Source organism: Diuraphis noxia, unplaced genomic scaffold (genome assembly GCF_037042655.1).
Source record: "Diuraphis noxia isolate RWA-SAM2 unplaced genomic scaffold, SU_Dnox_SAM2 contig0007, whole genome shotgun sequence".
NCBI lineage: Eukaryota > Metazoa > Arthropoda > Insecta > Hemiptera > Aphididae > Diuraphis > Diuraphis noxia.
The window spans coordinates 412,660-473,607 of NW_028301717.1; the positions used below are offsets into that span (position 1 = coordinate 412,660).

General features: G+C 30.8%; 9 protein-coding genes and 1 pseudogene across 14 annotated transcripts; 6 read left to right on the top strand and 4 right to left on the bottom strand.

The window, feature by feature from the left end:
- Positions 1-6,675: 6,675 nt before the first annotated feature.
- Positions 6,676-8,799, top strand: LOC149054313 (uncharacterized). Its single transcript, XM_089230379.1, has 2 exons — positions 6,676-6,827; positions 6,953-8,799. The coding sequence occupies exons 1-2, from the start codon at positions 6,774-6,776 to the stop codon at positions 8,468-8,470; spliced, it is 1,572 nt and encodes a 523-aa protein (XP_089086505.1). The 5' UTR covers positions 6,676-6,773; the 3' UTR covers positions 8,471-8,799.
- Positions 8,800-9,795: 996 nt separating this feature from the next.
- Positions 9,796-14,231, top strand: LOC149054314 (uncharacterized). 6 transcript variants are annotated; one of them, XM_089230387.1, is made up of 4 exons: positions 9,796-9,916; positions 11,483-11,784; positions 11,859-12,033; positions 13,402-14,231. In XM_089230387.1, exons 3-4 carry the CDS (start codon positions 11,983-11,985, stop codon positions 13,882-13,884), a joined length of 534 nt encoding a protein of 177 aa, XP_089086513.1. In that variant the 5' UTR covers positions 9,796-9,916; positions 11,483-11,784; positions 11,859-11,982; the 3' UTR covers positions 13,885-14,231. The 6 variants fall into 6 exon arrangements, with proteins under 6 accessions (XP_089086513.1, XP_089086515.1, XP_089086510.1 ...); XM_089230389.1 differs by having other exon boundaries at positions 13,405-14,231; XM_089230384.1 differs by having other exon boundaries at positions 11,859-12,019.
- Positions 14,232-16,952: 2,721 nt separating this feature from the next.
- LOC149054315 (uncharacterized) lies at positions 16,953-17,876 on the bottom strand. The gene is made up of 3 exons (XM_089230278.1): positions 17,826-17,876; positions 17,480-17,762; positions 16,953-17,368 (listed from the first exon to the last, which is right to left on the bottom strand). Exons 1-3 carry the CDS (start codon positions 17,874-17,876, stop codon positions 16,953-16,955), a joined length of 750 nt encoding a protein of 249 aa, XP_089086404.1.
- Positions 17,877-21,161: 3,285 nt separating this feature from the next.
- On the top strand, positions 21,162-25,567 carry LOC107164264 (uncharacterized). The gene is made up of 5 exons (XM_089230238.1): positions 21,162-21,284; positions 22,775-22,994; positions 23,955-24,199; positions 24,749-24,866; positions 25,281-25,567. The coding sequence occupies exons 1-5, from the start codon at positions 21,162-21,164 to the stop codon at positions 25,565-25,567; spliced, it is 993 nt and encodes a 330-aa protein (XP_089086364.1).
- A 1,653-nt stretch (positions 25,568-27,220) lies between these two features.
- LOC149054316 (leucine-rich repeat-containing protein 51-like) lies at positions 27,221-29,346 on the top strand. Its single transcript, XM_089230243.1, has 3 exons — positions 27,221-27,338; positions 27,626-27,837; positions 29,080-29,346. Exons 1-3 carry the CDS (start codon positions 27,221-27,223, stop codon positions 29,344-29,346), a joined length of 597 nt encoding a protein of 198 aa, XP_089086369.1.
- Positions 29,347-31,883: 2,537 nt separating this feature from the next.
- On the bottom strand, positions 31,884-32,965 carry LOC149054317 (uncharacterized). The gene is made up of 3 exons (XM_089230405.1): positions 32,915-32,965; positions 32,801-32,834; positions 31,884-32,680 (listed from the first exon to the last, which is right to left on the bottom strand). Exons 1-3 carry the CDS (start codon positions 32,963-32,965, stop codon positions 31,884-31,886), a joined length of 882 nt encoding a protein of 293 aa, XP_089086531.1.
- A 3,217-nt stretch (positions 32,966-36,182) lies between these two features.
- LOC149054318 (uncharacterized) lies at positions 36,183-37,636 on the bottom strand. The gene is made up of 2 exons (XM_089230273.1): positions 37,394-37,636; positions 36,183-37,157 (listed from the first exon to the last, which is right to left on the bottom strand). Exons 1-2 carry the CDS (start codon positions 37,445-37,447, stop codon positions 36,264-36,266), a joined length of 948 nt encoding a protein of 315 aa, XP_089086399.1. The 5' UTR covers positions 37,448-37,636; the 3' UTR covers positions 36,183-36,263.
- A 2,800-nt stretch (positions 37,637-40,436) lies between these two features.
- LOC149054319 (uncharacterized) lies at positions 40,437-40,932 on the bottom strand. The gene is made up of 2 exons (XM_089230404.1): positions 40,856-40,932; positions 40,437-40,777 (listed from the first exon to the last, which is right to left on the bottom strand). The coding sequence occupies exons 1-2, from the start codon at positions 40,913-40,915 to the stop codon at positions 40,499-40,501; spliced, it is 339 nt and encodes a 112-aa protein (XP_089086530.1). The 5' UTR covers positions 40,916-40,932; the 3' UTR covers positions 40,437-40,498.
- Positions 40,933-42,306: 1,374 nt separating this feature from the next.
- LOC149054320 (uncharacterized) lies at positions 42,307-43,336 on the top strand. Its single transcript, XM_089230236.1, has 2 exons — positions 42,307-42,357; positions 42,434-43,336. The coding sequence occupies exons 1-2, from the start codon at positions 42,307-42,309 to the stop codon at positions 43,334-43,336; spliced, it is 954 nt and encodes a 317-aa protein (XP_089086362.1).
- Positions 43,337-48,353: 5,017 nt separating this feature from the next.
- Positions 48,354-60,624, top strand: LOC149054321 (uncharacterized; annotated as a pseudogene).
- The last annotated feature ends 324 nt before the right edge of the window (positions 60,625-60,948 follow it).

The following is a 60,948-nucleotide window of genomic DNA, read 5'->3' on the forward strand; positions in this document are numbered from 1 at the left end:
TTTTCAAGTACGCATAAAAAATACAACAAAATAATTAAAATCGTTACTCTTAGTTATATATATTATGTAATTTTGTCCAAATTGAAACTTAAAATATTAGTAAAAAATAACAGAAGGTAAATGTATTTTTTAGATTTTTTGGTTACAGTATGAACTAATCATGATTATCCTAGTTTTCAAATTTCAATGCTGAACTATAAAAATTGAACATTTTACAATTCTTTAACTAAAACATTCAAGATTTTGATAAATTTAAACTTCAAATATAATTATAAAATAATAGTGTCTTTGGATCTTTAATACTTATCGACGACCGAAATTAAATCAACTTATAAGGAACCTTGTGTTAAATTTTCAAGCGTTTTGGCGCAAAAAATAAAAATATATTTATAGAATTATAGAATAAAATTAAATAAAACAATTTTAATTTTCAAAAGTCTATAAATAATTTAAAATGAGTCGAAATATTTTAAAAATTTAACCATGTATATAAAATGATATATAAACATTCGATGAAAATGAAAGTTTCAACTACCTGCCTAGGAATATAATTGTTCGAATAAGGAGATAATTGTATGAGAGTTTGTTAAATTACGAGTGAAGTGAATATTCAACGAATAAATTAAAACCCTCATAAAAATTAATTTGATTTTTCAAAAATTGAAAGGAATAATGATTGAAATTGAATAAAATTGAAGTACCAATAAGAGGTAATGGAAGACATAAAGAAAAAACACATAATTGTGAAATCAATACATTCATTTATACAAAATTCATCGCTCCATCCAGAATATAAAATTGTGTTTGCTGTATGCCGGCTCGCACGAACAATTACAAAATATAATAGAACGAATCAATATAGTGAGCTTACAATCTCTTAAATATGATTTAGTGGCCCATAGATTAAATTTTATCAAACCATTAAATGTCCACATATTTCACGAGAAAATGCGTGAAACAATATTATGAGTAATTAATTTACACCTAGTAAGAAAGTGATCGTAAAATTAAATTAATATACTAGGTATATACATTCTGGCTTTCTTATATTGTTGTGCAAATAAAATAAGTTTAGTATAAGGTACAACATTTTTAGTCGAATATCGATCAACTTCTTTGTTGAGGGCCGATATAAATTTAAAATCTAGGTAGCCCAAACATTTCCAATTCGGTGCTAATTATAAGCTTATCAGTACCTGTGCAAATACTTAAAAAAATATTACAATAAGAAGGTAACGGAGATTATATTATTCTAATGTTTAAGTCCATAGTTCTTGAAATCGTTATTTTTAATTACTAGAAATATTAATTACCTACTATAGTCACCTCTATAATGTGGCTATGCGTATGGTATGTACAACTGATAGAATTTTTTTTATTAATGTGTATTAGTTATATAAACATCATATTATTAATGTAATTATGTTCATAGATCTTATGTTTAACTGCAAAATTATTAATAATTTTCCATGTTCAATTTCTTTTGGATAAAATATGATTACATTTTAATACATATTAATGTATTTTTATTCAAAATCTTACTAAAAAAATATTTTTAAAATAATAATCAGAAGAAAAGTTTTTAAATTTGTCAATTTTCTTTGTATTGTAGATATGAGTTATTTCTGTCGCCCTTAGCTTGGCAGCACTATTGTTTCAAGGTCCTATGATTTTAATTTTTTTTTTCAACTTACCTATAATGATAATAATCGGAAAGACAGAAAAGATTTTTTTTTTTAAATACATTAAAAGGTAACCTTCCTATCTTTTAGTTAATATTACACAATAGTTATAGCTCATCGCTCACAATATATTAAGTGCAGTTAAATAAACATTACACGTTCAAGTTATAAGAAATCGTGACAGTAGCAGCACCTGTAGACACAAAAAAATAAAAACATTACGTAGAGCGGGAAGTGTTTTTTTTTTTAACCATAATATTGACATTTATACGTCCAATAAAAAAAATATCGAATTCAGCGGAAAACTGATATCCATTGCGAGTCTCAAATTTGCGACACAAAGAGCCTAGTAAATATCTAAGCTATAATGGCCGTCGACGTTTCTGGGTTTTCGCTTTGTACCTACTCTAGATTGTATCTGTAAATATTTCGTAAAATATTTAATCTCATATTATAGACATTGAAAGAAGATTAATTATTTTAGTACGTTGCAAATGTGTTACCGCCGTTACAATTTCAACAGCTATCTCCATTCCATATAATAATAATCATTATTAAAGTCAGTACGGTTGTGCGATAAATTCAGTTGTATATATTCATATTATAATATTATCATCACGCCGATAAACGCCTATTCCGAAGCCTTATAAGGAATAATACAAACATTTGTTATCTTATTAAACTTAGACGATTAAAATATGTGACTTGTGGCCAATTTCTGTAACGATATAATGATATGGCAGTCGATGTACAGTAACACGAATGCTCATTCTAATATTATTTTATAATGACATATATAAGCGTAGGTACCTACTCTTAACATACATATGCCTACTATCTAACGGTGACTATAAATTGTGTTCTCGTACAACGATGTAAGCATGACGGTTATATTATTAGGTATTTATTATTTTGCTATCTAGTTACCACTTATCATTCATTTTTTTCATTTTTATGGATATTTAAATTACTATAATGCTGTGCTGTCAAGCAATGTGACAACTATTTTGTTTCCGGCGAATAACAGTATTTAAATAATATTATATTGTATATTAGGTATAGGTATCCATTTGTTCGTCCATGACCGTCCAACGATTTATTATGTAACATACCTCATATGTGTATAATCATATTATATACTGAAATCCATATTATAACGAGCAATAAAACAAAATAACCAACCGAAAAATTGATTTTATGTCATCGTACATAAGTTAAAACTTAAAAGCAGTCGTGTTAAGTATTCGAATACCTACTTGTATTTAAATAATCAAAAAATACTTTTTATGGGTATGTAACAGTTGCCCCCCAAAAGTACCTTTTTTTATACCAATTCCCCCCCCCCCCCAAACTACCTAGAGCAAAATGTACCAATTATTTCCCTCAATCAAATGTACCAGTTGCCCTCATATGTTAATATATACACGATTACAATATGTAGCCTGTAAAATAGGGGAGGTAAATATACAAATAATAAATAAAATCATTTATAAAAATAATGTAAAATAGTATAAAATGATAAAACCAAATTTTAATATTTGCAATTATATATGATATTGTATTTTGTAATAAATAATAAATATAATATATAATACAAATAGTATGGATAAAATGAAAATTGTATTAACAATAATAGCCTACTACTAGGTGCAAAGCCAGGATTTTACAAAAACGCCTAAATTTAGATGCGTCTAAGTGGATAGCCGATTTACATAATTATTATATCTATTTTTTTTTTTTTTTTTTTGACAAATTATGCCACATAATTATAATATTATTATTTCATTGACTTTTTCATATTATTTTGTTGGTAATTATTATAAGCATAGGTATGAATATTTTCTATAATTTTATACAAATTATCACATTTAATATGCCACTTATCATATTATTTATTATGAATTATTTATTTCTATCGTTTTATACTATTTTAAATTATTTTTATAAATAATTATATTTATTTTTTGTATATTTACCTCCCCTATTTTACAGGCTACATAATGTAATCGTGTATATATTAACATGTGAGGGCAACTGGTACATTTGGTCGAAGGCAACTGGTATATTTTAAAAATCCCGATAACAGCCTTGGGGGGAAACTGGTCAACACCCTTTTTATTTGTATTTATATTTTAGAATACTATGAAAACTTTTTCTATTCCAATTCCATTTTCCAATATTTCATAATGTACTGTTTACTTAGATTTTGTTTTAAAAATATTATTTCATAACGGTTATAACTTCTGAGAATTTATAAATTAAATTTTAGATTCGTCGATATACAAGTAGATAACTGAATGGATGAACCCTCGTCAGCCCCTCACTGGCCTCACTCACACTTACCCAGGCATACGGACAACCACAACTGGTTGGATTAGCTATTATCTTGAATCAGTCTTTATTTTCAAGTTTGATTTTTCAAATTTATTAAACTAAAAAAAAATATTTGTTGAAGTATTTTGAATACTTTTAAAAAAGTATTTGTAGTTATACTCAAATACTTTTAAAAGGAAGTATTTGAATACGTATTTTAAATATAAATGACACCAAGATTTGCCTATAGGTACCAATATGTATAGAACGGAAATCGTGTAATTCTTTTCAAACACCAAAGATGTGTAACTTACTGAAATAATATATTACAGTGCGAGAAAACAAAATCAAAGTTATGTAGTATCAAAAATTGGAATTGCACGATCTACGTAAATCATATTATATAGGTATATTTGCTGATGGAATTCGATTTCGCAACATTATTATTGACGATCAAACTTCATTGATATACCTATAACACCATTGTGATGTATGTGGAAGAACTCTAAATCTGTTATACTGTATAATATATGTTATACTCACTGTAATATGTCAATATCAAATTTTTTTTTTCCAATTTTATGTAACTTAATATGTTAATAATACATCGTAATTAATTCATTATAGGTAGTAATTTTTTACTATTCGTCATTATTATTTAATAGTGAAAAGTAAGTAGGTATACAGGCACAAATAACATATTATGATTTAGCTTATTTTAGTTGCATACTGTACAGGTGTCACGATAACTGATTATATTAGTGTCAATAATAACTATTGTTTGGACGTTAATATGAAATATAATTTATTTCGTTTAGTTAACGATAAAATAAATATTATACTTTATGTCTTGGAAGCACGTCATATTGCATTTAATAATCGACTATAGCGGCGAACAAGAATTATATACATGGTGAATATATTAACACTATTCACTTATCATCTTAAAAAAAAAAAAATAAGTTCCATAAAAATATTTTTTCTGCATAGTTTTAAATCATTAAAAAACAAACGTCATTTAAGAAAAATATTAGTATTTTTAACTATTTCTATCGTTATTATTTTTTTTAAATGTAATTTGTATTTTATTTTTAATATCATATAATAATAAAATCGAATTTTGATGGAATATCTTTTTAGCCATAACTTATAAGTATTCAAACTTTTGAATTTGGATCATCAGAGTGTCACTCAATGGGTTATAGACACTCCACAAAATGTTAGTCCACCGCTTTGCTCATCAAGATTTTAAAGACTTATATAATAGACTAGGATTTATATGCATAGCTACTTTTTTTTTTTATAGCGACCTTTTAAAAATTTGGTTATTGATGTTCAAGAATCACCTCCAATCGATACACGTAGTATATTTTTTACTTTATGTCAAATACAAACACGAAAAATGCATGTTTTTTTATGTATTTGAAAAATAGTTTGATGTAAAATGTTAATTGTAAGAAGTTAGGTGTCACATCATCATATTTATCACGTTTATAAAATCAAAAATTTTTTCGTTGATGAAAAAATAAATGTACTAATTTATTATGAAGCAGATTTATCTAAATTTAAGACGAACAAAAAATATTGAGCTAAAAATGGCTTTAGTAAAAAAAAAATGTATTTTTTTTTAAATTTTGTTTTATTCAAATACATTAAATTCTTTTAAAAATGTTTGGTGTATGATAAATGTTTCTTTAAAATTTGAATTTGGTAATTTTTATTTATGCAGATGAACCAAATGAGTCGAGGCAACTGAAATATAGTTTAAGACTTTGAAAAATATTGGAGTGCGACACGAGATGCTCTCTTAATGTTGACGTATGTCGTACTGAGGAATTTGCATACTTTTATCGTTTTTGGGTTTTCTCTTTATGTTTTTTAACAACAAATAAATATAATACTATTTTAAAGTAGCGCGTCATAAAGGTTTTTCACATTATGTGTCGTAAGTACTGTACATGTGTTTACATTATAATAATTACTTGTTAGCACTGCAACCATTTTAATTCAGAGGTTTTATAAGTATATCTCTAAGTCAATAACACTATTTTTAGAATAATATTTTTGATGAACAATCATTAAAAAATATTACCTCGTATTATAAAAGCACCAAAATTGTTTTAATTTAAAATATTCTTTGGTTTACCTTAATTTATACAAAACATAATACATCGTTCAAAATAAATCTCAAAGTTTATTATTTTGAATATAATGTTATAATATATAGTTCCAATTAATCTACAAATATTAAATAGAAATGCTGTAGGAGCACGTTTGAAATATTTTAGTGCGCTCATATAACAATATAAACTATTATTAAACGCATCTTTACGTAGGTTTATTGTTGTGTTGCAAAGATACGTTATTAGCCTACATAAAAAACCTAACAACGGTGATTCGCATTCTCGTTAACTATATTCAAAATTATTTGCTCAATAGCGCTGAAATAAAACCAACAAAGTAATGTTAGTATCTCAAAATTACTCTTGAAAATCCATGTTAATTATAAACCACATAAAATGTGATAAAATATTTTGTTCCTAGTTATTAATGTCGGGTCATTCTATAGAAAAAAAATTAATTGCATAATTGAGATAATAATTTTGACCGATTATAGACTATCTTACGTCAAGCCCAGGTATGTTCGGAAAAACGTGGCGAATACTATAAAAGGGAGAGAAATTGAAAAAATCGACTCATTCTGACGCGGTCTATCATTTTAATAATTACATTAAAAAAAAAAAAAAAAATACAAAAAATAATATAAAAAAAAAAAAAATGAAACTATCGGCGTTACTTTTCTACGTGACAGTGACACTTCTAAAATTACTGGTACGTTTTTTGTATATAAAAATTAGATAATATTATTTTTTTCATTTGTTAAGTCGTCTGTATCCGTACATCGTTTAACCATTTTGTTAATAATTTATGTTTGACACTCACAAATTTTTTTTCAGACTACAGAAGCCCATTATAAATCTAAACACGTGGAATCATCAGTGTCGTCGCCATTAGGAGGACTCCAGCAAGCTACCGCACTATCGACAGTCGGCCAGTCTTCCGACTTGATGACTAAATTAGCAGTTCATAAGACCATAGCATTTTTGACCATTCTGTCGTCAAATCCGAAGTTGCTGTGCATCGTCCCGCCATTTTTAATAGTTGACTTTCTAACACAGCTGTCGTGCAATCCGACCGTACTTGACGCCGTACCTCAATCCTTATTGAAAGGGTTTATGACCTCGTTATCGTCCATCCCGACACTCGCAAGTGCAATACCTTCAAATTTGTTCGTGAAATTCAGCAGCACTTTGTCGATTGGAACACCTGCAGACGCCACGGGGACCGTTGAATCTTCAAGGCCCGAAGTCCTCCCGACTCCATCGGCACTGACATCGGTAAGTGCACAAGATTCCGCCGTGATAACTTCCGGGCCGGCATCCGGCTTACCGGGTGTTGCCGTCACCAAAGAACTCACGGCGTCTGCCGCGCCGGGCGCTCAGTCACCGGGGTCGGTTTCCGGCTTACCTGATGGTGTTGCTGTCACCAAAGAAGTTGCAGTTGCTGTAACGCCAGTTCCTGCTTCACCCACGGCCCCCGTCTTACCGGCAGATTTACCCACGAGTGATCCATATCCACCACCTGTGCCTTCAGCGCCAACCGCGCCAGCCGTTTCAGCCGTTTCAGCCGTTTCGGCCGTGCCAACCGCGCCAGCCGTTTCAGCTGTTTCAGCCATTTCAGCAGTGCCAACCGCACCAGCCGCGCCAGCCGTTTCAGCCGTTTCAGCCATTTCAGCAGTGCCAGCCGTTTCAGCCGTGCCAACCGCGCCAGCCGTTTCAGCCGTTTCAGCCATTTCAGCAGTGCCAGCCGTTTCAGCCGTGCCAGCCGTGCCAGCCGTGCCAGCCGTGCCAGCCGTGCCAGCCGTGCCAGCCGTGCCAGCCGTGCCAGCCGTTCCAGCCGTGCCAGCCGTTCCAGCCGTGCCAGCCGTTCCATGTGTAAATGTGCCCACCGTTGGATTGCCCATACCATCTCCGCCGATTTCAACACTGTCCATCCTGACCTCGCTGTTCAACAAGGGAACAGCTAGTCAGATAGATGCCAAAATAGACAGTATAATCAAACTGTTTACAGGTGGCAACTTAAAGTTACCACAACTGCATACACCTAATAAATCTGTACCAACAAAACCGGTAATAAACGTTACACCGGGACCAGACAAAGTGTTTGTCCTTTTACCCGCTCCGCTATTTGGAAAACCTGAAATACCATCTTTACAGGCGACCAAACTATATTATAAACCAGAATCTTTAAACCAGATTCTCAATTTCGTTCATGAACGTTTATTCACACCCAAAAAAAAACTTAGCTTGCCCAAAATTAATTTGCCAAATCTAAACACAAATTACCCAGTGGTGCCCTTGCAGGCTAAACCAGTCAAATGTCTACCATCAATTTTCTCCAAAGTTCCTTGTTAAATATAAAATAGCCCCGTTCATTTCCCCGAAATCATACGCATCTTTATTTTTAATGTATTTATTGTTTTTTTGTACTATATAATTATATGATTATAATATGTTAACAAATTAATATTATTGCTATTTATTTATTTATTTTGCACCGTTTATATAATATTATGTACTTATGATTTAGACCGTTGTGATAATAATTATATTTGTGTATAAATATATACATATTATGTAGGTATGCATTATAAACCGAATAAATACCATGTATTAATTGTTTTACTAATCAGCGGTTTTGTTACAATAAAAAAAAACAATCCTTGTTAAATTATTTCATTAAACGTTGCGTTTAGGTATTTATTGTTTTATCTGTCCTATTCTTGGAATATAATATGTTGAACTATTTAATTGTCACGCGCCAAGGCATATATACTATCGTCGAAAGATGTAAAATATGCTGTTTGAAACAATTACGGAACTGCAGGGGAAAGTAAATGACACACCTAACACGACACAACGTCGCGATAGATATGAACTCGTAATATTTATGGTATTGGTCTCACTGAGAGTATAAGTACGTAGGCGCCAATGTATTAAGTGCAATATGCACGAAAATTGGGTAAAACACCATAAATAATTAATTTAGACATTTTACCAGTTCAGCTTGAAGTTAGTATAGAGTCATATTCAATGAAATTAGTAAAGTGTAAAGCTGTTGATAACTGTTTTAGTCACTAAACAAAAATATTCAAGCAAAAAAAATGTATTTGATTATTTGTAGAAATGAAATTCTGTTTCACAAAATAAGTATGGTAGGTACATTAGTGTGTAGGTATTAACATTTATCACCTGTATTTTATTTTGAATAGACATTAGATAATATTATGTATTATTAATAATTATCACTTAAACCGATTAATTCGTTATAATTAAATTAAATTTAGTTATTGATAATATGAGTTCAAAGTAGCAAAAAATTACAGAGGGGGGGGGCTGTGATTTCTGTACATTATTGATCGTTGTATACATAAAAATTATATCAATACAAATAATACACTTTTAGAAATTTAATATAATATAATATTTTATAACTGTTATAGTTATAAACTAGACATTGCAGTTTATCAATTATTATTATTATTATTATTATTATTTTTTTTTTTGTAAGGGGAACCCACGGCAACATAGGATATTGGGTGTGTGGTAGTACGGTAGGGGTTATTTTTGTGTATTTGTTTGTAGGTTTTTAAGTGGGTAGGGTTGTATCACGTGTTTGTGTATGTGTGGCAAGGCTATGTTGCTAAAAATCCTGGATGGTCACCCAGTCAGTTAGTGCGTTTCCGTAGATTGAGCGTACGACCGCGTCTCACCAAGCCATCATCAATTATTATTATTGGTCTTTAAACACTATGAAAGTAATAAAAGGAACCGAAACACCACCACCTGTTCTTATCACAAGTAAATATTCTGAATCAAATTAAACACATTTCATAAAATATATCTATAAATCTCACCTTAAAAAATAAATAAACTTTTTAAATTAATTTGAACTATTCGAATTCTACAGGTTTGAGCGTTCTACATAGGTACCTTTTGAAAATAAATAAATTATATGTTTAAGAGGACGTTATACCCACATGTGTTATCTCCGTCATATAAGTGCGTTAAATTGCAAATTTTACGCTCAGCAGATTACGTTTAGCTCCGCGAGTTTAAAATTTAGAGTGAATTTACCTCTTATAAAAATTAAAGGCAACTTGATTATTGAGGGCTTCTCATAGGTTATTTATTATATTTTAATTTTAACGCGAGTATTAATGAGTAGTTTAAGATATACAAACAAATTACAATTTTAAAACACTCATAACTCGCTTTAAAATTAAAATATAACAAAAAGCCTACGAGTAGTCATCAATAATAATGTTGCCTTTAATTTTTATAATAAATGCAATGTTACGCACTTGTAAGACGGAGACAGTACATCCGGGTCTAACGTAAAGGCACCTTAAATAAACATGCATTTGTATCGACATCAAATGTATGGAACCAAATTTTTTTGCCCTCTCCTGCCCCTCACCGATTTAAATCATGCTAATAGTAATACAATATAATTAATTTGTGTTTATTCTTCGTAATTATTAGGGTAAACATTCCTCATCACGTATGAGGCACGTTCAATGCTACATTGAAGACACGATTTCCTATGTAAATAAATGTGACGTTAACCATTTCGAGCAGTTCTGGTGCCACAAAAAATTGTTTACAGAAAAAAAAAATCGTTCGTGTTGAATTGCGACATTTTTATAGACAGATTATTATGCATAGGCGTACAATAATATTGGTGAAATAAACTGTACATTTTGGATAATTTAAATGAATTTGAATAACTCATTTAAAAATATTTAAGTACTAAATCAAACATTGAGCTTACGGGGCTAGGTAAATTGGGTCCGAAATAAATTTGGTACATTTTGAAGGTGGTAAATTTAATCCTGTGAAAAAACAGGAAGTTGGTAAGTTGGGTCTCGCGAAAAAAATAGATTTTAAGTCCCAAATACTAATTAAAAAGCTAAAAACTAAATTTCGTAAGATTATACTGTTATACCTATACTTAATTTATAATAATTAAAAATATTACAAATGTAAATTACCTATAATAAAAAAATAAAAAATAAATTTCATTATTATTATATTTAATATATAAATCGATATATTATAAATTATTATTGATATATATATATATATATATATATATTGATTATTTGGTAGGTATCATAGGCATATATTATGATAATAAAAATGAAATGTACTATTATTTATTTTTTTAATTAGTAGCCAGAACGGCGCGCGCGGCGGGACCTTCAACTTTTTTTTTCGGGACCCAACTTATCTACCACCTTTTTTTTTGTCCCGGGACTCAATTTACCGAGTTATGGTCATTTGGGACCCAATTTATCAATCCCGAAGCTTACGCTAGCTATCACTTAATAAAACAATTTATTACGCGATTTGCTTATCTTGCAGTTAGAACACTACAACAAGCAGTTTAATTGTAGCTGGTATTGAATCTGTACGTGGAAAAACTCCCCGAAAATTGTCACCGATGACGGTAGACAGTTAAATTATTGTTATCTACTACATACTGACCGGATAAAATACCATTTTCACGTAATAGCGATATTATAATGTTCATACTTGTCTTGTTATATTACACCTACACAGACTGCAGCACGTGTGCGCGTGAAGTTAACGACCACCTGCGCGTTCAGATCTTTACCTGATATTGTGTCCGGCATAACGCTTCAGCACGCGCGTTCGATATGCAGGTAGGTACCTACTTCTGTATTGTAATATTACAATAATTTATGGAAACCGAGAGATTATGATATTATTCGCACAGGTTGCAGACACAGTTTAAACGCGGTCACTATACATATTAAGTACAATATTATAAAAGTTTACCATATTATCAAATAATACCAATACAATAACATGAAGAATTTCAAAATCGTCTCGACCGTAGCATGGACACTCGTATTCGTGAATCAATTGCATCTCACGGTATGTTTAATCTGGTAATTTATCTTCCGAACCACAAGTATATAAAGGTAACCTAACCAATGATTCGGCGAGAGTTAAAATTTAAAAAGCCGCGAGAGATATAGGCATTATCTATGTGAATTATTTTCAGAAATCTCGTTTTTTTTTCTTAAATTTATATACAGCTGACATGGAATTGTACATTTTTTGTCGGTTAAACTACCCATTCAGAACACTGATATAATAGTGTTTTTTGGCAAACCGTTTTTTTTTTTTTTTTGTATGGTTAATATATATAAAAATAAATATGTTCAACCAACAAAATGCATATACATTATACATTTTAAATGGCGCGAAAAAATTATAATATCAATATTATTAATTTATAATATTTTTTATCTTGAAAAACAAAACTATTTATCCGAATAATATGGTTGTGATACCCATAGCAGTCTCGCCAGCAGTGTCGTAGTCATCAATTTTAAATAATGATTGTCTAACAGGGTTTTCCGAAAAATTTAAATGAATAAATTAATTAGTATTTTCACGATTAATTTAATATACCTGTGGGGGGGGGGGGATTCAATAGCTCCGCCTACGGAACTGCACACATATTATTGCGTTGTCTCTGAATAATAATATACGTAAACATAATAGCTAATTTTTGTTCAGCTGAATTAATTTTGTGTTGCTAGTTTCAATATTACAGTAAATTGATTTATTATTCACTTCATAGGTTTTTATACTCGTACTCTTTTTAACTGGCTGTAAGTAAGTTTTAAGATTTAAAAATATTTATAACTCGTCTCAAAATAAAAATAATGACAAACCTATTTGTCATTAATAACACACTAATTATTAGTGATTACAAATGTGAATTTTGGTGAAACACTGTAACTTAGTTTCGCATTTCAAATAATATAAGTTACTGAGTGACATTATTGTATGAACACTTATTAAATAAATTTAACAGAATAATTTTATCTATACCTGTATCTATTTGAGTCAATTTTCGATATTTTATTTATCCAATATAGCCCCAAAACTTGTAATACTTTAGAGAATAATTTAACACTTTAGAGTTTCATAATTGAAATATCAAAAATTTAATCTTACACTTGCATAGATTAATTTATTTATTTTCAATAATGTTGGTAATCAGTGTTTTTAATCTCAAACAACTGTATCATTGGAAATTGAAAAAAAATAGACTTCATAGAATTTGTTCATACTATTATATTTTATTATAAAATATATTATATTATAAAAAATATTCCTAAATAATATATTTGTATTTTTAATGTTATATTTTTTGTAGGTAGTTCATATTTCAAGATTTATTGGTGTAACTAATTCTGAGCCTTAAATATGTGTAATGACTAATAATCCGTTCATTTTTATAGCAGTGCTCTGACATTCACGTATCTCCAACAAAAACACCACGGTTCTCAATGACCAGCTCACCCAGACAAGCTAGCCACCCAACTCATCCGCTGCAGATTCGGTTCACTACACAGCAAGCAAAAGCTTATGCCACCACGTTGGCCGATCTCCTGCGAACTATCATTTCATCCAACGAGTTTCGGGACGGTCCGAGTGCGCTGCATCATTTATTAGCCGTTCTGCGTCCCCTCGTCATAGCGGTCGGAGCCATTTCACAGCCACCTTCAACATCACCACCGCTCAAAATCAAAGACGACACTACTACTACGACGGCAATGTCAACGACTCCATCCCCCATGATAACCACTCGTCCACCGGCCGTCCAAGAATCATCCAAAAAACTGATGTCCCTATTTGTCCCAATGTATGCCCTCCCATCGACGACCACATCGCGACCGTTAACTTTTATGTTACCAAAACTATTTAGAAAGGTTGATTCGTAGTGCGTATTGATAAAAAAAAGTTTAAAAATGCGATTCGTTTATCTATTAGTAAAATTATTTTCAAAAAAATATAGGTATTTTTGTTTATTTTTTATTGAATGTTTTACTATTTTTATTTTTTAAGGTGCACTACAACGTTTTACAAACTAGTTGGTAATTAATAACATGCAATGTTTCTAACAATTACTGTATTATTTTAGTTAAATAATATTTTGATAGTGCACCATAATGTTATGTACGTACCAAATTATTACCAAAATGTATGTTTTGTTTAGCTTTAACTAGATCAAATGGAAACTGGTCACTTAGAACTTATTCAGTATAATTAAATCATTATTTAATTTTCATGTACGTATTTTATTATGATTATTTATTAACACGTTCAAATCTGATGTAATTTTACAGCCCTTTTGTCAGAGCACAAAAACTTTATGAACATTTCGCCAAAAGATAACTAGATTAGTGATGGGTCAAACAAAATTGTTTGGTCTCGAACCGAACATTGTCGAAGTATTGCGAACCCAAATCGAACTGAACTATTAAAATTGTTTATCGAACTAAAATTCGAACTCAGTTTATTTTATCGTACCTGATAATGATAATATTAAAATAATAATTAATAGGTAGTCTAATACTATTATTATGATACTTATATTTTAATTATTATAAAGAAAATTAATATTGGGTATTGTTCAATTAAGAATATATTCAAGTTCAAATTTTGAATAGTTAAGAGTTGTTCAATCAAGTTCGGTTCGTAATTTTTCCATTCCGAGTTCGAATTTTGAATTGAACCGAATATTAAGGGTTCCGTTAAAGATTCGGGTGGGGCCTAGTTCACACAAAATCGACTTTCCCGTTTCTCACAGATTTTGATATCGGAAGATAGTTTGTGATCGCGACAACTCTGTGTCTAGTAATAATAGTTTATTATAATAAGTATTGTGTTTTATATTCTCGTTGATTTTCGTGGACAATAATAAATGGAAATTTGTATTATAATTAAAATTACAAGGTATGAGTTCGTAAAAAGCATCTGTGGAAATTAAAAAAAATAATAATTTGTATTTTGTGACGACTTTTTATAAGCTATTTATAGTATGATAATATATTATTATATTATATTTATATGATAATTATATTTATACTATGTATTTTTTTAAACTTTTGTTATAACAAAAAAAAATTTATATTATTTAATAAATATTGCTAACTTAATTTTAAAACGACTGAAATGACTTTGGTCAAAACGGATATCCAGGCGAAATGGAAAAGGTCGATTTTGGGCGAAAGGGGCCACGCCCCGAGATTCGAACAGTTCGACGTACCGTACAAAATGCATATTTAGTTAGACATTTTATGCATTAAATATTTAACTATACCTGCGTACATATGGCTCTTTAATACATTCACCATTTATCTGATCAAACGTGTGGAGATGTTTCTTAACACTTAGAGCTGAAACATAGCACATTGTGGGCAGTGGCATAAACATAAAACAATTATTTTGATCTAAATACATACTTTGAACAAAAGTAATAGCTTTTTCAATCAAGTATAAGTATAATACGTCGGAATGGGACAGTTGAACACCGCCAAATGGGCACGGTTAACTCGGCGAGGCCGACTGGGCGCGGGATCAAGTGGGCACGAGTAAAGTGGACGATGGATAGCTGGGCGCTAAATAGTTAATGTATATTAATTAATTAATTATATATATTTATTATACGCTTTACAATGTCGTTTTTTTTCACATCGCCAAAACTCAGTTTTTTCGTCTGCAGATAGTTTATCAAATACGTACAAAAATCCGTTTTCATAAAACTTTTCACGATTTCGCTGTGATGTGATGTTTTCCATATTGAATGACGTCTGAACTTAACACGACTACTTCGAAGACTAAAATATGCGATCTGTATTTTATACCTATAGACACAATTATTGTCCACCTATTATTATTATTTTGTATTGTTTAGTTATCGTATTTGTTCGCGTAGTGTCGTTAATCGCATGTACCTATTTAGGTTTCCTATAAGCATCGTTCAGATGGTATGCGATAAGCCGATACAATGTACAAACGACGTCGTTCGAGCAGATATGACTCTAAATATCCGTTTATAAATCGATACAGAGACATCCTATATTATTATAGATATAATAGTATTTTATCTAATAATTATTGCCCCCTACATGCACATCTCCGGAATACAGCGAGATATAGTGGAGTGGCCACTATACTCAGGAATATATGAAAAACCTACTTGTAAATTATTTTTGATTTTAAAAAATTAAAATTTTTGTAACTATTTTAGTAATACTGTAGATAGGTGTATAGTGAATTTTCATTAAATTTTCGCGCCCATTTGTCTTGCGTCCACTCAACTCGCGCCTAATTGTCCCTACGCCTAGTTGGCAGCGCCGAGTTGGTCGTGCCCAGTTGGGGGCGCCCATTTGTCCTAGACCGTAATACGTAGTATAATTACAGTGGTTCGAAATTAACATCGAGTCGTGGACCCTAGATACAACTTAAATTGAATGGGGGACTCCTTATTTGTTATTACTTACTTTTCAATTTTGTTAGTTACAAAAATTTAAAAAAAAATTATATGATTCATACCTTTTTGTAATTATATACTCGTATACATAATAAACACAGATTTTCTCAATAGATACAATACAAAGAGATTTATTTCTTGCTTCAGTACTACATAACCACGGATCCCTTAACATATTATAAATAAGATCTATGGACATGAGTACCTGACAATTAATAACCAGTCTAATAATTAAGCACGATTTTTTCATTATACTTATGAATAGACTAGGATTACTAAAAATGTATCAATTCAATATGAAACATTTATGATAAGGTTAGGGTATTAAAATCATAAAAAAGATAAAATATATGAGATGAAACATTTATTGTGACAAGTAGATATAAAATTATTTTTGAAATATTACATTTTTTGTGTGAATTATGCAGTTTTGATTAATTAGAATGATTTTGAATGTCCATATAGAACAGTACAGACTGACGTCAATCAACTTTTTTCTTAAGCCAGTCCTTATTAACAGTAGCCAGGAAGTGGTGGTAACGGTGGACATAATGGTGGAATTGAGAAACAAGGTAGAGGTGTTATTGGCACTGGTACCAGAGTTGGGGGTGGAAGTGGAAGTGGACAAGGTGGTAAGGCTGGAAGTGGGCAAGGTGGAAGTGGAAGTGGGAGTGGTGGAAGTGGAAGTGAACAAGGTGGTAAGGCTGGAAGTGGGCAAGGTGGAAGTGGGAGTGGGCATGGTGGAAGTGGAAGCGGGCAAGTCGGGAAGGCTGGAAGTGGAAGTGGAAGTGGACAAGGTGGAAGTGGAAGTGGACAAGGTGGTAAGGCTGGAAGTGGGCAAGGTGGAAGTGGAAGTGGAAGTGGAAGTGGAAGTGGAAGTGGAAGTGGAAGTGGACAAGGTGGAAGTGGAAGTGCACAAGGTGGTAAGGCTGGAAGTGGGCAAGGTGGAAGTGGAAGTGGGCAAGGTGGAAGTGGAAGTGGGCATGGTGGGAAGGCTGGAAGTGGAAGTGGTAGTGGGCAAGGTGGAAGTGGAAGTGGACATGGTGGTAAGGCTGGAAGTGGGCATGGTGGAAGTGGAAGTGGACAAGGTGGAAGTGGAAGTGGGAATGTCGGGAAGGCTGGAAGTGGAAGTGGGCAAGGTGGAAGTGGAAGTGGACATGGTGGTAACGCTGGAAGTGGAAGTGGAAGTGGAAGTGGAAGTGGTGCTGGGCAAGTCGGTAAGGCTGGAAGTGGAAGTGCAGGTAATGGTGGTGCGAAAAAATCTAGGTAAGGATCTTGAAGGAATGGTAACCCTCCGCATGTGCCACAAGGACTTGCTTCAACCTTATTAATAAAATGATTATTAGATAATATTCAGGTATGTTAGGATTAAGAAGTATGTCTTACCTTAGCCAAGCAGGCCAGTGCCAAAGCAAACACAATGCTAAAAGTCTTCATTTTGTATGTAATTGTTTGAAGAACTGTCGAATAATACATATAAATTGCCAGTATGGTTTAGCTTTTATACTCGAATCGTAAATATTTTGTTTTTCAAAACTTCACGTTTATTATTAGCGTCTTTTATTCACTGATTTCATTAATCTATAGTTTGTTTTTTCATAATTATCACAATAGAGATATAGCTTCAACTATTAGATTTTGCAGCAGACAATCACAGAATAGTGCATATTCAACTTAATCTCAAAAATCGGAAAAAAACATATCTTCAGATAAACTTTAGAGTGATAATAAAACATATAGTTCAAGAATTTATTTATTGATTTATTTGAATTGAAACAGAAATCAGTTGAGTACAATATTATGATAAACAATGTTTTTCGTTTTGTTTTCTGTCGCAAAAACAAACAACGAAGAACGTTTTCCAACACGCGAACTGGCAACGTACAGCTGACCGTGCGAAAAACATGAACATTCTAAATATATCCCACAGACTTCCAACAATTGGCCTTATAACGAAAATTATTATTCTTTGTTTAAATATATTATAATTTTTTGTCTAACTGTTATCCTAAAATATCTATTCATAAAACTGTGTTATTTTTCCAAAATACTATTTTCAAACATAACTAAAAAATAATTTTTTCTTCAATATTAATCAAAGTGATATTTAATTTTTAATATCTAATAATAATACTTTACAAGTTACTATACTCCACACTAAGTATGTCAAGTACAAATAATACCCTGATGTCTTATATAGGATAAATTACTACAAAGGTAAAATGTATTTTGTTGTGTTTAAAAATTAAATTAAATATAAAATTGTATTTTAATTTAATTAACAAATAAGATCAAATCATTGATCATCACAGTGCATCGTATCTCAATTTTTTTTTGTTATTGGCTGTCAGTCTTATACGCACAAATATCAAAAAATCAATCCGATTGTTGGTATATTTTCGTTCTCTTATAAATAAACAGTGATCTTTTGTTGTGACGTTATGAGGGGTGGGATGATAGTATATTTTAGATGGTGGCTGAGGGTTTTAGTCCTCCACGGATTTCCACCTATTTTCCAATCATAATTTCGTTTCATGTATTAATTTGCCTATTTTTATTTACTACATGACATAAAACGATATAAAAATAAATATATACCTACCTAAATAATAATATAATTTATCAACCTTACAATTTAAACAAATATTATTTACTAAGATTTCACACGTATTCGTAAATTGTATTAAAAATATTATTGTTAAATAATTATTAAATGTTGCTATGATTTTAATCAAACACGAATACATATTCGCGATATATCTAAACGTTATTTGTACGATTTGCAGGCAACAAACTTAATTGCCAATAGGTAATCAAACAACATATTAAAACAATAAATAACTTAGGACCAAACCCACAGGACGTTAAAAGCTTAATTTTATTCTTAAAAAAAAAATAGAATTGTACAATTTAATTTAATGTAATCATGTAAATACTAAAATACTAACAATGCCTAGTTGTCGATGTATATTTCAGATCAATAAAAAAATAAATAAATAAATAAATAACTTTATTACTTTTTAAGATTAACATAATGATTACATTTTTATAAAATAGTATCAATATAGTTTAATACTCGTATAAGTTAACAACAATATATTATATCAAACTAACACGTGTTTGGTCATATTTCCGTAATCAGATTAAAAAAACGTGAAAATATCGAAAACAAAATACGAATTGATTGAGTATAAAATACAAACAATTATAATACTTTATTTTACTTTATTTTTTTTTGTATCTATAGGTATAAGAATATTTTATAAAAATGAATGTTTTTGGAATCGTAACAGCTTTGGTGGTGGCTTATTTTTTTAAGGTAAAAAATAATCATAATGTTGTGTGTTAAACGAAGTACGAACGAATTAAATATGTTTTTGTCATTAAAAAAGTCGATGCCACACTTTGTAATGGACTAGGACCTTGCTACTCACCACCACCACCACCATTACCACTTCCTCCTTGTTTATTTCCACCCCTGCATCTCCTTTAGCTCTACCGGTCCTTCCAGTCCCATCGTGCATTCCATCTCCACTTATTAGTTATTAGCCCAGTGACACTAGGCTCTTTATTAGCTACTCTTAAAGCAGCTGCTCTATTTTCACCACTTGCCCCATTCCTAGTTGCACTACCTCAAAACCAGGTCTTTGGACCCACCCCTACCGAGGTTACAACCCTGTAAGTTACCCTGTCAGTTAACTGCTTCTCCGCCTAAAAAAAAAAACACTTCCCAGTAGCTGCTAAATTATAGTCTATTGAAAAAAAAAAAAATCATAGGCATAATAAATTAAGAAATATAACTTATTTTTTTAATCGTTATTTTACTTTTATAGAAAATGTAATAATATATTATTACAATCGTTATTGCTGCCTTCCAATGGGTGACATATAATGAAGTCGCAAGTGCAGAAAAACTGCAGCTGGCCAATTTCGATTTTAGCAACTAATATTGAATATTGTGTTGTTGCTGTTGAAATTGAGGGAAAGGTTCAAAAAGAATACAAATAGCGATCCGTGCTAGAAATTGGCTGGCTCAAACCGATGTGAAAAAAAAGCATTGTGATCATAAACATGGTCATTATTCTGGTGCAGAATATTTTAGGATTATTTTACCGGTGTTGTCCTCTTGTCTTTAACTGAATTTACCGATTCCCCTCAGATATTATATACATGATTAAAATACTAACCCTAAAATATAGGAAAGGTAAATATGTATATTATGAAAAAATATATAGAATAAAATGTATTATATTATAATAAGCGAGTTACAAGTGGCATACTTTAATGTTTAATTTACTTTGTCTATTGGTCAAAAATAAATAAATAATAATAATAATAAAAAAAAATATTAATCATATAATTGCAATTATATGAATTTATTATTTTTTGACCTAACCTATCCTATTTAACAAGTTGGTATTGTAACCGTGTGTATAATATGCGAGGACAATAAATTACTGGTAAATTTGGCCGAAGGCAAATTGGTACATATACAACAGAAATTCCAGAAAAATACATAGATTTGATGAAACTTTTGTACATATGTTTATAATATAATAAGACTGTAGTAACCTAGCAAAACTTTATATTTATAGTTCAAGATTATGCCTTAGAACCTCAATATTTATGTATTATGATATTTTATATGTATTACAATTCAATAGAAAGCTACTGAAATTGTTTTATTATTCTGTTGGATAAAATATAAAAAATAAATTAACAATGAATAGAGGAAGTTATTCTGACGTTGAAGATGAAGATAATTTTGGTATGCATGAATACACGCCAGAAGACGAATACGGTGGCGAAAGCGATTTTGCGAACGATGCATTGTCTGTAATAGGGGTAATTTTTGTTGATTGTTATATCAAGGGGGAAGAGGAGTAAAAGACAGAATACTGATTTAATATTGTTCTTAGGTGTAAAATCATAAATATGACTTAGGGTATCGTAATACATTGTAGTCCTAGCGTCCTAGGTATATTATAATTTATTATTTTTATAACACTGTTCGTCGTGGTTTCACTCGTTGAAAGTTAGGATACAAATGCATTTTTATTATAGTATATAGGTACGAGATGATTGCATAACTAATTAAGCCATCGTTTCTCTCTTTTTAATTTACCGTTTTATCAAGACAAATATAGATTTAACACTTCAAGAAATGTCTAAGATAGCAACTAAGCTTTTTTCGAATATATTATGTAAAATCAGTTTACTCGACCCACATGACAATTATTTACACTTTGCAATTGAGACAAACCTGTCATTTTAAATTACACTACTTAATATTGGGCAATTAGGCATCTACGCACAGCTGGTATAACTTTTACCCAAAATTCAGGAAAAATAGGTTATTTCACAAATCTGCTGTTAATAATAAATTATAAGTAGAGCTGAAAATATAACGTTATAAAAAATGGTTTTGCACCATAAAAATTTAATTTTCATAGTAAATTAAAAAATAACCAGAGATGTCTTAAAAGTTGAAATTCTAAGATTACCTTAAAAATAAAAAATAAAACTTCCCTACTTTTTTTTCAAAAATTCATGAAATTTTTATATTTTAAAAACAATGCTGAGTTCATGGAAATTCCATCCCTTTTAAGTAACAATAGTAAAGTATTATTCCATGTGTTAGAGAATTTTATAGATTAGGAAAACCTATATTGTCCTTGACCGTTATATCCTGACAGTGACTAATTAATAGGAGTATCTACTGTTATAGGTTGGTACAAAAAGTGATATGCGTTTGTATTAAAATTGTATAATGTTCGATTTCCGTTTACGCCAGAGGAATTTTCACCGTAAAAGTTTAAAAATCAACGATCTTCATTTTTAAGCAAACCTTATGTATTTTAGTCCCATAAAATATTAAGTAATTTTAAATTTTTAAATCGTCGTGAATGTTTTTTTACACACACGTAATATTGTTTTTGCACCACTTAATTTTTTGGTTTCCAAACAATATTTACTGAAATATCTTATATATACTTTCATACTAAATAGTATATATATAAATATGGTTTCGTTAGGAATATTACCTTTTTTGATTTGACACGAGGGAGGTATGCGTATGTTTTAGGAACAAGTTTTTTTTTTTTTTTGCAGAAAAAGACGTCATATATTTTGAAAGTGCACGTTCTCGAATTTTTCCACCCCCTCTTGAAATATTTTTTCAAGTGCCACGTTATTGCATATGATGATATCTAAGCATGAGATGCCTCTAATTTATTGTGACAACTCACTGCACCTTTACTGATTACTGATTGTACTTGCACCAAGACCATACGATTTTCTAATACTCGGTGAGGGTTTTCCATTTCACTTTTCAGGCGTACAAAGGCCAACGCAATAGTGACGATGAACGACACGGATTCGGAAAAGCTATCTTACCGAACGGCGACGCCTACGTAGGGACGTATAAAAACGGACTGAGGCATGGTCGAGGGCAGTACAGATTTGTAAATGGATCTATTTACAAGGGTTGTTACAGGGAAGGGCTGAGGAACGGCAAAGGAGTGATGATTTATAACGATAAGAGCAAATATGAAGGTAACTCTCAATACTTTACATTATAAGCAATAATAACCCTGACTCAGCCATTATAATTGGCACAGATTAAAATAAATAAATATATGTACATATAAAATTTAATACATGTCAGCGCCAGAATTTTAGTATTAGGGGAGCCATGTTGAGGCCAAAATTTTTTAAGGGCGCTAATATGTTATCTTGATATATATAAAAACAATAATTATGTCAGGAATTTGAGCTAAGGAAGGGGGTAAAACTCATATTGAGTTATTTTTTTATCGTGTAAACTTACTAAAACAATGATCTGTATTAGACATATATAAAAAGCATTTTTTTTCTAATAAAACATCTATTGATGTAAATACTTTTATATACTTAAAAATATAATGTAAATATAATACCTACAATTTAGTAATAATTTATAGCATAATATCAATTTTATGCATTTCTTTTTTCAAAACTCCCTTAATGTTCTTCATCGTCCTGTATACGAACCTGAGTGGTGATACCTCATCCCTAACCCAAAATTTTACACTCAATACCCTGAGCACACCATCAGACATCAATTGCAGTATAATTGAATATAACTAATAAAAACATAACTACAAGTATTTTTAACTGAGTAAACTATAGTTTGTATAACTAAGTAATAAAGAACATTTTTGTATTTAGCCGCTGTAAAACACACGTTACTTATGAGGCTTGAATACATATAGTGCATAGCTTTTAAAACGTTGTTTACCCCATAGTCCATACATTGTGACTAAATATTTTCATATATTCTTATAAATCAGGTCCATAAGATCGTTTTCAATAGGCGATTATGATTTATTTTCAATTTTTAATTTTAGATTGGCCACAGGGGTCCCAAAATTTTTTAGGGTGGGCCCGGCCACATCCTAGCACTGCCACTGATATACGTCTTTTATAATGTAACATTGATTTTTGAATGTTGAACACAATACTATCATTGGAAAGGTTATTGGATAAACAATAAAAAAGACGGTGAAGGGGTTTTCAAGTTCAAAAACAACGACAAATTTTCCGGAACGTGGAAGTCTGATATGAAACACGGGTTGGGAACCTATACGTTTTGTAAGACTGGAGCCGTTTTGACGGGAATGTGGCTGAATGACAAGAGAGTCAACAACTTTCAAGTTTTTTATCCAATTAGTGGCATTACTGGTTTCACGTATTATGGCACGTGGGATGAAAACGAAATGGTGAGTGATGATTAAAGAATGGACTTTAATGCAAAAAATTTCTGGTACATTTTAGTCTCAAAATTTTTAAAATATACTTAACAAGCATAGGTACTATACAATAATACAATTTGTGCTAACACATCATAGTACTAAAATATCAAACCAATAATACACAAATAGGGCTTGTAAATCGAAGAGCCAGAAATTTCTAAAAAATAAATAATCTTATAATAATAATACATGATATGCATTTAATATAGCTTATTAATTTGAGTGAAACATTGAAAAATATGCATTTTAACAACAACAAACGACTAAAATATAAAAAGTAAAATAATAATATAAAAAGTTTTAAATTAAGAAATCATCTACTTTGATTCTAACCAGAATTTAATGTTTCTGTTTAAAAGTCTTGAAGCGTTTAAATATTGTAATCGATATTATTATTATAATATTAATGATATGTACATAGGCAACATACGTCATTGTAAGGACAACATAAATCTAAAATTAAACATTTAAAATTCTAACAATAACTTAAACATGTTTAATATAACGCCGTTTAAGGTTACCGGGAAAGGATATTTTGTGTTCGGACATTTAAAGTGCATGCAAAGTGGCGAATACATCGAAAATCCGTTTTACAAAAACACGAAATCCAGTGAACTACAAAACAACATATGCAGTAAGTTATATATACACTCAAGAAAACCGTTTACACAACCGTCCAACGGCTAAATTATGAATTTCATGCTGACAATGGCGTATAATATAATATGTGATAATATTATGGATAGTTCTACGGCTTGGGTCTAAAACGGCTAATCCCACTTATCAAGACTTATTTCGGTAGGCGATTGGGACTGTAAGTAGTTTTTTTAATTGAAATAACCTGTTGAAAATATTTCAAATTTTACTTTCGCCTACCTAATTATAACATTAGCCTTTTTAATTCATATTGGTCCCATTTTTGGACCAAAGCCTTAGAATTATATTATTATAATATTATTTCACATATTATAATACCAGGTATAATAATACACCTATTATACCGTGCGTTGATATTATTTTTATCCATGTGCCTATGCTTTTCGCGTAGAGTCTTTGTGGTTGTCAAACAAAATAATGCCGATCATCAGTGGCATGTTGCCGCGTGTGCCAAAAACGAGGTCAGTGGCCAGAGCGAGGTCTTCATGTGACACGAGTTTCCTTTTAGCCGACAAAATGTCTACGATTGACGTGCCGGCGCCGACGACGAGTCGTATGGAAATGTACGAGCACAAAGATGACTTTTGGGCTGAAATGGAAGAACTAGAAATCGATCCGAAACTCAACCTGCAGGAAGTTGATACAAAATCGTCAAATTACAATGATCAAAACGAATGACATCATTCATACACCTAAGTGTATGATAAAATTACCTATCATATGCACCTAAACTATTACACTCGAAATATATTATCTGATTTTTCGATATCTATATAACTATATAACATATTTAGTAACAACTACCATTGATGACTAAAAACATCAGAAAATTATATTCTTACAATTGCGATGTTCTAATATAATTTTACGAAAAGGTGTTTCTGCTTTCGTATTTAAAAAAAAACAATAACAAATAATAAGCGTCATAAAAAATAATATGTAAACATAAATATTAAAGTTAACAATTTATAGACATTGCGAACATTTGGTAGACGCTATAGTATAATATTGTGTTTTAACTTTCAACAATCGAGGCAAAACTTTCACACGAGTCTGTATAAATTGCAAATTGTAGACTGTAGGACTGTGGCAAAGGTTCTCAAACTTTGGTATAAGACTAAGACCATTGCAGTGGATACCTATTAACAAAATATAATGAATAAAGACCCTAATATTTTAATGGTTTATAATTTTTAATGGTTTTGTTTTTAACTGTTATGTAGTGCCGTAGTGGTAACTTCGACGACTGATCCACAATAAATAAATATTACCTATGTATAAAAGGAAAAAAAAATTAAGAATCTTATTGAGCTGGTTTGGTAATAAAAGTGTGAACTCTTAATCTCAATAATAAATCAATTTAACTCGAAAATTATTAACGGACTATATTTTTTCTCGATTTTATTGTTATTAAATAATTAATCACATAGTGTAATACAAAAAGAAATAGAATTTATTTACTTATATTGGACATTATTATGATAAATTATAACTTAGGTTTATGATACACATTTTCGAAAATGAATTATTTTTAATATTATCAGATTTAATGGAGGAAAAAGGTATTTATTAATACAATTTTTGTTCCCATAAAATTATGAGAAATTCGATTGGCTTCATATTATTTGCTTAAAATATATTGATTTAAGTATATTTTATATTTATATATATTTGTATTGACACCCAGTGGCTTATATAATTAAATTAAATACATTATATAACAAAAAAAAAAACAGTGAGAGAATAATATGTAAACATTAGATACTAGGTACCTAAAGAGTTAAATACCTAATTATGAAAATAAACAACGTAAATACTTAATATTATATATATATATATATATATATATATATATATATATATATATATATAAGTAGTCATAAATGAAAATTTTACAAGACTGCAATTAGACAGCTAACCGACAACATTTTTTTATGCTAATCATTATTAATTAATGTTGCTTAAATTCGTATAGTATTATAATATATTATAATATTTTTATGTTTATTTAAACTTTATAAATGATACACCTAAAAAGGAATTAAAAATGCTAATTCAATGATAATTTCAATTTTTTTTAAATATAAATGATTTCATTGATTACGATTTATGAGTTAGAATACTTACATTTCAAAAAAGAAAAATTAAAACAATAATATCACATTACACGTAATTGTCTTGGATACAAGTTTATTGTCATACACTATTAAAATCAGTTATTTATTTATTTTTATAACATAATATTTTTTTTTTTTTTTTTTAATAGACTTACAATTTAAGCAGAAGTTAGATAATTATACAGGTGCTTACGTTAAGTTGAAATCCGCAACTATGAATGATTCGAGTCAAAACGTGCCAAAAATTCAACACATTGATCCTAAGTTTGTTCAAGACATTAAAATAGGGAAACCTTTGGATTATTCGTCCAAGAGCCTTAGGACGGTTGACAGTAAGAATATAAACAATACTGTCAGTCGAAAATTATTCACACTGCAGTGCAATTACATAATCAAATTAGAACACCATAATAATATTTTCAGAGTAATTGTCGCATTAATATAACGTCCATTATTTTTACAATTTCGTAAATAAAATCTAGGTAGGTACAGATGCATATAAGAACACTGCACAAATGCAGCGTCAATAAAGTTATTTTTATTACAAAAAAACCATGAAAAAATACAGTTTCGATTTACCACAAGTACATCGATGATTTATTTATGATTATTTTTTTAGAACTAATTGATGAGACACCGCTGTCAGTCAGAGTCCATGGAGTTCCCGGAAGAGGCGCCAATAAGAAATTCATCAGTGGAGCAATTTGGTTGAATAATAATCATTTGACGAGCTTACAAGGCTTGAACAAATCTGTTGAACAGATGCTCGAGTTGCCGTCATATTTGATTTGGATTGACGTTTCTTATAATGAATTTAAAACCATTGGCCAGGTAAAAACTATAACTGCTGCAAGAGTTTAATTGTTTGATTTTTTAAATTCAAGGTCAGCACGAACAATTATTATTACGATTAGATATTGCATATTCTTATATTTAAATTTAATCCCGTTGTTCATCATCATATTCGACTTTTTATTGTGACATTCATGAATTCAAATCATTTTTTTTAAATTTTAACCAACTTGTCTACACGTTTTTTCAGCATAGGTATCTACATCATATCTACTACATCAAAACGTCCATTTTTGGTCGAGAATAACGAAAACCTAGAAAAATACTCGAGTTTCATGTTGTTAAAAACAAGCAAACATTTTATGTATCTTAGTAAACCTTGAAATTTCATTATAAATTCGGTAAATTTATTTTAGGTAGTATACCTACCTAAGTAGTATATTTTTGTTCATTAAAATCCCATTTTTACAAGGAGATGGTAAAAGTTCATAGAGGAATATTCTGATCGAATACATTTGTTATAACACAAAACCATAGACTTTTTGAATAAAACTTCTATTTAGACGATTCATCGTGTTCTTTTATTACTTGGATTAATTTTTTCGGGTTTATGAAAAGGTTTTAAAAACCAAAAGTTTGCATAACACATCTTTCAAATATTTTGACAACATGTGTGATAATATTGTGTAAATGGTAAATATTTTTGTGTTAGTTACAGACACACGTTTTTTAAAAATACTACGAATTTATGTTATACGGTAAAAAAAATTGTGTTCCAGTAAAACATATCAGCTTGACTTTTAAAATCCCACTGTAAAAAAAAAGTGTTAAAAACCTGTATAATTTTATGAACGTATTGTGAACTGGCCTATTATTACCTCTTACACAGCACAATATTATGGTCGGTATTAATAATAATAATAATAATTTATTTACGGAAATAAATTCCAATTAAAAAAAATATTGTGTAATGACAGTTTGTGTTATGGTGCACATATTATGGGTTACAAGTTAAAATTAATGTGAATATGAATAACATAAAATGGAACAAAATAGAGAAAAGATCAAAACAAAAACAAAAAAGAAAGAACGCATTTGTATATAAATATTAAATAACTATTTAGGCATTTAAACTTAAAGATATCATATAAAAATAGCGATTGTTTATTTATATATCGTCAATGTTGACTTGTTAATGATTAGAGAATATTAAAATCTAAAAGTGTATACTTAATATGACTCAATATGCTATTAAAGTGTGCTGTTAAATTAATTTTTCAGGAATTTCTTCACTTTCAAAATTTAAGGATACTGTACATGCACGGAAATCAAATAAATGACATTCTGGACGTTATAAAACTAAAATCACTTTTAAAATTACGAACATTAACTCTACACGGAAATCCGATATCAAGGCTAGTCAATTATCGTGCTCTTGTATTGTTTTATCTTTCGCAGATAAAAAGTTTAGACTTTTCGTTAATCACTCGTCAAGAGAGAAGTGTGGCTTCGCCGATAACCTGTAACACAGTGAACAAAGTAAATTAAAATGATATTGCAAATAAATACGTTTTTTTATTTATTTCCATTGTAATTAATTCCTATTTTATTTATTATTATATTATCAACTAATTTATTATTTTTTACTATGCATATTATTAATGAAACAAAATTTCTATCTTGACAAGGTAGTGAATTTTAACCAGCGAAAGATAAAAACAATAAATATATAGTAGTGTGATAATAGATCCATTATACCTAACCGTGAAGACTTGACGTAATTTTAACTTCCATACTGTCATTTATTTGATTTCCATGCATGTAGAAAATGGTATTTCTCCCAGGAGAAAAATGGACGGCAAATTAAACTTTTAATTTATGAAGGATAAAACATATCCAACAGAAGCTAACAACAATGTCTTTAAAATGGTGTTGAAAAAAAATACATTGCGTTATATTATACATTCAGTATATTATAATTATTTGAAAAATGTGTATCTATATCCGAATACAACAAAAGTATTATAATAATTTCTATACAATGTTTGTACCTACAGCAAATTAAATTTAATTGTACTTTAGAAACTGATTGAAACGTTAAACAACTTACTTTAAAAACTTTAATATATATGATAACTATTTATATAATCAAAAAAGATAATTTTCATCAGAAAATACTTTTTTGAATTATCTAGTAACTACCAATATTATAACCACAATATTAATATGAGTAATATCAATTTATTCAGAATAATGTTTAAAAAAATATATATTAAATCACAAATAAATTGCTTAGCAATATTGTAGAATAATTATATCTTATTTGAGTATTAAAATGGATATATATTAGTTATTTAAATAATATTTTGCATAAATCCATGTATGAATTTGCATTCAATAAATGCACAAATATATTCATTTAAATCAGATTATTTATTCTATAATAAGTTGTTACATAATATTACTGTGAAAAAATATAATTTTAGAAAGAAAATACTTTTTACGGAACTACTTATTGATATGAACTGTAACATAAACATCTTCAGAACGATATATAAAAAAAAAAATACAGACCTGAAAATATTAATAAAAAATGTGTTTGAAAAATGATTTATTTTTTTATTTTACAATTTGAAATACACATTACACAATCTATACAACATAGCACAATAAGTATATATGATATTATAATAGTAACATAACTTAATCTTGAATTAAGAAATCGCCCATTGGTGACACTTGGCTGGGAATTAACGCTGTCTAGAGTCTAGAACTTCGTTTTTATTTATAACAATTCACGGCACCAGTTCCTTTTTAGACGACGCTGAGGGTTTCCCGGTATGGTTTGAGTGTAGAGGCTTTTTATCAATGGATTTTGGTGGGTTTGTAGGCGATTATGAAAGCGTTTGTAGAAATTTACAGCTTCTTCTGTCACAGTTTTCATTGTGAGGTCTTTATGTAAGGTATAATTGGACACAAAAGGTGGAGCATTTCTAATTTTTCTAAGAGCAATATACTGGAACTGTTGGATTATGTTAGTATTAGATACTTTAGCAGTACCCCATAATTGAAGACTGTAGGTCCACATTGGTTTTAATAGTGTATTATACATAAGAACTGAAAAATGAATGAACAAATAAATTTGAAAAACTTATTTATATCCTAATACGTTAGTAGTAAAATTATTACCTACATTATGTACATTATGTAAAAAAGTGTAAAAAGCGGTGTCAATGGTTTTTAAAATTGAATGATTAAAATTAACATTGAAGTTAACTTCTGTCACATCAGTCAAACGAGCACCGGTTGATATTCTACGCTGTCTCAAACATATTAATAATAATATGGTGGCCATATTTAATATGTTTTGTTAGGTTATTTCTGAACCGATCAACATTGTTCGAGGTTAGTGACCAGAAAAGTGGTAGTGATGATTCAACTGCTCTTATACAGTAATTTACTGGGTTTTGCGATGAGAAAATATTTGAGCACATCGATCATAATAATATTTTGTTTAATGTAGCACGAGTACCAACGAAAAATATTATAAGAAACCGGTGGACTTAAATTTTAAGTGTATACTCCTATTAATACAGTGACCGGATTGTGTATGCAAATACAACCGTTCACAACTTGATTAATGATCAAAATAAACTCAATATAATATTTTGAAATCTTTCAACCACCGACTGGTGGCAAGGAAACGAATAGTGAATACTCATCTAACCTTAAATAATGATTAATATTACTGAATGTATTGGTAAATTATCAATAATATAGTTTGTTCAAAGGTTAGACATTTTTTAAATGTTTCATATAAAACATAATTCGAACACAAATTCTAGAATCAATACAATAATGATAAAATTTGATTATTTGATTCTGTAAATATAATGCGTAGGTTTATAATAGTTATTGAAAATAATAAATTATTTAATTTCATTTAAGTATTTTCATTTATTAAAATCCCAAAGTATAATCATTAAAAACAGAGTAATAATAGCGTTCAAAATTTTTCAATAATATTTTATAAATGTGTTCTTATATTTTCAAGAACACTAAAAACGTTATGTTGACAAAATCATCTAACAACCGCAAGCAGGGACCTTAGCGAGGACTGGAGGCAGGTTGCATGGACCGGGTGGTGGGAAGCATGGTGCTGGACATCCGCATGGTGGAGGAATCAAAAACAATTGTGGTAGACCTGCTGGGGTTTGGAATACAATATCAGGTTTTTGGACGTACACGCCGGGATTGAAGAATATTTTTGGTAGTGGAGCGGGTGGCAAAACGACTGGTGGAGTCGGTAATGGGGCTGGCAATGCGAAGAATATTTTGTTTGGATCAGGAGCTGGTGCGTACGTGACAGTCTGTTCTTTAATTACGTTTCCACCGTTTACGACGATAGGACCTGGTGCCGGAGGTGGAAGTATGATTGGTGCAGGTGCTGGGGCTTGCTTTAGTTTGACAAGCAAATTAGCGCCTGGACCGGCGGGAACGACGATTGGTGCGGCTTTTCCTTTGACTGACGGTGTTTGTATTATCACTGGTCCCGCTGCTGGTCCCGAAGAGATGACAAGAGGTGCAGGTGCGGGTACCGACAGGGTTGTAGCCACGGTCGGGGCAGGTCCAAAGGCCGGGGCTAAGGGCGGTGCAACTGGAAGTGGGGCAAGGGGCGAATATGGTGCTGCTGCCTTAAGAGTAGCTAATAAAGAGGCTAGTGCCGCTGGGCTAATAGGTGGAGATGGAACGCATGGTGGGACTGGAAGTACTGGTGGGGCTGGAAGTACTGGTGGGGCTGGAAGGGGTAGGGCTGGAAGACATGGTGGAGCTGGAAGGGGTAGGGCTGGAAGACATGGTGGAGCTGGAAGGCATGGTGGGGCTGGAAGACATGGTGGGGCTGGAAGGCATGGTGGGGCTGGAAGGGGTAGGGCCGGAAGACATGGTGGTGCTGGAAGGCATGGTGGTGCTGGAAGGCATGGTGGGGCTGGAAGGCATGGTAGAGCTGGACATCCACCACATGGAACAGCGTTGACCTGTTTATCGAAAAGTATTAAAATTAGTTGGTCTGTTGAAGTAGAGTGTAATAATGTTGTAAATAAAAATATTTTCTTACCTTAGCTAAGCAAGCCACAGCCAAGATGGCTAATATTCCAAAACTATTCATTTTTTAATTTTTTTTATAATTTTTTTTTTAATGCACAGAATAGATGTGAGGATTGAAATACTTTTGCTGTTGTATGTGATGCCACAGAACAGTTCGACTTTTATACTCCACACGACTTGTATTTTGTTTAACATACGTCCACGTTCCTTTAAATTGATAACGGATATGCGATCAATCAAACGTTCATTTTGTAAAATATCTTTATGGCACATTTATGCTTATCAACTGATATAGATGTAATATCTATTTGTATTACATTTAGTTTGTTTCAATGATAATTTAAGATAGAGGTCATTATTGGTATTTGTTTTGAGAACATATATTAATAATGTTACTCATGGGTCATAATTTAAATATTTTGTGTTAAATATATAACATATACACACGCATTAGGTACTTACTTGATCTGAAATATTATGTATATGATTTTTCTTTATATAGTTACAAGTGTGTAATATTAATATAAATTAAGATAGATAAAGAAGATAGATTAAATATAATTCCTTCATCGAAATAAATCGCATTGAAAAATACTCTTATTTATTAAATACACAAATTATATTTTATAAATAATTTATTTAAATTAAAAGTACTAAAATTAAAGATAAATTTTTTTTTTATTGAATTTCCCATAAATTTGTTCGTTATGTTAGAATTATTCCAGAAATATAAATTTGTGTTAATAAACATAGGTAACTCATAACTTCATAACTTTATAAGTAATATGTGTGTTCCTTGGAGTTTAGTTTTAGTTTATGTAATTTAGTTCGGAAATTTATGATTGACGAAAATCGTAGACGAAATTATAAGAGTTATTGAATATTAGGAAAAGAAAGAATTTAAAACTTAAAAAAAATCACTGAATGACACAAGCAGAAAAAGATATAGAAATTTAAATTGTTTAATTATGAATTTAATTCTTTTCATTACTTTATCTTACGATGGTTTTTTTTCTTAATTTCGATCACAAATAATCACAATGTAAAAATAAAATTTCTTTTGCGACTTATTAGACCAATAAAATAATATGTTTAATAGTACTTTAATTTGTCCAAATTAGTAATAATTTCAGTAAAATTTATGAAATTATCATAATAATTTTTTTCCGAGTCTTAATTTTTTTTTTTTTAATATAATATTTCATGCGTATTGTACGTAGGTAAATATTACGGTGTATTATAATAGGGGCTAAACAGCAAGTGAGTAATGTAACCATAATACAAAACTAAAATGAAAATCTAGGTATGTGATCTTATTTTCAAATTCAAATTAATTATGGTGTTCATGCTATACTATATTAGACTTGTTCGGATTTTGAAAAGGACAAGGAATATCGGTTCTTATTTAACGTATATTTTATTCTAATTCATTAGAAGGATTTATCAAATTTTATATGTAATCATCAATTAATTTTATGTATCTATTTGCTATTAACTATTCACTAGTAACATGTTTTTTTTTTGATAACTAAGACTGTAAACTTATTGATATCTCATGAACAAAGATGATAAGCTATCATTGAAAATTGTAGTTATTTTCTAATCAATTTTAAGAACGTGAACGAATAAAAAACAATGTTTTTGTATTTTTCTTATATAAAAGCCTATATCAAAGTCGGACAAATATGTCTTGCGTTCATTAACTCTTCGTAACATAAATTTGTAAAAAAAAATAAATAATCACTTAGAGAGTTGTGATTTTAGCATTAGCTTGTTATACCGAGGTAAGAATGTAATAATGACATTTTATCGAACTAAATATCTAACAACATATTTTTTTTATTACAAAGGCTAAAGCAGATTCATGTGGAAATTATCCAAGCCCTCTGCCTTGCCAACTAAACTCTTATATTCTTATATTCTCCAACCACCTCCACCGCGATGCTTAGCAATACAACCATGCTTAGCAGTACCACCATGCCAACCATCATTTCCTCTTACACTTCCGTGTGTCTTCTTGTTTACTAGCAAAAAGTTTTGGATCAGTATCTTATTTATATTTAAATTATAAAATTATCTGATATTTGCTATATTTGTTTTTAACAGGTGTTAACCTATGAATATATGAAGCTCCAAATAAAATAATCTATTATATTTATTTACAAACAATTAAATTGAAATTTAGTATCTAAATATAAGTTATGAATTTAATGCGACCAATTTGTAATTCTGTCTATTGTCAAAAGAATTACCTCGAGCGTTATTTTTTATTGGCTTGATTTTTATTTACTATTTTAAGCAATTATCTTAAACAAAACCAATTAAATAGAAAATACTAATCAGTCAAAAATTAAATAATTAATTTCCTATTTCTATCAATAGACTTTTTGTAACTCTATCGTGGATTTATTGCGATTTATCTATCGATTAATAGTTACTACTACATATTATTCTACATCAATATTAATAAAACTGTGTGTGTATCAAACAATGAACTAACTTCAGTACCTAAGTGATCATTAGTTTATTGTTATTTTTTTTTTTTAACATACATAATTTTGTACCTATTCCAAACGTAATATACGAGTGCGTGTATAACCTTAAGAATAATATCATTCCCTTAATCATATTATACTGATTTCGATTGCGAGGATTGGATTACACCTAGTGGTGAAAAGGTGTGTGAGAGGTGACGTTACTAGAATCTTGTGATCTTTTAAAAAGTGTGGAAGATTATGTTAACCCCTCATCCTTATGAATACAGCTAAAATACGCTCTTTATTATACTCTTTTTAAACGATTATCTTTATAATATATGTTTATTATATAATATATAATATATAATATATTATAATATAACATCATATTTATTATATAATATATTATAATATAACATCATATTTATTATGCAAATAAAGATGATTATATGAGTATATAAATTTGAATAAGAATTATCGACTTGGAAACTAATGAATTGTCACGATATTTTTACACATATTATTGATACTCGGGAAGTGTTTATTCGACCTATATAGGTTTCTATAGATTATAGGAGGCTCATACAGGATATTTTTGGCTCACTAAAATAGAATCCACTCCACTATTTATTGATTACCCATATCGGTCGAATTACTTAACTGCAAAGCAATAAATCTCAGTACACATAGTCTGTGTCACACACACTAATATACCCGAGAACATATCCCCATATTTTATATTTGTTCATTTTTACCGAGCAAATTCAGGTTATATAGCTATAGTTGGTGATAAATAAACAATTTTTAATAAAAAATGTCCACAGTTTATTTATTTGGTTACGATTTACAAATGGTTTTAAATATTAAAGACATATAAATTTTTTAGGATTCTTTTCTAGCAATCTGGAAATATTGGTTAGGCAAAACACCTGGTGGTAACGCATACACTTTTGGAATTTCAAATTGTGAATTACAATAATCTTGTGGCGACTGTCTGCCATTGATCGATTTGAGACATGCTTTTGACGGATGTGTGGTAAAAAATATTTTTTGCGCTTCGGGGGCAGGTAATACTGCAGTTGGATAGGACCGAGGATCAGTGTTCTGTCCTTCATTAATCACTATCGGACCAGGTGTACCGTACGGCATGATTAAAGGTGGCGGGGCTGGGTAAGGTTGTGGGATGGACACGACGATGGATGGTGGGGGTCCAGTTGGTACGATGATGGGTGGGGGTCTGGGTTGTTTTTTTGGTAGGTTTATGAATAAGGGACCTGGGGCTGGGCCGGGAACTATGATTTGTGGCGCCGGTGGTGGCAAGGGTGGTAGTTCGGTGAAAACTGTGTCCGATTTCACAGAACCAATTGGTGGTAGTAAACCGGAAGAGGACAACGTCTTCAATAACGGAAACAGCACGTCTCGTGGTACACCGGAAATCGACGTGGGGCTGGCTGAAGAGACAGCAGCAAGCAAGACGAGAACAGAGATTGGTGACAGTTCACTCAGCACCGTTGAAGACGACGAGACTGCATTCAATAGGGCTACAAGCGTAGGAGGTGGCAACGTTTTGTAGAGCTCGGGTGTTGCTGACAGTGCGTTCACGATTGACACCAGTGCTGAAGAGGGTAGAGAATTGAGTGTTGACGTCGAACACAAATTGGTTAACAGGGGGCCTAATGGTGCCGTGCAGACTGGAGACTTATCCACATTTACGATGCTGTCTTGTAGATCTGAGCCTTCTTGGGAACAAGGAACCGCGGAAATCCCATCGGAACCCTAATTTAAAAAAATAAAATAATTTTCAATATTTAATTCAAAGTTTCTCAATTCTAGTCCGAGAAATAATTGCATAATATTATTCGGATAACACAATCAATTAATAATCGATCTGTTATCAATTGTTGTTTATTTTATAGTGTTTACAAAAAAGATATGTATACAAATAGAAAAAAAATTATTGTTTATGTTTTGATCGCTCAAAAGAATTGCCATAGGTATTTATATATAATTACCTTAAAATCCAAGAGACACACAATCAAGCAGGCAACTAAAATCGACCACTTCATTCCAAGACTTGACTGGATATCGAATATAATCTTAATGCACTCATAATGTGTTTCACACTTCCTTATATATGTAATTTGAATTTCATTTAATATAGTGAGATGATAAATGAAGAAGATTTCACAAGTGTAAGACCGTTGTACGTGATGCAACCGTAAACCAGTGCGACAATATAGTATCAATAAATGGAACGTCGTTGAGTATATCTCATAGAGTAATATTACTTTATGATATACCTTAGAACGACTTACTCGAGCTATAGATAAGATAGTAAAAATATTGTTTTGTAAAATGTTGTATCATTCATTTTATTGTTTATTGTAAATAATTGATTTGATTCTTGTAAAGATACGCACAAATATTAAGTTGGCTTTTATAATAATAAACCTAATAAAAAAACAAACAAATCTATAACATTTAAGAAATAATAATAAACGAATTATCGTGGTATTCGTACAATTTCAAGGATTATTAAATTTAATTGACTGATTATGTATATATTTAATTATATATAACCTATATTAATATAAACACATAAATAAATATTAAATACTAAATGTCTAAATATATTATTCCATCTTTATCGAGAAATCAATTTTATACTTTAATCACACACTTTCCAAAAAATGTGTAACTGACAATATATTGGTTATTCATTTAAAATAATTTTACATCATATCATATTTTTCCTATTGGTACCTAAATTATACATTGTAAATCTTGCTTTTAAGATTTTGATGTAAAAACATAAACAGAGACTACACAAACAACATTTTATGACTTAGGTATATTTTTTTCTTCAGTTATCACCTAACCATTCTGACAATGTATGATACCTACATATTTGATATTCATTATTCGGTTACAAAATAAATTAATTTTGTTCAATAAAATACCTTTTTTTTTTTTGATTTCTAATGTAACAAATTTGCTTAGACAAATAGCCATATTTAAAGAAAATAATAAGCTTGAAAATTTTTTGGAAATAAATAATATATAATATAAATATAATTTATAAAATATCTTATATTGTTACATTCAAATGTGTAAATACATACCGTGTGTACCACAGTAAAGTATGGGTAGAAATGCACAATATTACAAATTTAATTTAATTTCAATCAATGATAATATAATAATAAGAAAATAAGGAGAGCCATCAAATTTAAAAATCTTCCGCGGTTTATCAAATCTTTTAAATTTAAACGAACCATCTACTATGGGTATTTTTTAATTTATACCTTTTGAAATTAATTGTTATGATTTAAGTCTTTTTTTAAGTCATAATAGTGTTACTTCCCGTGTCACCGTAAAACTATTTTTCTGGCACTGCTGTCTATTTATAACAACAGTGTAGTTCCTATTGCTGTTTAAGGCAAATGTTTTTTTTGTTTCTATACACATCCAAAAACATTTCTACGATATGCCGGCATGCCTGCAGTATGCTCCGAAACAATAAATTGTGATTATTTTTTAATATTTTGACGGTCATTGACGTGGTGGCTGTGTACATAATTTATATAATACTGCATAAGTCAAACATAATCAAATTAAAACCAAATAATAGTACCTACTATAGTTGTTTGATTTTTAAAATATTCTAAATTTATTATGTTCCACATTATGTTCACATCCATCAAAACCTATAATAATTTAATGATGTATTAGTTAATAGATAATTAAATGAAATCTATAAGTTTAATATAATATTATATGTAACATAAACACAACGCTTGCTTCATAATTATTACGAATCAATATTTTATAAGATTTTTTTCCAACAATTTTTTCAAGATTTGTAGCTTTTGTCATAAACAGATAAATAAATGATCCACTCAATTCATGCATATTAAACAACGCCAGTTGATAACCATGTTATAGTAGTAATATAGTATTATAGTAAATAATAATATTGAGTATATCAAATATTTTAAGCACCTAATTAAAAGTCTCACGATCTATTGCAATAATTCAAAAACATGAGGTAAGCTTCATATACTTATTGATTTACAACCTAATGTTGTCGGCTGTGAATTTTTGTTTAAAAAAAATAACCAGAACTATTGTAAGATTAGGGATAGGTAAATTGATTTTTCAATTAAATAATAGATTTCATATTATTCCTCATCATATATTTCTTTTTGAGCTATTATGTAAGACGCAATAGTATATTATCGACATTGCATTAAGTGGACTTTATTGACAGTCACTATATAGTATTTATATTGTACAGGGGCGTATTTATGGAGGGGGGATGAGAGGGCTTCAGCCCCTTCCCCCTCCCCTCCCCCCGTAATCCAGGAATTGTTTATGAAGTCTGCTTATTATGTCCTATCAGATGGAAATTTTCTAACATATGTTAGTTGTTTTGGCTGAATTGGGAATTTCTGTTGGAGAAAATACCACAGTCCCCTCCCCCCCCCAAAAAAAAAAAATCTTAATACGCCCCTGATATTGTACATATGTATAAGTTTTTTTATACAAATTTATTTTCATATTATTTTCAATATGGGTATTCAAATTATTCTCTTTATTAGATTCTGATTGCTATAATTATAGTCAGACGATGTATTATACATATTTATTTATTTTTATTAACTTAATTATTGAATTTTGTTAGACGTTAGTACAATATTGTAATTAAAATGTCATAAAAATGATGATACCTAGCTGTGTTACAATTTATGACCAGCAATGTCATATGATAAAAGATATTGTTAAATATTCACAAGTTTACAAAGTAGTATTAATAAAACATATTAGTTACAACTATTTTCATTCTTTATTAAAACTAATCGTAGGTATAAAATAATAACTATAAACATAATATTTATAATAAATTCAATACATGTGTTCTATAATGTAATTTATTAAACAAGTAAAAAAATTTGCACAAAGTTGCGTAAAATATGATTAATAATCTGCTAAAATATGTAGGTAATTGTTATTGCTGAAATTAATATTAAATTATAAATTGTATGTTTAAAATTGATAAAAAGTTCGTTATATAAGATCATTTTGCGCCTGTTAGATACGAGTTTTAATAATTGTCTTCATTCATCTGTTGAAGTTGGTTTTGGTTCAGGTAAAGTTGAAGGTGGTGTTTCCGATGCAGATGGTGATGTGGGAATTGAAGACGAAAATAAGTTTTCTAGTTTGGAAAAAGGAAAAGGTAACATAGAAGATGGGCGCGGAAAGTTGTTGATGAGAGGTGGCAAAGGGGATAAAAACGGAAAGTTAAAGGATTTGCTATGATCTGGAAATGGATCGTCGGGTAGGTTATCTGGTAACGACGAAAGTGATTCGTGGGTATCTGGAATGTCGGCTAAGACCTTATTTACATAAAATAAAATAATTTGTTGTGATATTATAGTTATTTTCTTTTATATTAAACATATGCTATACCTTACCATGGCTGAACAGATAATCGCTAAAGCTGCGGCGGCTCTTATTGCTCTCAATGAAATCATTTTGTTACCTGTGGATCGTTAAAATGACGACAAAAAATTCTTGTAAACCATTTATCCGGTTATGCTTTTATACGTAAAATATTTACGATTTGTTATCCAAGTCAGCACGTTTTTTATAACCGATCGGATAAGTGCTATCAACTGTTTAACAATTTTACAATATTACAGAAACTATAGAATAATCATTGAAAAGATAATATTGATATTATAATGTTGTCTGTAGAGGATAATAGTAAGTTGCATATTTGCATATTTTCATATTTTTAATCATAGATGTATTCATTCATTATTATCGCTCTAAATTTTTTGTTGAACAATTTTTATTCCTGAAATGGAAACTAAAATAAATAATATTTAGCTCTTGGTTTGCTGAGTAAAAAAAAAGAAATTTTAGTATAAGATAAAATAACTATAACTTAGATTTGCGGGCATTTTTTAGAAGATAATTTTGTTGGGCGTTATACGATTTAATAATTAAAATTGTATGCATCATTCATTATTTTATGTAATATTTAAATTGAAAGCAGATTACAATAAAGGTACCAAGTAATTTATTTTATTTCTCAATATTTTTTGAGAAAACGATGAAAAAAAATTAAACATTTAATGGTAAAATAAGAAGCACGTCTTTTTTTTATAAAAAATTGTCCATTTCGATAAATACTGAACTTCATTTTTTCAGTGATTTTATTATTTTGTTTTTTAGTTCAATTAAAAACAACATTAATTTCCATAATAACAATCGATAATGATTTTTCCTTCTACATTCATCAGGAATCCCGTAACCAAAATTGTATATTTTATAATATTATTAATAATATTGCACTACCAAACACATAATTGATTTCAAGTAGATCCTAGATAGGTATATCATAAAAAAATATCTAATATTATATCACCGAAACAAAGTAATTTCAACATATTTAAAATCCTGAAAATGGCCTGAACATTGAAGTTATTAATTATTTTATATAATTATGATGACAAGAAAAAAATATCTAACAAAGACCGGAAACAACATTAAATTCCAAAATTAACTAGTAATATTAAAGAACCATAGTATGACATATTTTATAAACGTAATAATCCGGTATAGCTACTTATAAGATAATTAAAAACAAAATAATAAACGCGTGATAATTCTAAAATGGTTTTAAAACGTTGCAATCAATTGGATAATGACTGGTCATGTTTTAGGTAACAAACAATAATATACTGTATATTCTATTGAACGTATCAATTAATAAACACTGGCAATCAGTTTAAAGGAACGTGGAAGTGTGGAAAACACAAACAATTGCTTCTATATAAAAGCTTATATCTAGTTACTAATGTTTTGTGAGAATCATTAACTGTAATTCGTAATTTTCCATTCAGTAATATTAGAAAATATGAATAATTTTGGATTTGTGTTCGCTTTGGCGGTGATTTGTTTAACTAAGGTAAGTAATTAAATTATTATTGAGTAGATCTAATTCAACAGAAAACTAAAAACCTTGCTTTTCCAATCTTACTAAGGTCGAAGCTTTACCATGTGATTGTTATGGATGTCCTCCACTACCATGTCTCCCAGCCCCACCATGTCTTCCAGCCCCACCATGTTTTCCAGTCCTACCCCTTCCAGCTCCACCATGTCTTCCAGCCCCACCATGTTTTCCAGCCCTACCCCTTCCAGCTCCACCATGTCTTCCAGCCCTACCCCTTCCAGCCCCACCAGTACTTCCAGCCCCACCAGTACTTCCAGTCCCACCATGCGTTCCATCTCCACCTATTAGCCCAGCGGCACTAGCCTCTTTATTAGCTACTCTTAAGGCAGCAGCACCATATTCGCCCCTTGCCCCACTTCCAGTTGCACCGCCCTTAGCCCCGGCCTTTGGACCTGCCCCGACCGTGGCTACAACCCTGTCGGTACCCACACCTGCACCTCTTGTGATCTCTTCGGGACCAGCAGCGGGACCAGTGATAATCCAAACACCGTCAGTCAAAGGAAAAGCCGCACCAATCGTCGTTCCCGCCGGTCCAGGCGCTAATTTGCTTGTCAAACTAAAGCAAGCCCCAGCACCCGCACCAATCATACTTCCACCACCGGCACCAGGTCCTATCGTCGTAAACGGTGGAAACGTAATTAAAGAACAGACTGTCACGTACGCACCAGCTCCTGATCCAAACAAAATATTCTTCGCATTGCCAGCCCCATTACCGACTCCGCCAGTCGTTTTGCCACCCGCGCCACTACCAAAAATATTCTTCAATCCCGGCGTGTACGTCCAAAAACCTGATATTGTATTCCAAACCCCAGTTGGTTTACCACAATTGTTTTTGATTCCTTCACCATGCGGATGTCCAGCACCATGCTTCCCACCACCCGGTCCATGCAACCTGCCTCCAGTCCTCGCTAAGGTCCCTGCTTGCGGTTGTTAGTTTTTCAACACTGCAATCATTATTGTTAACATTTATACATCAAAAAAATGTTATTTTTTACAGATTACTAATTTATTCTGTTAAGACACAAAAGTATAAATATAAATGATCGTCATTATAGTAATGATTTATTTCCTATTAAATTGGTTTTATTTTATTATTTATATCTCAAACTCCAGTTACTAAATATTGTCATGTACATTTTTATCTAAGATGATATTTATAGACAATTCTAACTTTCGTAAATGATAAGAGGTTTTGAAACAAATAATTTTTTATGTATACCGTGATTTTATGTTTACTAATAATATTTTACTGAAAATAATATAGGTATTATAATATAGTGAACAAATATACTTGAAAATTGTTAGAGTATAGATATTTTTCTAGTCTGTGTAATGCATTGACATACAGAATTATCGTCAGAATCATGAGTTGTCAATCAATTCATTGAAACATCATTAATTGAAAATAGTCATACTCCTTACGAAGTTACTTTTCATGAAATTTTAAATTATATATGTCTTGTAACTACTTCTTTGCAGTTTTTTAACGCTACATTATTGTGCATTTTTTAAATATTTTACTACCTACTTTAGCCAAATATGTTTTCAGTATAGGTATGTTAAAATTACATATTTTTTTTTTTAAATATATATGCTCCTGAGCATAAAACTATTTTACTCACATATAATTATAAGTTTCATAAATTATGGTATTTCTTTTAATTTTCAAACCATTGGGGTTTATCAGAATTAATCATAGAAGCACCTTTTTGAAAATATCTAATCAAAATCGAAAATTCTGAAACTTACATAATAACGTTGCTAATTCATATTTTTTAATACATTTTAAACAAGAACTTACGTACGTTCCTCGTAATCAGTGGTGTAATTAGAATTTGTCCTGTAGAGGAGGAGGGGATTATATGTTTTTAGCAAAATCTGTAAGCCTCGTACAGTAACCTATCCCACCAAATATAAAATGTTAGCAGTAAAATAAAAGTTTTGGGGGAATCTATCTCACCCACCACCACCCTTAATTACGCCCCTGTTCTTAATGTTATTATTATTAAATCATGTGATTTATTTATAAGACATTTGATATACTCATTCTCAAAAAATTTAACGTTTTATTTTCTAATTAACTATAGTATTTTTTTTTTTTTTTTTTTAACGAGCTTAATTTAGTAAAGTCAAACGTATTATAATATCGCTATTAAAATAGTAATCAACGAATAAGTACGTCAAAACATAAGCCGTGGCTGGTCACCATATTTTAGAAATGATCGAAAATTTGCATACCTAACTTTAAATCATAAAATTATTATAATGCTATGTAGAAATATAATAATTAATAATTTTATATTCGTTAGATAGCTTTTGATATTTAGTATAAATAATATGATTAAATATTTTGTTAATAACACTACCTATAGTTACTGTTTGTCTGTTTGTTAGGTAATACAAAACCAACTTATGTCCGTTGTTGGTATTACAATAATATAAATCATACTATTTAGATACATTTAGCAGTTTCGTCTTTTTATCTTTGTTGATGTTATCTATCTTCTATCTCTTTATCTATTGGCTAACGAAGGCCCAGAATGGATAAAATGGATTTATGGATTTTTGTTTTAAGGAATATCATAATGAGTTTTTATATAAGTACAATGACGAAATATACTGAGCATAATATTTGTATGTAGGTACGGAATCTAATAGAAACCAAATGAAATAAAATACTTACGAATATTATAAGGGTTATCGTATCAGAAACCTCCTTTGTATTTTTTGATTAATATAACAAATAAATAACGTAGCCAGTATATTCACAATTTGTAAATAATACTTTAATATACTGAAACTATAATAATCATTAAAAAATATGTGATTTAATGATAAAATCTGACTTAAGTTGGAAAAAGAGAAGTCACCAAATATTGGCATTACCCTTAGGATGGTGTTTAGGGAGAAAGTAGATCTTATACAATTCCTTTACAGTTGTCTGATGGTAACCTAGAATTTGTCTCAAGGCGAGCCGATTCAAGTAATCTAAAAAAAAAATTGTTTTCACCCGTAAAAGAAGAAGGTTTATATAGTTATAGTGTTGGAATGCATAGGTTCATTCACAGAGAGTACTCAACAGATATCACTAATCAGTATATATACAGTACAAATGTACAATAGAGAGCTGCTAATATTTGGCGTGAATATAATATATTGACTGAAAATCCTTTAGGGTTTTACTTTTACGTTTGAGAATTCTTCAGTGGCCAAAAGTTGTATACCATAATACCAAATAAATCTCAAAAAGAGAGCAGTGTGTATATTGTAATGTGTGTGGGCATGTGTGTTGTTTTTAAGTGAGTTTGTAACAGAACAATTAATGTCAGAGTAATGTTAACTTAACGCTTTAAAAATTAAATTTCTATAAATACTTTTTATAAATACATGTTCTGGCGGATGTCCACATTAAGGATTGATCTTCTGTCTCTCGAATAGGGTACAAACAAAATCACATTGGCAGGTGTTAGATCCAGATTGGACTATGTTTTCAATAAACAAAGAACAAAAATCGTTTGACATTAAAGACTGACTGAAACATTTACGTATTTTAACAGCTGCTGATTTATGTGGTTTAATCGTCAACTTTTAAAAATAAATATTTATAAAATTAAACCTAAAAATATACACGAGAATCCAGGGGTGTATTAAAGGGAGGGCCCATAGGGCCCGTGCTCTCCACATTCACCATATTTAATTATTATTTTTATTATTGTATTGAGTATTAACCTCCATAGGTCCTCTTACTTTTCGCGCACGGGGTATGCAGGATATCGGATATGCCGCTTCATAGACTACGGCTTCACGTGAGGGGCTCATGTTTATCATAACAAAGCATTTTTGATAATATCTTACATAGTATTTAAAAAAATGTTTTTAACTTTAAATTTTCTCGCGGCCAGCAAGATAATCCAAACAATAATATAACTTTATAAATATGATAAAATTATTTAAAGACATTCAATATGTTTGTACCTACTTAATCTTTAAGAAATAATACATTTTCTTTCAATTTCAAACTTCTTATTTCTTCAATGCATTGTTTAATATTCTACTGTAAAAGTGTAAAACTATGTGTGGTTTTAGATTCTGAGGGAAGCTAAGTAGTATATTTAAAAAAACTTAGATTGTAGATTGAGTCCTATATGTGGTAAAAGAAAATGCTTAACGGCTCACAATCATTTTTTAGTATTAATTATTTATTCTTTCTTTTAAACTCAATAAGATTATGTTGCGTATCTTAGGAGCAATATAGGTTAAGTGATTTTTTTTTTTTTTGAAGGCCCCTATTTGTCTTATTGCTGCAAATAAAGTCTGCGCACGCCTATATAACTGATTTAAAATATTTTTGTATAATACTTGTATTTTGATTATTTGGTCATGAATGATGACAACTTTTTGTGTGGGCAAATATGAGATAAGTTATAAGTGTGTATAATTTAAACTTTTTGCTTGTGCCCCCTCCCCCCCATAAGAAATTCCTAAATACATCCCTGCGAGAATCATTTGAGTAAATATATTTTTAGTATTTCGTTCATTATAAGGTTAAGTTAGGCATCAGCTTCCCACGTTTGTTTATTGATACACGACACACGAGTAGGCACGAAGTACGCTATTGCTGTAGTAGTGCGCTTACGCGTGTAGGCACTAGGTAGGGGCCTATAGGTACGATATAAATTCGTAATACTCATAAAACAAAATGTGATTATGTAATGACGACTAAATTTCACGTTCGAAAAACTGACTCGTGTGAGTTGTTTAAAAAAAAATCAAGTATTCAGTGATGGGTTGTACACAATATTGTATTTATACGGCCGAGTTTTTACTAAAAACTTGACAAGGCGTAACTAGTGATAAATATTACCTACCTACATAATATATACAATTGAAATTTATAATTTAAAAAAAAAATCTACCATTCTGGCAATGTCAATTACCTTAAAGGTAGTGCCAAGTGTGCAGTGCCGCAATAACCGGGTGTGTTGCGTGTGTCAAACACACGGGCCCAGGGCAACAACCCATAATGGGGGCCCAATGATAAAAATTAAAAAATATATAGAAACTAGAAAGAAATAAAATAAAACTATTTTGTTATAATAAATAATAATTATTATTAATACAGATTGAGCAATAGATCGCTTTTGTTTTGTACACAACATTATTGTACATTAACGTTTCTTATGCAGCATAACCGAAATTAAAAATAGTTTGGTAGTTTGGTTGCAATTGATTAAAGCGCGTCATGCAAAGGAGTATTGAGTATTGAGTAATAACTCAAAATTCCAAAGTATGTTTTCATATTTGGAAAAATAAATTTCATAATAGTCAATATGTTAATTTTTCAATTTTTAAGAGGGGTGAGGGCCCATTCATTTACTTACACACGGGCCCAAAATGATTTAGTTGCGGCGCTGCAAGTGAGTATGTGCATTAGTATGTATAATATATTTGCTATAATATGTCAATAGTTTAAGGTTCTCCAAAAACATACGTCATTCTTCCGATACACCACACAAAGGCAACTTATACACGATACCGTCTTTCCGACGTTTGTTTATATTTTGACATTTTAAAACCTGTTTCAAATACATTCATTACCACGCGGAGAGGACACGATAATAAAATCCAGCCCAAACCATAGTTGATCATATTTGTCTATTTGTTTATTTGTAGGCACTTGTATTATTACTTATTCGTTATTCTTATTACCAATGAATATTTTACGGTTTTCTCTGATTGTACCATAATTATTGTATAGCGTATTATCGAGGAAGAGACGATGATTATACTGACGATAAAAATCATTGGTACACACACTTTTCATGGTTACGTCAATAATATCGTTCACTATTATCAGACAATTGGCGCCATTATTGTTTTAGATTCACAAACTGCTCGATTTTTTATTTATAAGTACATGTCAAATCTCGGACCTGGACATTCATGTATGAATGGTCCAAGGATTGCGTACTATAAAAATGAAGCTATTAACGGCAATCGTATGCTCAATAATGTTGCTGTTGAAGCTAAAGGTGAGTGATGATCTTATTATTATTAAATTCTACTCAATGTCTTAACTAAAACCTGGTGAGAGCGTCCGCGACTTTTTATCGGGTTTAAAATATTATGCAATTCGAGATGTCACAGCTGCAAGGCTTGCAACATCATATTCGATTCAATTGTGGCTAGATACAGTCAGTGAAGCCGAACCAATTGGGTTCCCATCAATATATTTTTTTAAGAGGAGAACATCACATCCCGCACGTGTATTACTAACTTACAACAAAGCATAAACTAATTGACGAGATACATAACTGAGAAGGCTACTGAATAAATACAGTCATTAGGCATTACTAAAGAAACAACACGATCACACTATAAAGATGAAAACATTTACCGTGCAACATCGCTTTTATGTTTTTCGATGTCACAAATACTACGAAAAAGTTCTCATTGTTTATAAATTATTCATTATTTCAAATTTGAATGACTTTTTCGAACGGAGACAAACACATGCGGGTGTGATGGCATGTCATTTTAAGATGTTATAACTCGTGTCTATCAGACGGTTTAGAAAGTATAATATTATTACAATTATTAATATTAGATACTTAAACGTGTAGAATGCCGTGTTATTTGTACTTGTATATATAAGCACTTCGTTATCCTAGGTAAATATTATTAAGCATTTATCACCTAAACCTATATGTATATATATACGTATGAATAGGTATTTTCGTTTACCCGAAATTGTTTAATCATCTGATAATAATTATTGTTGAACATTTTTACGTAATTTACATTGACGTATTTTTAAATTCCTATTTGGAAAACATAAGGTATCGAAGCTAACCAAAGGAGAATACTTAATTCGTTTTATTCCTTAATCGTGTAAACGTCTCTTAAAATAATGGCTATTTTTTAAATTTTCTTTTTTTTGTTAGTTGATACTAGACACTAGTACATACTACTCGATTACAATTTTTTATCGAAGCTTCTGTTTTCCAACTATATATAGCTATCTATAACATTTTGGGTATTTTTTTTTTTGTCGGGGTTAGCACGACATTTTGGAATTATGGAATGTTCATTTATCCAAGCCTGGGTAAGTTAATGATCTTTTTTAACTGACTAAAGTTGATGGAAAACATTTCAAAAAGTTTAAAGTTAACAGTTAACCTAATTTTTTTTAACTCAGTTAAAAGTAAAACGAACATTTTAAATTAATTTAAGTTAATATTATTATGATTTTTTTTAATAATTATATGTATAGTAAATACCCAGTTTAAAATAATAAAAATCATAAATATTATTGAGCACAGAAAATGGGCAATAGTCAATAGCTTTTTTATACACAAAAATAAAGAATTAAATTATTAGGTACTGATGAATATAATTGTATAGCAGGTACTAAAAGGCCCAAGGCTGGGCATTAACGAGTTAATAAGTTAAAAGTTAAGTTAATTTTAGCTTATTAACTTAACTTACTAGTTTCTGTTTTAATTAACTTAACTTTAACTTAATTTATTTTTATCTACGTTAACTTAAAATCAACTTCTACTTTTTTAATATTACTAATTGACTTTATTTTGAATTTTCGCGTTATCTAGAATATATTTCAGTCTATAACGGTTCGTTGATTTAAAATTCGTAGATTATTAGAAAACATTGTTGGAAAAAGAAGATATTTTCGTAATTATTTTTATAAATAACAACTAATATGTTATATTAATTAAGTATGTACTAATAAAATAATAAATAATAATTTATAATATAGATATAACATTGTAACAATGTGACATTTAATCGCCCTTATGACTATATTTTTATATAAGATATATCAACAGCTACGAGCTCACGAAGTCACGTTTAATACCAGGAATTAGAGGTGGGTCGAACTGTTCGAAGTTCGAAAAATCGAACCGAACTTTAGGTGTTCGGTTCGAGTTCGAAAGTCGAACCCAGTTTTAAAAAAACCGAACCGAACCGAACTCGAACAAAAAAGTTCGGAAGTAAAAATAGTTCGAAAATTAAAATAGTTCGAACTCAAAAAATGTACGAACAGCAAAAATTCTAATATGTCAAACGTTTCGAACTAAAAATGTTCCCGATGTGTATTTTATTTTTAGTTTTCCTATTGTCTATAATCTATAATCTATATAGTTATATACTATATTATAGTAGGTATATACAATATTCTATATTATATACTTTGTATTTAAATTTTAAATATTACAAATGTAAAATTAAAACTACGATATTGTCCGGGCATTGATTATTATTTATTTCTTGTGCTATTGAATTATTTATAGACTTGGGTAATTATTTAATATTTTGGTTTTGTTGTTTTGTACTATTTATAATTTATAATTTATATAATCGAAGTTCGTAACTAGCTGAACAATATAAATATCTTTATCATTATTATTTATTATTTATAATCATTTGACATTTATATTTTTATAACATTAGTCCTGGGTCCTACACTCCTACTACTTACTCATTAATCGTTAATTCAAAATAATAGTTATCAGTGTTATTGATTAGTGGTTACTTAATACACTTATTACTGACTAAATACATATCTAAAAATTAAAAATCAAGAAAGTTTACATGCTGATCCCTAACTTGGCAAGTGTTTTTAAATTTTTAAAACAATTGGTACCTACCTAACAGTTTTTACTCTACACAAAAGAGATGAGAATAAAAATAAATGTATAATACTATAATACTATAATTCTAAAATAAAATGTAATAACTTATAACCGATAATAGACTTCAATTATATTAAAATTTAAATAATAATAAATTGAAAAGTTCGGTTCGACATACTATAAAGGTTCGGTTTGAGTTCGGTTCGATATACGATTAAAAAGTTCGGTTCGAGTTCGGTTCGACATACCAAGGTTCGGTTCGAGTTCGGTTCGAGACCATCTTTTTAAGTTCGACCCACCTCTACCAGGAATAATGTCATTAATAATAATAACTATTATTATTATTATTACTTAATATTTATTAATATCTTATTTTATAATTTTAATGATTGTCGATTATCATGAATTGTGACCATCTTATTACAAAAATACCTACCTAACTATAAATAGTGGTGTATTATACATTTGTGATTTTTACTTATTTTAAAACCTTTTCAATGATTTTTTTTTTATTAACTTAACTTATTAATTGAAGTTAAGTTAAGTTAACAAAATTTGTTAACTTTACTTTTAATTTAATTGAACAAAAAATATTTAACTTAACTGAGGTAAAAAAAATCATTAACTTTCCCAGTCTTGCAGTAAAAGCATACAAAATTTATAATATGAGCATAACGCAATTATTTTTAGTTTAAAAATAACTTATTTAAGACGAAAACATTTTATAATATGTTCTTAAGAATTTTACGTCTGTGATTTGTATCTATATGAATATAATAATTTAATATCGAATTACTTGTTACTTGTTAGTATTATCACGGAATAGAATAACTATTGATTATTGTTATACTTATAATAATCGTATGCCGTAGTATGCTATGGCATATTTTTATACATATAGGAATACACCTATATATTATAAATTATAATATTAAATATGATATATACCTATAGATAGGCATATGGCTATTGCTATATCTAAATGTATTTATCTAATTAATTTTTTTTTTGAAGTATTTTAATTAATAGGTCAAGAAATAAATTTAACTATATTTCTAATTTCCTATTCTAGGAAATAGTTATGTACCTAATATGCATTATCAATAATAATTGTATTTTATTTATTATTTAATTATTTATAAATTAAGTTAACTTGAAGTTGATTAAAAGTAACTCGTAACTTATTAAGTTTGTATCAATGAAAATAAGTTAAGTTAAAAATTAAGTTAATGAAAATTACATTTAAAACGGTCAAGTAAAAAATTTAAAATTAACTTAACTTTAAGTTTTTAACTCGTTTATGCCCAGGCTTACATTTATCTCGACCATGTTGCTCATTTGCATATTTGTGTGTGTTAATTATATCGCAAAACGAAATATTATTATTTATTACGACGTGTGGTCTAACACGTTTAATTTCCGGTTCTGAAGTGTTTGCTGTTTTGTATACGCGCACCTATCTATATATCAATGCGTATTCAACTATAATATTATTATATTATGTTTCTTATGTGTGGAATCAGACACTTAAAACAATATTTCGTCGTGAAATAGGTAGATTCCTGATGATTTTTTAAATATTGTTTAATTATTGTTTTCAATATTGTGCTTATGGACGTATACATATACTATATATATTCAACAAAATACTAAATAAATTCTATACACATTTTCATAAATTAGTTTATATGATATTGGTTTAGATTCTGAACGAAGTGATGAATGTATTGATTTTACAATGATGTGTGTTTTTTTTTGTGTGTGTCTGTGTACAGCATAACTAGTCGAAATAATGCTTCAATTTCAAACTTTGGGGGTGGTATGTAAAAGTGAATATCCTTGGTGCATTAGAGAGTTCAAAAGTAAACATTTTCCAACAGTTTTAAAAAAAATCGAGAAAAACAAAAAAAAAATGATAGAAAAACGGGAATTTTTACGCAAAACCAGTTTTCGACCAAATTGATTTTTTTATATGGTTGTAATTCAAAAACTAATCACTATAAATACTTGAAATTTTCACCAAATGTTTATGTTAGTGATACCTATATACAGTTTAATTTTAACTTTTTCTGAGTTATTTAAAGACCATTGAAATTTTCAATTTTTTTGAGAATTTTTTGATGTGTTGGTAAAAAAATGTTGGACGACCAAAAACACTTGAAAATTTAATACAAGGTTCCTTATGAGTTGTTCTTATTGAAGCTAAAAAAAAAAAAATTAAAAATCGTAAGTCACAATTTTTTTTATAAGCGTTTATAATTCAAATTTTTACGAAATCTGTCGAAAACGCGAAAATTTGCAAGTAATTTTGAAGTTGAAAAATCATAAAATTTTTTGTGTTTATAACTAAGGATTAAAAATACAACACTAAGTTTACCATTAGTTTTGCTTCAAGTAGCTATGGAGAAAACTTGAAACATCATTATAGGAAAAATTGTAAGTGCGTTTGAATTTTAAGTTTTTACAAAATAACGATTTATCCTGAAACGATTTTAAATATTTGTTATTATTCAAAAATTATATGTCGTAGATACTTGAAAATTTTACCAGTTATTTAAATTGGAATTTTCTTTACATGATATAATTTTCAAAATATATTGACTTTTTTTAAGATATTTATAGACAACTGAAAATTCTCAGTTTTTCTGAAAATTTTTTTTTGAAGTGTCGATAAATTTTTTTGGCCCTATCAAAGTATTTGAAAATGTAATACAAAGTTTCTCATAAGTTATTCTTATCGTGATTAAAAAATTATAAGAATACATAGGCACAATGTTTTTTAATTAACATTTGAAGTTCAAGTATTGACACGAGTAAATTCGTCAAAGCCATGAATATTTTTTTTTTGTGTCTGTCATCACGTTTTAAGGCAGTAAAGGTGCTTTGATTTTTGACTTCAGTACCTTATTCGAACAGAAAGTGAATCTAGTTGGTACTTTTAGGGTCAAATAAAAAATTTTCTTTTTTAACCTAAGATTTGAAAATTTTATACAAGATTCCTTACAAATTTGTCAATCTTTATCACGAAAAAAAATGTCCACTGGAAATTCAAATTAAATTTTTATTAGCATTTGAATTTCAAATATTCATAAAAATTCGTCAAAACCATGAATATTTGCAAATTATTTTGTAGATTCAAAATTCATAAAACTGTTTCTATTTATATCTAAGGTTAAAAAATGCAACAATAATTTTTCCAAAAGTTTTGCTTCAAATAGCTATACAGAAAATTTGAGGCGTCATTATAGGAAAAATGTTTTGAGCGTTTGAGTTTTAAATTTTTATGAAATCGCGTAATGATAACGATTTATCCTTAAACCAGGTATTCGTATATCTATAATAATATAAGGTATTATGAATTATGATAACTACATGCAATATTTTTGGAAAAATTGATTAACCAAGTCTTATGCAAAATGCGTCTTAATTGAAAAATAAAATATTTGTTTCAAAATAGAAATAATAATAAATAAATAATAAATAATGACAATATTTAAATTTAATATATCCTAGATTGACAAATCATCTCTTTTCAGAATCGTTTTTTGTATACAATGATACCTATCATTGCATTCAAATGCAACCTACCCTAGTCAGAGGTCCACTCCACCACCTAATGTACAGCAGAGCGATACCCATATTCCCGCTTTTTTTTGTTACGCATTTAATCTAATAGAAAGAGAAACATAAAAAAATAAATATTTTCTTGTAATAAAATCTAAATTTCCCTTCATATCAATCGGTAAGCAAAATATATTATGTAGGTACCTACTTGGCTACTTTAAATTGACGGATTAGACACAGAATTTAAAAAAAAACCATAAATATTTTGAATAGGTATCTAGTTATAATATTACATCAATATACCGTAAAAATTCCACAATAATATAGTACAGCCAATTTGTAATAAATTAATGAGCGTGACTATAAAAAAAAATATGTTATATAAGCATATAGGTGAGGTTAGTCGAAACCTGTTGCTATTATAGGTATGTATTATAATCGATTGTCATCTCTTTCTATTTTATTTGGCAGTTTCGCCAATCAACGCTTGGCGGGTAAGGTATGTGTCTTGAATTTTATTTGACAGCATTTTTTTTTTTTGGTTTTAGGTAAAAATTTGATATTTTTTTTATGGAACAACTCAAATGATGGGTATAGGTATTAAATATATTTTATTAAAACACCAAAACCTGGATCATTTCGACGGAGATTTGAACGCCCCTCGAATTACATCAGTAGGTACTGTGGACTATAATAGGTCAATATTAAATTAAATTTTGATGTCCTGGTAACACACTAATACCTATATTGACCTAGAGCCTGAAGTGTCTATTTGGTAGTATCATAATTAAAAATTCGTAGCTCATTTATAAAACCCTTATAATTGTTCTTACTGATGATAAATAAAATATTGGTACGAACATTATTCAGGCATAAAAATTTAGTAATATATATATATATATTAATGCTTATTAGATTTAGAGAAAATAAAACTATTACAAGGAAATATACGTAGGCAAATATATGTGTAATGACTTATTTGTCCTTCGTGATGGATAACTTCGCGTTTTCACGAATAGTAAATTTCGAAGAGTGCCTATTACTCATATATACATAGCCATGTAGCTTTTTTATTTGGATAGTTATAACCATAAATTATTAGTGTATGCCAATAAAACTTATGTCATCCAAGGTCATTAAAATTAATGGAAAATTCCACGATGTCTCTTAGGTAGGTATAAAAGAATTTTAACTATTAACTATTTTTTAATTTTAAATTTATTTATTTATTTAAATATCATTCAATGGATTTTGAACAATTAATTTTTTTTACCATGTACCTACACATTTTCCAACCATTTAAAGTTTTTAAAACTTATAAATTCTTAATAATTCTTCTGCAATGATATTGTATTTACTATTTACCCAGTTTCCGTTGAGACTTCACACTATTAATATTTTTTGAATTTTATACGGCGTGGTAAAATCTAAAACGACATATCCAAACGGGTGTACCTACTGCACGCTTAATTGTAATTTAGAAGGAATATTAAATAATAACATTTTATTTTCATTAACACCAAACAGTAATTGATGGCTGTCATAATAAATTAATAATGTTCGATTATAATGGCGATAGCCTGCAGGCAGCATCGCAAATAATCGTTGGGTGGACATGGATATATGGTTTAAGCTGTTATTAATATACATATAGGTACGTGTATTTTAAAGACTCGAATTCTAACGAATGTCAAATCATAATAGTCGGTTGAAAACAGAACAGGTAGTGCCAAGTAGATTAAATTACATAATATTTTTTAGCAGATAACGTGCTTATAGGTCGTATAAAGTAGTATTAAAACATTATTTACGATTATGCCTCATTTTATTTTGGACAACATTCGGTTCGCTACTTTTATTTTAATACATTTTAAATTTTAAAGTAAATTTCAACACTATTATTATCTAATATTATTAAAACCTTGTAAATAAATAAAATAAATATGTCTAAAATCTAAATCACTAAAAGCATATTTTACATTACTGTGTACCTACTTATTTATTTATATTATAACTAGCTGATCCTCTTGCACTTCGTTGCCCATTAAAAATACGATATAATATATATACGATTCAAAATTTATGTTTAATTTGTCGTTTAATACCTGAGGTAGCTGTAGTGATCATAATTTTTTATAGCATTTATTGTTTTGTAAAGGTGAAACAATTTTTAAAATTTGTATCTATATTAATGAATTGATAATTTCTTATTCATCCATACTTGAATTTATAAAACCAATAGCAACCCTATAATAAATAAAATTATATTTATGTATCTATCTATTATTTCTATAAAAATCACAAGTTTACAATAAAAAAAAATTAAAGGTCACTTATTCAGATAAAATATAGTCAATAAATTCGCGGGATATAGTGTAGCTTATAGGTATTTTAGCTTTCTGATAGTAAACAAAAATGTAAGTAGGTATTTCCAGAGATTAAACTGAATAATTAATGACAATAAATATAATATAATTAAAATGATATTTAAAATAACATTGTCACATTTATAAATAATAATTGACATTTCTGTGTTACAACTTACACTAAACGTTAGGTATCAGCCAACTAATAAGTATTATTATTTAATAACTTGTTATATAAATGTACAATTTACTCGTACACGTTTATTTTTGCCGATTTCAATACCTTAAAATCAACATTTTGAAAAATCCTTTCTAGTTGCTCGATGAAAGTATTAGAGGAACAACTTACCTATTTTAAAAGCCCATTATTCTTTGTAATAATTATTATTAGTGATTATCTGCAGTGTATTAAATTTTAGGTCGAATGCCGTGTTGCATAAATATTGACTAAATTTGATGGTCCATTAAAATTTAATGAACCACTCATTGGTCACTAAATCTTGTTTAAGGGACCATTAGGTCACTATTAATTCATTAAATATTTAGTGTAACCCACTTTATTTGTCATACAGTTAGTGACGTGATGAACTGTACGGTGTACAAATTAAGAATTATATTTTATAAGTCAATCATTTGTAAAATATGTATTGATTTAACGATATTAATATTACCCTGTCATTGTGTGTTTTAGGGATCCGACTGCGTGAACAACACGACTATGACTCCTTCTGTGCTTATATTACCAGCCAGCAGGTTTCCGCCTCCGATTTTTTCCAATGACTTTTCGTACGGTGGCATGTCGCCGTCCGAACTGGCCCTGCTGTCAGCCACGGACCTGACACCACCAGAGCGCGAGAATTTCGTCGTGATGGTGATAAACGCTCTGAAGGAGTCACCGTATCTGATATCTTTTTTACCACACCTGACGGTCAATAGAATTTTGAACGAACTGGCCTTTAGACCGTTGCTGTTGAACTCCATCGAACCACCGAACGTGGTGGGCCTGATCGACATTCTGTGCGGGTGTCCGTGTCTGCTAAAAGTCGCGCCCGACCGCACGGTCAGTGAATTCATAACCGCCATCGTGCTGAACTCGAAAATCGTGGACGCGTTGCCACCGTCCACGGTCGTCTGTCTGTTGAGCAAGGTGCCGCCGGCCGTGCTGCTAGCGTTGTCGCCCACCATCAAAATGACGCTGCTTCATCGCGTACTGTCACCGAATGCGTTTGGCACGCTGACGCCGGCTGAAATCTCTGTCATCGTGGACGTACTCGTGAGCGCGGAACGTGCGTTAGCCGTCTCGACGGCGCCAGGCGACATCCTCCAATTTCTCAACACTATTGTGGTATCGTCGACCTTTGCCAACAACGTATCTGTCACGCGAGCGGTCGACTTACTGTGCCTGTTGTTCAAGACAGCTCCGGCCCTGGTCGGCGGCGTCCCGCAAGACATCGTCGACGCCCTGCTTGCATCCATCGCCGCGTCCGTCCATCGGTTGCCGGCCGCGGTGTTCGGCCGCTTGATACCCGTCTTGACCAGTTTGCCGTTCTCGCTGAGCTTGTTGGACCCCGCCACGGTTGCTCTGCTGCTGCCTGCGTTTTCGCCGACCAGTGTGCTGGCCACCATTCCACCCCCCGTGATCGTCCAGCTGTTGGTAGACCTGTCAAAGGCGACCGCCGTCGTCGATGACGCGATCATCGGGCTGCTCCACGGCGTCGTATGCGCTCTGCCCAGTGTGATGTGCGACGTACCTCCGACCGTCCTGTCAACGTTCGCGAACCGGTTGACGTCACCCGAAGTGACCGGCTCGCTTCTTATTGACGTGAGCGTCAAGTTGATAAGCGTCCTGAGCAAATCCCAGTGCTTACTGTCTGCACTGACGGTGAGTTCCGTGAGCCAGACAGTGGATTTCGTTATCTCCAACGACACACTTTTGAACGCTATTCCACCACCGGAAATCGTCGATTTCGTTCACACCTTGGCCGGCACCGGACTCGTGCTGCCAAAGATTTCGCCAGAAAAACTTCAGAAACTATTGTCATTCCTAACTTCAGTGTTCTCGTTGAGGTCGTTAGATTCCAATCACTATTCGAAATTGCTGTCACTTATGGCTCTTTCCCCGTACCTGACGTCCGCGCTGACAAGCACTCAGCTGCAAAACGTATTCGAAACGCTCACATCGGTTCCCGGCTCGTTACAAACAACTTCGAACAACGTTTTCGCGGACATACTGACGCACTTATTCACGACGCCCGACAAGCTTTCCGATATCCCATTCCCATTGCTTTTGAATTTGTTGACACAAATCAAAAACCAAACCTCGGGTGCCGTGTTTTGCGCAATATCACCGTGTGCAATAGTTAAGTTCGCCGAATTTCTGGGAGCGAATAACGCCTCGATAATCGCTTCGTTGCCACCCCCTGACTTGATGGCTTTGGTGGGCTTGCTGTCTAAAGTCGATTGCTTGTTGACTCAGCTTTCCATGGAAACCTTGAACGCCCTATTGGAAGCGATCAGTATAGCACCGTTTGCAGTACCATTGGAGGCAACAATCAAACTGATCGTCACCATTCATTCACTGTTACCATCCGTATTGTGTTCGTTGCCACCGGATATCATCGGCAACATATTTAAATCATTTGGTCCATTCGATTTTCTGGGTGGCCTGAGCACCACGGTTCTGGGTGAGTTGTTGACCGCCATATCCAAGAGTTCATGTCTTCTGTCTGCTTTCGATCGCGGTACTATACAAGACATTTTGGAATATCTGTCGACGTCGCGGAGTATTCTGAGCGATATGAACGACGGTGACTTGGCCAACCTAGTGGTTTCAATATCGGCCAACGAACCACTCAGAACGTTCGTGCCGGGGGGTTGCTTCGTTCGTTTATTGCTAGCGATTAATGTTGTCAAGCCAAATTCGATTCCGACGACCGCGGCTGTAACGCTGTTGAGATCTCTGATATCCTCGGAACAAGCGATCAACGAGCTAACGTTGGCGGACGCGGAAAACCTCGTAGACCTGTTGGCCGCAGACAAGGTGCTACTAGCCGCGTTATCACCAACCTTGTTGATAAAGCTGCTGACGGCGCTAACGAACCTATACGCCGGGTTGCCAAACGAGAAAATTGTCAACCTGTTGGTGGCCACGCACTCAGCGCTGCCGAGTCTGCTATGTTCCGTACCGAAATCCGTGCTGGCCACTTTGCTCGAGTTGATTTTTACAGGGTCGATGATCGGCTGCCCATTATCCGAAAGCCTGGCCGCGTTCGTTGCCGCTTTGTCCACGTCGCCATGCCTGATAAACGCCATGCCGGCCACCACGCTCGAATACTTGTTAGGCCTTCTGTCATCGCAGTCATCGCTAACGGCCGAAGTCTTGCCGCCTCCAACGCTCGCCAACCTCAGCACGATCCTAGCCCTGACGCCGTCTGCACTACAAAACGTCAACATATCTGTCATCATTTCGCTGTTGTCTGCTGCCGGCCCTAAGTCAATTTGCGCCATACCACCCATGGCCTTGTTCACACTTCTGGCACCGCTGTCTGACGCCAAAACCGTTTACGAGCTCCGACTCTCCGTGATCGCTTCGTTGCTGCGCGTTGCTGCCACAGCACCGTGCGTCCTCAACGTCTTAGCTGGTCCCACACTCAACACGATTGTGATCAAGGTGGCGTCGTTGCCGCAACTTCTCCAGAATTTGTCACCTGATCTTTTACTGTCCTTCTTGGCAGCAATCGGGTCTTCACCACCAGCACTTGAATCCCTCCGACCAACCACAATTGCTCTCCTGATCACGTTGATCGCCGATATCCAGCCAAGTGTCATATCCGGCACGCTCCCTGCCACGGCCTCATCCCTCTTGGGAGCGTTCGGTTCACAGCAGGCGTTCGCCTCTCTACCGCCACCTACTCTCAACGCTCTCATCGAAGTGCTCGTCAAGTTTCCTAATTTGTTCGCTG

Excerpts from the sequence above, each read along its gene's own strand:
- LOC149054313 (XM_089230379.1), top strand. The coding sequence starts at position 6,774 with ATGAAACTATCGGCGTTACTTTTCTACGTGACAGTGACACTTCTAAAA. Across the intron at positions 6,828-6,952 it reads TGACACTTCTAAAATTACTG|ACTACAGAAGCCCATTATAA; the intron begins GTACGTTTTTTG and ends ATTTTTTTTCAG.
- LOC149054314 (XM_089230384.1), top strand. The coding sequence starts at position 11,951 with ATGAAGAATTTCAAAATCGTCTCGACCGTAGCATGGACACTCGTATTC. Across the intron at positions 12,020-13,401 it reads TGAATCAATTGCATCTCACG|CAGTGCTCTGACATTCACGT; the intron begins GTATGTTTAATC and ends TCATTTTTATAG.
- LOC149054315 (XM_089230278.1), bottom strand. The coding sequence starts at position 17,876 with ATGAAGACTTTTAGCATTGTGTTTGCTTTGGCACTGGCCTGCTTGGCT. Across the intron at positions 17,763-17,825 it reads CACTGGCCTGCTTGGCTAAG|GTTGAAGCAAGTCCTTGTGG; the intron begins GTAAGACATACT and ends TTTATTAATAAG. Across the intron at positions 17,369-17,479 it reads ACTTCCAGCCTTACCACCAT|CCTTACCACCTTGTGCACTT; the intron begins GTCCACTTCCAC and ends GCCCACTTCCAG.
- LOC107164264 (XM_089230238.1), top strand. The coding sequence starts at position 21,162 with ATGAATAGAGGAAGTTATTCTGACGTTGAAGATGAAGATAATTTTGGT. Across the intron at positions 21,285-22,774 it reads ATGCATTGTCTGTAATAGGG|GCGTACAAAGGCCAACGCAA; the intron begins GTAATTTTTGTT and ends TTCACTTTTCAG. Across the intron at positions 22,995-23,954 it reads CGATAAGAGCAAATATGAAG|GTTATTGGATAAACAATAAA; the intron begins GTAACTCTCAAT and ends ATCATTGGAAAG.
- LOC149054316 (XM_089230243.1), top strand. The coding sequence starts at position 27,221 with ATGAATGATTCGAGTCAAAACGTGCCAAAAATTCAACACATTGATCCT. Across the intron at positions 27,339-27,625 it reads GAGCCTTAGGACGGTTGACA|AACTAATTGATGAGACACCG; the intron begins GTAAGAATATAA and ends TTATTTTTTTAG. Across the intron at positions 27,838-29,079 it reads AATTTAAAACCATTGGCCAG|GAATTTCTTCACTTTCAAAA; the intron begins GTAAAAACTATA and ends TTAATTTTTCAG.
- LOC149054317 (XM_089230405.1), bottom strand. The coding sequence starts at position 32,965 with ATGAATAGTTTTGGAATATTAGCCATCTTGGCTGTGGCTTGCTTAGCT. Across the intron at positions 32,835-32,914 it reads CTGTGGCTTGCTTAGCTAAG|GTCAACGCTGTTCCATGTGG; the intron begins GTAAGAAAATAT and ends TTCGATAAACAG. Across the intron at positions 32,681-32,800 it reads ATGTGGTGGATGTCCAGCTC|CCCCACCATGCCTTCCAGCT; the intron begins TACCATGCCTTC and ends CATGTCTTCCAG.
- LOC149054318 (XM_089230273.1), bottom strand. The coding sequence starts at position 37,447 with ATGAAGTGGTCGATTTTAGTTGCCTGCTTGATTGTGTGTCTCTTGGAT. Across the intron at positions 37,158-37,393 it reads TGTGTCTCTTGGATTTTAAG|GGTTCCGATGGGATTTCCGC; the intron begins GTAATTATATAT and ends TTTTTAAATTAG.
- LOC149054319 (XM_089230404.1), bottom strand. The coding sequence starts at position 40,915 with ATGATTTCATTGAGAGCAATAAGAGCCGCCGCAGCTTTAGCGATTATC. Across the intron at positions 40,778-40,855 it reads CGATTATCTGTTCAGCCATG|GTCTTAGCCGACATTCCAGA; the intron begins GTAAGGTATAGC and ends TATGTAAATAAG.
- LOC149054320 (XM_089230236.1), top strand. The coding sequence starts at position 42,307 with ATGAATAATTTTGGATTTGTGTTCGCTTTGGCGGTGATTTGTTTAACT. Across the intron at positions 42,358-42,433 it reads CGGTGATTTGTTTAACTAAG|GTCGAAGCTTTACCATGTGA; the intron begins GTAAGTAATTAA and ends AATCTTACTAAG.